Below are 60,948 nucleotides of genomic sequence, written 5' to 3'. Positions count from 1 at the left end.
GGCGCAGACCGGTTCGTTTGAACATCGTCTGGTAGAGGAAGAAGAAGGGTTTCCCGCCGTTGGACCTATGATCCACGCAGACCGGCTCCCCGGGGGTGGCGTGACGAACGGAGATGTGGGAGTCGTGTCTACTGGAGAAGGCGTTGAAATTGTATGTACGTGGGTCACCCAAATGGTTCTCCACGTCTTCAACGGTGGTCAGAGTCGAACATTCGGCAAAGAGTTCATCGGAGGCCCAAGGGTAGTGAGCCCTATAGTTGATCCCTGGGGGTGGTGGATTGGCGGTTGTTTCTGTACGCGCCATGGATTGATGAAAAAAGCTGAAGAAGGAGGAAAGGAAAAAGGTTTAGCAAATGGGGTTAAGGCAGAAAGGGGAAGAGAAATCCTAGAAAAACCCTACCCACACGAGAAGAGAAGAACAGGGGGAAACAACGAAGGGAGTAGAACACAGAAATATAGAAAATATAAACGGTCCCAGGCAGTTATAAGAGCAATACAGTAAAGGGGTAAAACCATCGATGGAGAAAAATCATACCTTTTGAATATCTGATTGGATGAAGGTTGGAAGTGTGAAAGGGAGAGCGAAGGTTGCAGAGAAAGTTTTGGAAGATGAATAGTAGAGAGAATGCGAAAGAGTGAATGAAACAGTGGTTTGGAGCGCGCGTTTTCAAAAGATATAACGTTAACTTGAGGAGCGCGAGAGGCGCTAAGTGATGGCCGTCGTGTCAAGAGATTAAGGTATAACTTAAAACGTCACATCCTCAGTGCAGAGAATGTCACGTCAACTGCTCAAGGGAATGTCACGTCAGCAGGAATGCCACGTGGATGATAGGGCGAGACCTTAGTCTTTTTGCTGAAACAAGTGTCAGCTCAAGACTAGGGGGCTTGTGTAGCGTCCCGTCTTCGGGCGTTGACCAAAGTCAAAGTCAAAGTCAAAGTCAAACGTGATGGAGGAGGGCCAAGCTCACCACACCATGGAAGACAAGATCCAAGCCTAGACCATCTAGAGCCATGTGGGGAGCGTCTAGACTCAAGTATGGAGCGTCTAGCACAAAATGAGGGGCGGCTACAAAAGGAGCGTCTAGGAGGAAGCCTAGACCGTCTAGGACCTATCACTAGGTCCATGGCCAAGCATCTCCACGCACAATTGGGTCAAGTAACGGATGGGAGGGAGAAGAACTTGTACATGCTACATGGAGGCCCATTAGGGGTGGCTTAGTAGTTAGTGTAGTGTTAGAAAGCATAAACTTGTCTCCTTTTGTTTTTAACCTAGCTAGCTCACGTTTTCTAGAAGATTCTCACTAGGAACGACCATGTGCCTTCACATTTCCATTTCATTTTGCTTGCATTTCATCTTCATTTAACTTAGCATTTACGGTCTCCTTAGCCTATAAAAGGAGAAGCCCATCACTTGTATTTTCAAGATTAATGAGAGTAATGTCATGCTGCCCATATTGTGCCATACATTTCCTTTGCCTAGTTTCTAGGTCCTAATCTTCTCTTCACCATTTACCAAGAGGGCTGGCCGAACCTCCCTTTTTCCATACATTTCATGCACCTTCAAGATCACCACAACTCCTAGGAGGATCTTGCCCACTTTCACCATAGCTTCCGCACCATATTCACATACATCCAAGAAGAGCTCCATGAGAATGCCATCATTTGGTATCAGAGCATAGGTTCTTCAAAGATGAGTAGTTCTTGGTCATTTTCATTTTGAGTTCTTCTTTATTTCCTTGTTGTTCATCTTTACATTCCATATTGTCTTGCTGTTTTTTAATTTTTGCTTTGAATTGGTGTGTTGTTTGGAATTTCCAATCGGTGCATCTTGTTCAATTGTTCTTGAGCAATCTTTGTGCAATTTTTGGTAGGATTCCATACACTTTGTGTTGCTGTTTTTATTTTAGGTATTTGAGTCCTTATTGCAATTTTATTTGGTTCATTTTATGCTCTTTGAGTCTTTTAATTTCTGAATCTATATGTGTTTTGTCTAGTCATGTTTTTCAAAAGTACTTTGTTTGGCTTATTTGTTTCTTGATTTTGGTCTAAATGTTTGTTTTGAATCTGCTGTGTTTTTGATCCTTTGGTGCCTTTTATTTTTAGCTTGAGTTCATATTTGTGTTTAGATCTACACAAATTCCTTTTCAGCAATTCCATTGTGTTTTTCTTTTGGTATCTTACTGTTTTTTTCCAGTTTTTACATAATCCCCTGTTTTGCATAACTCTTTGTGCTGGCTGTTTTGCTTAAGAAAATTATTTTCCCACATAGGAAATTTCTGATTCTCTGGATTATGCAAGATTGAGGTGTTACAGAAAAGACATAAAAAGAATCAGCTCAAAAGAGTCAATAGAAAAAAAATGATAAATATTATAAAAACAGTGTGCAAATCTGGCGCTACAGTTGGCGTAACTGAACACTGATTTTATAAAATTTATTAAAAAAAATGGTTCATGCGTTTGGAGTGAAACCAACGCCAGAATTTAGTTAAGATCTTGAATTATTGGCATATAAATTTTCAGAAGCAAATCTTAAAAGGACAGCTCAACATAAATCGGGGAAAATCACGCTCTCTGGCCCACAACAATTTTTCAGTGGTGCTGTTTTTGATTTTGAAACCAATTCTAGTGCTATTCTTAGGATCCATTTTGTGTGCCTACCTTTCTTTGAGTACCTTTATTTGCTTGTCTAATATTTCTTTGGAACTCTTTCTAGTTGTCACAATTTAATTCCATTTGTGTGGTACTGTTTTTCCAATTAATTTGTTTCTTGCTTTAATTCTTTGGCCTCTAAATTTGGTCCTGGATTGTTTTTCAATTGGTGCTTATTTGAGTGGAAATTTGACTTGAGTGAGGTCTAGCTTGCTTGATAGGTGCTGGATTGGAGAATTAATTCCCTAATTCTAAGAGGAACAAAGGCAAGGGCAGAAAATAAATACCTACCAAAAACACCACAAACATTGGAAGGTCCAACCAAGAAAAGACAACCAAGGAAGTGCCAATAGCAAAAAGAAAAAAGAGATCAACAAAGGGAGTTTTCTTTATTCTTTGCAACTTAACTTTTGTTAATTACTTCTTTAATTACGTGATTAGATGGTGAGTGTGTCTTCAAGGACTCCAAGTGTCCAAGAAGCCTCACCTAGGGCCGGTGTAGAATTATCTAGTTTAGAAATTGTTAATTGTTTTAATTGCATCTCGTTGCTTAATTAGTTACGCTTTTCAATTGTGTTGCTTTGTTTAAGCTTTGTTAATTCTTGATTGGTTAATTAGCTAGTTTGCATTGTTTTCTTGCATTAAAATCTGATTTCTCCAACTTAATTGTGTCTTAAGTGGCTTACTAAGAGAAAGCTTTGTGTGAAGACATTGAGAGATAGTTTTTGGTTAAGGCAAAGGCTTGGTATTTAAGTAGTCCACTGTGACTCACCTCCCTTACCTGGAAGACTACCTTCTTTGACTTTCCTAAATTTTCTCAAGGTAAAATACTTGTATACACAAAGCTTTAGTCATGTCTTCTTCTTCTCATTCTGCAAAGTCTATTGAAAGTGAAGTAAAATCTATAAAAACTCTTTTGAAAGAAGTTTCACAAGCTGTGCAAATGATTTCATTTAGACAATTGGAGAATGAGACTAAAATCAATGAGTTAACTAAAGCCCAAGAAGAGAAGTCACAAAAATAAAAAAAATCTCATACTCATGCATCCCATTCTAAAAGTAATGAGTCTCTAGGGGAGGGAAGCCTTAGAATCAATGACAATTACCAACCACCCCCTAGAAGAAATAGGCAAAGGGAGCAAGAGGGGCCAAGGGAGGTTAGAGTAGACCTACCTCACTTCCATGGTAAGGAGAATGTAGAAATCTACCTAGATTGGGAGATGAAAGTAGAGCAACTTTTTGCTTGCCATAGGGTGAGTGAAGAACGCAAGGTACCCTTAGCCGCCCTTAGCTTCCAAGGGAACGCCATGTATTGGTGGACCTCTCTCGAAAGAGAAAGACGTCTTCATAGGGAACCTCCCATTACGTATTGGAATGACCTTAGGGGAGCCCTAAGACGTCGACATATACCCTCATACTACCATAGGGAGTTAATGGACAAGCTCCAAAGACTCCAACAAAAAAAATATGAGTGTAAAGGAGTATAGGCAAAAAATGGAGCTCTACATGATGAGAGCATCCATTAGGGAAGAGGAGGACACCACCATAGCTAGGTTCCTTAGTGGCCTTTCTCTTGAGATAAGAGATAGGGTAGAACTCCTTCCCTACCAAGACTTGAATGACTTGGTTCAACTTTGCATTAAAGTTGAACAACAAATTTTGCGCAAAACTTCAAGTCAAAGGGTGAGTTCCTACTCTAGCTTTTATCCCAAGAAAGAATATAGAAGGGAGGGTAGCACATCAAGAGAAAAACCAAAAGAAACTACCAAACCCTTAGTGAAAGAAACCTCCACCCCACCCATCCGAGCTAGAGATGTTAAGTGCTTTAAGTGCTATGGTAGAGGGCATGTGCAAGCACAATGCCCAAACCAAAGGACTTAGTTTTTAAAGGGTGTAGATGAATACACTAGTGGCGAGGATGAGCCTAGTGAGAGAGAGGAAGGGGGAGAGGATGAAAGGGTAGCTCCATTAGAGGGAGAGTTGCTAATGATTAGGAGAATCCTCAACAATCACCCTAGCACATCCATGGAAACACAAAGGGAGAACATATTTCATACAAGATGCAATGTTTTAGAAAATATATGTTCCCTCATTGTGGATAGTGGATCTAGTTGTAATTCTTGTAGTGCTAGAATGGTTGATAAGCTTAATCTACAAGTAGTTCCTCACCCAAAATCTTACAAACTACAATGGATTAATAAAAATGGGGAACTAAGTGTAGATAAGCAAGTGGAAATCAAGTTTTCCATAGGGAACTACAAAGACAAAGTTTTATGTGATGTAGTGCCTATGGAAGCTTGCCACATCTTATTAGGGAGACCATGACAATTTGACAAGAAAACCTTGCATGATGGTCTCACTAACGAGATTTCCTTCACCCACAAGCATAAGAAATTTGTACTTAGTCCTTTACCACACTCTCAAGTGGTGAAAGACCAAATACAAATGAAACATAAGAGGGATGAGGAAAAAAAAAAGTGCTAGAAAAAGAGAAAATCCTTAGGGATAGAAAGGCGTGGGAGAAGAGTGTTCATTCCCACAAGGTTGCTCAACAAGAAAAACCTTTTGAAAATGTTTTGGAAAATTTGCTTCTTGTTGAACAACCAAGCCTAGCCTTTTGTAAAGGAACACTTACATGCACTGCCACAAGTAATGAACTCATGAGTCTACCTCCTCAAATAGAAAACCTTTTAAGTGAATTTGAAGATATATTCTCTAATGAGGGACCCATTGGACTCCCTCCCATTAGAGGTATAGAACATCAAATTGACTTCATTCCGGGGGCAAGCCTACCAAATAGGCCCGCTTATAGAACAAATCCCGAGGAAACCAAGGAGATATAGTCACAAGTTCAAGACTTGTTGGAGAAGGGTTGGGTTCAAAAGAGCCTAAGCCCTTGTGTTGTACCTGTCTTGTTGGTGCCAAAAAAAGATGGAAAATGGCGCATGTGTTGTGATTGTAGAGCAATCAACAACATCACCATCAAGTATAGGCATCCAATCCCAAGGCTTGGTGACATGCTTGATGAACTACATGGGTCAACCATATTCTCTAAAATTGACCTTAAAAGTGGATATCACCAAATTAGAATCAAAGAGGGTGATGAGTGGAAAACCGCTTTTAAGACCAAGTTTGGATTATATGAGTGGTTGGTGATGCCCTTTGGGCTCACTAATGCCCCTAGTACATTCATGAGGCTCATGAATCACACCTTGAGAGATTGCATAGGTAAATATGTAGTAGTTTATTTTGATGATATCTTAGTGTATAGCAAGACCCTAGAAGACCATCTAAGGCACCTTAGGGAAGTTCTTCCAGTGCTTAGGAAAAATAGTCTTTTTGCCAATAGGGATAAGTGCACCTTTTGTGTAGATAGTGTAGTTTTCTTAGGTTTCATAGTTAACCAAAAGGGGGTGCATGTTGACCCCGAGAAAATCAAAGCCATCCGAGAGTGGCCCACTCCACAAAATGTAAGTGATATAAGGAGTTTTCATGGGTTAGCTAGCTTCTATAGAAGGTTTGTGCCTAATTTTTCAAGCCTAGCTTCTCCTTTGAATGAACTTGTAAATTGCATTTTGTTGGAATGATAAGCATGAGCAAGCCTTCCAAAGGCTAAAAGCTCAATTCACCAATGCACCAATTCTATCTCTTCCAAATTTTTCCAAAACTTTTGAGATAGAATGTGATGCATCGGGAGTAGGCATAGGTGCGGTTTTGTTGCAAGGTGGACACCCCATTGCATATTTTAGTGAAAAACTCCATGGTGCCACCCTCAACTATCCCACCTATGACAAAGAGCTCTATGCTCTTGTGCGAGCCCTAAAGACTTGGAACACTACCTTGTGTCCAAAGAATTTGTCATCCATAGTGATCACGAGTCTTTAAAATATTTAAAGGGCCAACACAAGCTCAACAAGAGACATGCTAAATGGATGGAGTTTCTTGAACAATTTCCTTATGTAATCAAATACAAGAAAGGAAGCACCAATATAGTGGCCGATGCTCTTTCAAGGTGGCATACACTCTTTTCAAAATTGGGTGCCCAAATTCTTGGATTTGATCACATAAGAGAGCTTTACCAAGAGGATCAAGAACTCTCATCCATCTATGCCCAATGTCAACATAGAGCGCAAGGAGGTTACTATGTGGCCGAGGGATATCTTTTTAAAGAAGGAAAACTTTGCATTCCCCAAGGCACACATAGGAAACTCCTTGTCAAGGAATCACATGAGGGGGGACTCATGGGCCATTTTGGAGTTGGGGATGATGGAGGAGGGCCAAGCTCACCACACCATGGAAGACAAGATCCAAGCCTAGACCGTCTAGAGCCATGTGGGGAGCGTCTGGACTCAAGTATGGAGCGTCTAGCACAAGATGAGGGGCGGCTACAAAAGGAGCGTCTAGGAGGAAGCCTAGACCGTCTAGGACCTATCACTAGGTCCATGGCCAAGCATCTCCACGCACAATTGGGTCAAGCAACGGATGGGAGGGAGAAGAACTTGTACATGCTACATGGAGGCCCATTAGGAGTGGCTTAGTAGTTAGTGTAGTGTTAGAAAGCATAAACTTGTCTCCTTTTGTTTTTAACCTAGCTAGCTCACGTTTTCTAGAAGATTCTCACTAGGAACGGCCATGTGCTCCATGTGCCATGTGCCTTCACATTTCCATTTCATTTTGCTTGCATTTCATCTTCACTTAACTTAGCATTTACGGCCTCCTTAGCCTATAAAAGGAGAAGCCCATCACTTGTATTTTCAAGATTAATGAGAGTAATGTTATGCTGCCCATATTGTGCCATACATTGCCTTTGCCTAGTTTCTAGGTCCTAATCTTCTCTTCACCATTTACCAAGAGGGCTGGCCGAACCTCCCTTTTTCCATACATTTCATGCACCTTCAAGATCACCACAACTCCTAGGAGGATCTTGCCCACTTTCACCATAGCTTCCGCACCATATTCACATACATCTAAGAAGAGCTCCATGAGAATGCCATCAAAACGTATGGTGGGACCCATCCAGGGAGCCTAGGGAGGAAAGTCAACAGGTTGACCGCTTAAGACGTCGCCAGGATGAGGCGTCGCCAGGTGTAGAGGACGCCAGGTTGAGGCGTCGCCAGGTTGAGGCGTCGCCAGGATGAGGCGTCGCCAGGAGAAGGCGACGCCAGGTTGAGGCGTCGCCAGGTTAAGGCATCGGCGGTGTCACCCCCCGATACCCACGGGTAGGAAAGACCGTGGAGGGGGTGACACCATGAAAGGCCTCAGTACCTCAGAACAGTAATAAAAATAAGAGAAAGGTGGCTTCAAGGCCATATTCCCAATACCAGTGAGGAGTAACCTGACTTGTGAAAGTACCCACGCCACCTCTGGGAGACCCCTGGAACCGATACGACCCCTGAGAGGGCCACGCCCAAGGGCGAACCATGTGCGTGGTACGAGAGGAAGGTAGATACACTCCCAAGGCGAGTGACTAGAGGCTGGGGCGCATGAGTTGGCACCTAGAAAGTCACCCCTTGCGCCAGATGCACTTCGAAGAAGGAGGACTTACACGATGGAATATCCCTAAGTTGGGTTACGGCGCTGTAAAGCCCTCCACGTAGAATAGCGATCAAGTCAGAACAACACGTGGCAGTAAGCATTGAAACATCAAGGTATATAAGTTTCCCTGAAAGTTTGCTAAGGTACGTTTTTATTCAGTTTACCTTTCAAATGCTTTAAAGCACTTTAAACGCTTTAAATGCTTTGAACGTTTTAAATGCGTTAAACGTTTTTAAACGCCTTAAATGCGCTTTAAGATGCTTTAAATGCACTTTAAGGCGCTTTGAATGCTTTAGACGTTTAAAAGGGGCTTTAGATGTTTGGGACGGGGATCGAGATTTAGTTTTACACACACACACTCTAGTTGCTTTCTCGTGAACCCACTGTTCGCACAGGCAATTAGAGAGAAATCAGTTACTCAGTTATTTGACCACCTTCAGAGCATCCATTCACGGTGCTCCGATACGGAGGTGTGTTCTTTGATGTTTCTCGCTAGCTAACTTGATCGTCGGAGTGCAAACGGCCGCGAGGGCGCCCATTTGTTCTCTCTGTTTCAGGTACTCACGGTGGCACAGGGAGAATATTTGGAACAAAGACGAAGGAGTCCTTGATACGCGGGTCTTAGCTACGCACGAAGCATAATCTGGTCAACCGACGGGAACAAAACCCATATCAAGTTGGTTAGGTCAAGCCTAAGCCAAGCCAAATAAACATGGCCTAAATCGAGGAGAGAATGTTGGGCCTAGGTTAGTTCAAGTCATTTTGAGTCCATTCAGGTTGAGTCAACGGAGCTCAGGTTAAGTCTATTCAGTCAAGTTAGGTGTTGAAGATGGGAAGTTTTGATGTATCAAATCCTCATGAAGCCTGAAGTTGTCTTGTGTTTTAGGTTTAGGTTTTGTTATAGGGTTTAGAATCTTTGTAAGATCAGTCTTGATTCTCAAACAAAGCTTATTTCAATATGTTTTAAAGATTAAAGTGTTTTTTCATGCAAAGGAAAAAACAACCGATTAAAGTTTCGAGATAATTGGTTGTTTGTCACTTAGCTGGAAAAGGTGTTTTGAAACTGTTTTTTTAATCAGTTGTATAACTGTCAAAACCATTCAACCGGTTAAATCGCAATTTTAACTGATTAAATGTAAGTTTTCATAACAGTTTTTTGAAAACTTGTTTTAACTGATTTGGTTGTTCAAATCTGCCTTCAAAGATAACTTCTCAAGGAATATAAAACTAGTCCACTTTCAAACGTGAAAAATATTGATGAAATATAAAAGTTTGATACTCTGATTTGAGATTGATTTGAAAGATTACCAACTGTTTGTGAAAAGGTGTTTTACCAAGTTTTAACAAGATTGCTTTTGAGCTTTGTTGTGGTTCAAGAACTGATCAATAGGGTTTCTAGTGTACTGTGATTCCAGGTGCTTTCTACCCTTGTTTAGTTTCTTGTAATTGTTCATATTACTCTCTGTAAAACTGTTGTAAAATCCTGTAAAGTCAATGTGGTTCTGGCTTGAGGTGTTGGTTGTGTGCAAAGAGGGTGAGTAGGCTTGGTGGGATACATAGTGAAATACTCAGTGGCTTGACTGAGGACTGGATGTAGCTCTGGGATAGAGTGAACCAATATAAACCTTGTGTGTAATTCTCTCTGTACCGACCGGTCCTCGGACTCGGGCATTGACCAAAGTCAAGGTGGAGCCCCAAAGGCTGGGTCCACTGGAAAGTTCAGCAAGACAGGAAGGAGTCTCGTTAGGCTCACGAGTAAGGAGGTCGAGGAGGGGGCGGCATCGAGGCAAGGAGTGGAGGCCTCGGGCCTCGGCACCCCAACAGTAAAGATGGACAAAAAAGATGGTTTTCAAGCCACATCCCAGTTACCAGCAGGGAGAGGCCCAAATCACGAGGGATCCGTGCATGGGGTGTAGGGAACGCGATAGTATGCACCACATCAAAGAGCCACTGGGGAAGAGACGACTCGTAAGGGTCACGTCCCAGTGGTGATCTGCATGCATGGCACGTGATTGGGACAGGAAACGCCCAGGATGGATGACCCCAGAGATTGGATGCATGAGTCGCCACCCCAGTGGTCATCCCGCACCAGATGTGCCTCGGTAGGGCAGCCTTACGCACTAAGATGGCCCTAAGACTAGGTGATAGTGTCGCTAAGGCGCGCCTACAGTATGCTTAAGTCACAGTTAACCAGAAGGGCAGAGACACTGAAAGGTATATAAGGGTAACAACAAAACATAACAAGGTACGCTTTTTGTTAGTACGCATTACGCATCAGTAAGAGAAGCAACACAGAGAGAGAGAGAGAACACACACAGTGCTCTTAGAGTTAGAGTTTGGTGTTTCATTGCCCGAGAGTCTGACTTGAGCGTCGGAGTGCAAACGGCCGCGAGGGCGCCCTTTGTCTCTTTGTTTTCAGGTAACTCCATCGGAGGAAAGGGACGTAAGAAGGAGGGTTCTTGGACACGAAGTTATCAGAGACGCACGAAGACGTTTAGGTCAATCGGCGGGAACACTCTCTATCTCTTCTCTCCATAACTGTTTGATATTTTTCGTTGTCATAAACAAACAGTTAAATCGTTATTTTAACAGATTATAATTATGATATCTGTTTTTGTTTGGCAATTTGATTGCTTTCTGAATTGCTTTTCTGAGTTGATTTTTAAAGTTTCATTCTAAGTAAAGTATTTGTGAAAATCTTTTGTGAACAATTCACACCCCCCACCCCCCTCTTGTTCTAGCCATCGATCCTAACATTAGGGTCGAGTTGAGTTGGCCTGGGTCCACATCAAACAGAATTGATTTGGGTCCAAGTTGGACTAAATTCATCCAGTTCATGATTGATGGACCGAATTGGGGTAGGCCCACATTTGACCAAATTAAGCCAAGCCTAAGTCGAGCAAGTTAGGCAAGGCTTAGGTCAACTCGAGCCTAGGTTACACTAAGTCAGGCAAGATCTAGGTCAGTCTGAATTAGCCTGAATCCATGTCGTCTAGACCCAAGTCGAGTTGAGTTCACCCACACTAAGGTTAGTCCATGTCAAGTGAAATGGAACAGACTCATGTTAAGACAAGTCAGGTCGAGCCAAGTCGAATTAAGTTAGGGAACCTATGTCGACATGCAATGGTTGGGCTCGAATCGAGCTAAATCAGAATTTATGATCTGTCTTCTCTAGAAAGTCTAATACTCGGCTCCATTGGACAGAGGGTGCTCTACCTGTTGATTACACTCTGACGATCAAGTCAGTGAGAGCACTAAAGATATCAAATCAGTTTCAGTCTTAGTATTCAGAAACAACGTCCTTTTATCTGGGGTCTCAAGCCCCTTTTATAGATATCCCGTCAACAACTTTCTCTAACGAGAATGTAATCTCAACATAAGAGCATTTAATCATAACAGAAAAATCACCTACTAATGGGTACCACTTATCTTCAGGTGCTAACCGCAGGAAAACATTTTATTTAACATGTGCAACATTATTCTCGGGTGCTCCTCTTTTATTCTCAATAACTATTAATTAATATGTAACTAACATGTACTAATTAATATATAACTAACTTGCTTATATCACAAGAGATAAAATATCTCTTTATCTTCAAAATAATATGATAACAAATTTAAACAATAACAATTATATCTTTTATCTTCAGAATAATATCACAATAGATAAAAGATCTCTTTATTTTTTTATCTTAATTACCTTTTCTGGACTGGCCAACATCTAGATCGAGCTCACAACACACCTCTTGGGTTCAAACACCAAGCTGACCACAACCAAATGCTTGTACGGAGGTCCCGAACATTCTTGTCCAACACAAAATTTATCATAATAATTTGCAAACTAAATCGTAGAAAATATTTTCTTAATAGAAAATCATATACATTTTTTTATGTATAAGTGATTATTTAAAAAATATATATTTCATAAGCACTTGTTTTATAAGTAACTACTAAATTGTAATTTGTCATTTAGAATCTGTTTGTTTAACCACTAATTCCTGCACTATACGAAATTCCAATATGCATTACATCACTATGTTAAAATGACTAAACTAGCCTTATTATTGTGCTTGTTTGAGAAGAGTTTTTCAGCAACAGTAAAATATATTTTCTGGACATTGTGAGTGTTGTGTGTAATTAATATTGTTGACGGTTCATCGGCGTACTTGAAGCTATTTTCCGGTGATTCTCTCTGGTCACGCGATTTTTGGGAAAAATGAAAGGTTTGCAAGGTATATAGACTATGTAGCATAGATACTGACACGGACACGGATACAACACAGACATAGATACGAACACGGAAATACATAAAATCTCTAAAATATAGGATACGTGGACACGGATCTATATATTATATAATTATGAATTATATAAATTGACAAAAAAAATTTATGTGAACAAATATGTTTGAGATTAATTTTTGGAGCAGAAAGATGTTTTTCATTACTGGTTCACAGGGATTTGTTTCTTATTTTTATAATCATAATAACAATTTATACAATAAAGTTTAATTTTTTAGAAAATTAATATATTTTTCCTTTTTAAAATTGTGTTAGAACCGTATTAGAATTGCCAGAAATCTAACAAATACTTTTTGAATTAGACATTTCACAGATACGTATCCTACAGGTGTCATACGAGTGTTAGTGTCCGATACAAATATCAAACACTGACACGCCATTTAAAAGAAGTGTCTGAACTTCATATATATTCTACTTTCAAAATAATTTTGGAATTTCAATACCAGGTTCAATACTTTTTGCACTATCCCTTATGAATTTTGTTTTCCGTAACATCATTTTGCATTAGGCATTTTCATATTTCATTTTCTGTAATGCAGTTTTCCTCTTCCAAAATGCAGATTCCACATTTTCCAGAATGCAGTTTCCGTAATATTAAAAAACAAAGTATGCTTAAAAATGTTTCGAATTGAGTTTTCCAAAAGAGTATTTTAGACATTTAAAAATAAGTAAAGTGTAGGTACCAAAATGTATACTGCACGAAGCAAAAGTCCTTATTTGTAGGTTAGGTCCTACAATTATAGGTTAATCTATTTCTTAAAATAACAATAATACTTTTTTAAGAAAACATGTACGAGTATGCAATAATTAATTTAGTAAATCAATATGTCTTTAAATTAAATCTAATTTAATTTAATATGAGTTAAAATTTAAAAAATTATGTATTAAATCAATATATCTTTAAATTTAAACTAGTTTTATTAATATGTGTTAATATTTTAAAATGTATACTTTTTTATTTTTAGATTTAATATTTTTAAAGCAAACCAAGATGATTTATTGTCTAAATTGGAACTAGATTGAACCTAAAAAAAAATTCACAATCCTTCTAGAATATGACTAATATGACTTGGGTTTAACAATCACATTAGTAATTCTTGACTTGTTTTATATCTTTAATTGAATATGTGAAAGTATTATTAATGGTTTGATTCTTCAACATGATTCTACCAATGCTAATTAAATAATATATTTAAATACTTTTACTAATTTATAGAATTTAATTAAAAAAAAGAAACTTTTCTTTCTTTTTATCTAAAAATAACATTAAATGAAAAAAAAAAACTTATCCATTTTAATATTTTTTTTGTTGGGCTCTAACAATTACTAAGCCCATATTGTAGACATATTTGACCGTTAAGATTTATATGTACTTTATCAACCGTTAGATCTAGGGTATTTGGTTACTCATAAATTTTAGGTATTAGAAGTAGCGCAATCTCGCCGCAACCTCAAAGTCAACCTAAAGGAAACAAAATCATGTATAAATACCTCCTCAATTCTTACAAACTCTTCATTCTATCTCTTTTTATCTTTCTTTATATGTTAAATTCTTTGCTGATTGTGATATACATATATTCACAGTACTTTCCTTTTAGATTTTAGCAATAGTTTTGTTTTAGTCTTAATGAAGTCTTTTGTCTTCATTGTTCCCATGATTTCTATCTTCAATCCCTCTATCTCAATCTTCTCTTATTTGTTTATAGAGTCATAAATCCCTAATTCATTAACAAATGTTAGTCATTCCAAATTTTTTATAATTGATACTAATAATTCTCAATCACCCAAATAGTTCCTCCTATCGGGTATGTATTCTTTTCATTATTTTATATCACATCCATGAGTTTATATTTTTATCTTTTGATGTGCTTTTGAATTAATGCACACATTTGATTAGATCTAACATCAACATTTGTTTGATTAATTGGTTCTAGTTTCAAGAAGTTCACATGTTCGTCTTAACTTGCATATATTCATTTTTTTATTTGAAATTAATTTTGAGTTCTACTTTAAAATTTATTTGTGGCATTCTTTTTTTCAACTTTTGAGGATGAAAAGTCACTTGAAAGGAAAATCATTTGCAACTTTTTCCAATCTTCGTTTTTCCATCGAGGTAGCAATTTGCTCTCGTCTTCACCCTTAAAGTTATACTTTTCTATATTTTATTTTTATGTTATAATCCTTCAATATCTCTTCTTAACTACATATAACTTCTAATATTATTCAAGTTATGAATTTTTTATCTAGATAAATTTTATTTCCATGTCATGATAATTGTGTTAGTATTAGATACAAAAGGTATACTAACTTCCAATGTCATAAAAAAAACATAACTTTGTTATGCTTAGTGTCAACTTTATATTTTTATTATATTATTTACGTGTTTCATTTAAAAAAAGGAAAAAAATTTCTTAATCACAAACGGGTAAGTGGACCTTAACAAAATACAATTTTTTAGATTAAAACCCCATTATGTTTTAAAATTGATTTTAAACCATAAAATAATTTTGAACTTCATTTGGTGAGTTATGATAAGAATTCCGTTGAGGCATAACAAAGTTACACTTTTTATGACATGTAGGAAAAATAATCTTTTGTAACTATTCTTTCACATAATTATTTTGACTTGACAAAAAATTTATTCACATCAAAATCAAAATCACGAGAATTGAAGTAATTTAAATTATATATAAGTGAAAGCAAAAATAAATGGAATTTATCTTAGAATCAAAATTTGAAAGAAATGATCACAAAAAGGGTGATGAAGATGAGAACAAGTTGTTGCCTTGGTGGGGAAACGAAGATTGGAAGAATTTGCAAAAGATCTCAGTTTCAACTCTTCTTACTACTGGTTGTTATAAAAAGAGTGAGTTCTTTTCAATGAAAAAGAAATATGATAGTAATTTCTGAATAATAATTTTGGTCATATAAAAGTATATACTTAACTAAATTTCATGAAGTATGTCATTAAAAAGCAAAAATATTCAATTATAAGTGAGATATTAATTTTGAATTCAATTTTCTTTTTGACATCGAGGGCATTCTCTTATGATTGATGGACTGAATCAGGGTGGGCCCACATTTGACCAAATCAAGCCAAGCATAAGTCGAGCAAGCAAGGAAAGATTTGTCAAGTCGAGATAGGTTGAGCCCAGGTTAAGCTAAGTCAAGCAAGACCCAGGTCAGTCCGAGTTATCCCAGGTCCATGTTAGCCTGAATCCAAGTCGAGTTAAGTTGACTCACACCTCCAATCTACATCAAGTTGAATGAGGCAGACTCACGTCAAGATAAGTCAGGTCAAGCCCAAGTCAAATTATGTTAGGGGACCTATGTCGAGTTTTAGTGGTTGGGCTTGGGTCTGGCTAGATCACGATTTACCGATATGTACAGTTGAAAAAGTTAATTATAAAATCTATATTCTAGAATTTTTATTATTACATATATTTTTGTATAGTATTATTTTTGGAATATGTAATTCAAGAATTTTTTTTAATACATTAGAGATAACATTTTAAAACAACGAAAATTTGAAAAAACCATTGTAGTTAATACATTATAATATGAGACGTGAGTGAAGAAAATATGAAGGTGCAAAAAGTAAATGCTTTAATTAATTAATGAGGTCTCAAATTTTTTATAATGACATAGGTCAATTGAAACACCTACAAAACTACAACTTTAGTATAATTTAATTTAAACAAACACAACGTCAATAGCACAATGATTGAAGTAATTTAAATAATATCTGGAACCAAAAACCAATGGAATTTCTCATAGAATGCAAATTTGTAGAACAATAATAAAATGACACTAAAGATGAGAACAAGTTGTCAGCCTTGTAGGAAATGAAAGATTGTAAGAAGTTGCAAAAGATCTCACTCAAAAGTCTTTGTATTTCTAGTTGCTACACAAGGGATCAATTTTTGCAATAAGAAAATAAAATGATATCAATGTGTGTGATAAACATGTATTACTATGAACAAGTAATTTTAGACATGTAAATATATAATCTCACGTAAATCTTGAGTAATCATGAATTTTTTGTCAATAAATAATTAATACATGCTAAATAATATATTAAAGTTAGTTATGGTCTTCAAAACTCATTTAATTTTATATACTCAACTAAATTTCTTAGTATATCATAATATAAAGGAAAAATATAAATAATAAATGAGATACTAATTTTAAGTTCCATTTCCTATTTAATATTATGAAGAGCATCTCATTAGGGGTGGCAAAGCGGGCCAGCCCGCCCCGTATTGACCCGCTCCGCAAAGTTATTGCGGGCTAGAATTCCCGATCCGTCCCGCATAAGAGCTGGCCTGCGGGTTTGCGGGCCAGCCCGCGTTCTTTTTTTTTTAAATTAAATATTTTTTTTTTACATTTTGTTCTTAAAAAATTATCAAATTAAACCTATATATTTATTACTATTAAACCTAATTTTTTTTTCTTCCTTTTCAAACATAGTCAAACATAAAAAAAAATTAAACATTAAGATAAATATCAAATATCACTATTCTTCCACTTCCGAAACATTAAAAATACCTAATTCCAAAACATTAAACATAAACATTAATTCAATAACATTAAACATAAACATTATTGACATTCTTTCATTTCAATAGCATTGGATGCCAGTTTAGAAGAACTTTCATCCATTTTTTCATAATTATAATCTTCTTCGTCATCTGCACACATTAAAACAATGACAATTTTTTTTTCTTGCGGGTTAGCGGATTGCGGGCTAATGCAGGTTGAAAAGGTTAGCCCGCCCCGCTTTGTTATCCCTACATCTCATTATCAACTTTAGAGAATTAAAAAAAAAATCAAGGAAATGAAGGATAAGGAAAAGTAACCAACAAAAAACCAAACAAGTTGTTGGTACTCATTACATATAAAAAGTTTGATTATTTTCACTTTATGTTATTTTCCATTTTTGAATATTTCTACAATTTTTTTGTGATAATTTTGTTCTATATAAAAGAAATGAGAAAAAATAGTGGAAAAAAAAGTAAAAAGTAGATTTAAAATGAATATTGTTTAGTTTTTGTTGAATTAAAATCAATTATTTTATATTAATTTTATCATCTTATTATTATTATTATATTTCTTTAATTTTGAAAAATAGGATTTGAAAGGAAAATTATTGAGCTTTTTAACCATGTGGATTGATATTGATAGTATTTTTATAATATCAAAATGTTTTTGAGTTGTTAATTGGTTGTCCAAATTATTAAAGATGTTTGATTTGAAACAACTAATCTATACCATTTTTTTTCTTCTATTTATCCTTCACTAAGAATGTGCTGTGTTTGAAACTTTCAGAACACATTTTAAATTAATGTATATTTTAATGTAATTTAATCTTGTGCATTTTTCCATTTCGTGTCATTTATGTTCTATATTTTATGGATTCATTTATCCTTTACTTTTATTTGAAGAAATACATGCACATAGTTATTTTAGCTTAAGAGGTTGTATTTGGGTCAAATCCAAAAGAAGTTACAAGGTGTGGTCGAAAGAGTATAAGAAAAAAAAATGTAACACTACAATAAAATCATAAAATAGAAACCAATTTAGAGATAAAAAATAATTAGTTGTTATAGTGACTAAATTATATATCATTTTAGAGATTAAAAAAAATTTGGTTTCTAAATTAGTTTATATTACTGTTAAATGGTTTCTAAATTGGTATCTAATTACTAACCAAGGTTTTTGCTACCAAAATTAGAATCTAAATAATTGGTAGTCAAAACCTTGGTTGCTAATTAGATACCAATTTAGAAATTATTTAATAATAATAGAAACTAATTTAGAAATAAAATAAAAAATTAGTTTCTAAAATTGTTTCTAATTTAGTTACTATAACAACTAATTATTTTTTGTCTCTAAAATTGATTTCTATTCCATGATTTTCTTGTAGTGTAAGTAACAACCATTCAAATATACTAAGCACCCATGTGAAGTTCAGTCATGAACTAGACAATGCAAGGTCAATGTGAGAAAAGAATGGAGAGTGTGACACACAACTATGGAAAACATGAAGATGATTTTGGCCTTGATCTAGATTTAAGAATTTTAACTCTCTATGTGTAAATCAATTTTATTATACATCAAAATTTGAATTTGAGATATATGTAGTATCTCTTATGAGAGTGATCACTATTCTAGAGTCTTACATTGGTTCTTAGGAGTCAAATGATAATTCATCCTATGATGTTTATCTTGGAGGAGGAACATAAAGTCTTCTCAAAAAGTCCTTCACTTCTTCTATTCTACCAAGTCTTCTCACCATTTTTTCTTTTATTTTTAGTTATTATTCTTGTATCAAATATTTTGTTCAATTCTATCTTCTTAATTAGATTCCATTCATGATTTGATGTTATGTTTCTTACATGTTTTTGTCCAACTCTATTCTACATATGTTCTTATGCTTAAATTCAAGTTTTCTTATCTTTTTTAATCCTTTTTGTGATTTTATGAATGGAATCATGTGTAAAATGTTTAAGTCTTCCAATGCTTTATATAACTCTTATGACTTTGTAACTTGTTTCTTTGACACAAATTATTACAACTTTTCTTTCTCCATTAAATAGTGGTGGCAAGAACTAGAAGTTAAATATTTTAAAACTAATTCCATCTCAATTTCCAAACTAAGGTTGCTAGTTGTTTTCATCTTCATCCTACAACCAATCGTTGCCTCTAATTTTTATTTTACTATTTTGTTTTTTTACTTACATTTCCTTAGATATATCTTGAATTGTTTAGTTTAAATTTAATATTATTGATTTAATTATTTGTATGATTGGTTTTGATCTATTAAGATTAATTATGACAAAGACTTCATATAAGAGTTACCTTTACTCATAATGCCATAAATTGGACTTGTTATGTTTGGTTGTCATCCTTATCATTAATTATATTTATAATTTATTTTGGTATTATTATATTTAATATTTAAACTATTAGAAAATTTGTCATTTTTCTTGAATATTTGAAATGTTTCTACAGAATTTTGGGCATAAGAGTTACATGTGTTTGGTTTTAAAAATATTTTTAAATTAAATTACTTGAAAAAATGTTTCAAAATTAAACTTAACTTGAAATATAAATTGATTCCTAAATTTATTATCAGTCACCCAAAACTATATGCTAAATCCTCCTCGTAAGATGATGATCAATTTGTCATTTTAACTTTTACGATCCAAAAATTTCAGTTTACATACACATTCCTCATTCAATCATCCGAGATGTTTTTTAAGGACAAAACCTTGATGGAGTTTCAAGTTCTAAAATGGACAATACCTCAATTGATCCCATCTTAAGAGACTTGAGTTCGAAATATTGGTATCGTTCAGGGGATCGAAAACTCGTTCCTTAGTCAACTGGTGGCTTGTGAAATAAGTTGGTCGTAAAATTTGCAAACTAAATAATAGAAAATCATATACGTTTTTTTATATAAGTGATTGTTTAAAAAATATATATTTCATAATCACTTATTTTAGAATTAACTAAACCAAATCTTAATTTGTCGATTTTGAATTGGTTCGTTTAACCACTTATTTGTGGCGTTTGCTTCCTGCACTATACGAAATTCCAACATGCAGTATATCACTATGTTGAAATGACTAAACTAGCCTCATTATTGTGCATGTTTGAAGAAGAGTTTTTCCGCAGCTATGAGTTGTATTTTCTGGACATTGTGAGTGTTGTGTGATTGCTTACTGTTGTTCGTGGTTAATCGATGAATTTGGAGGTGTTTTCAGTAACTCTCCAGTAATACGGTTTGTGAGAAAGAAAAAAAGAAAACAAGATGTTTTTCTATTATACTTTTCGAAAACTTTTTGGAATTTTCATCTCATAATATTAGGTTCAATACGCACTAGTAGTTATGGATTTTGTTTTCCGTTTCGCATTAGAAATTTCTATATTCTATTTTATGTAATATAATTTTTCTCTTTCAGAATCAAATTTCACCTTTTTCAGAATGTACATTCTATAATATTAAAAAACAAAATATACATAAATATGTTTTGAATTGAGTTTTCGAGAAGAGTGTTTTGGACATTTAAAAAATGAGTAGAGTGTAGGTACCAGCAAAAGTCCTTATTCGTAGGTTAGGTCCACTTGTACAAGTATAGGTTAGTCTATTTCTTAAAATAACAATTACATTTTTTTAACAAAACATGTACGAGTATGCAATAATTGATTTATTAAATCAATATGTCTTTAAATTATATATAATTTAATTTAATATTAGTTAAAAATTTTAAAAATTATGTATTAAATCAATGTATCTTTAAATTAAAACTAATTTTATTAATGTGTTAAAAATTTAAAATGTATTCGTTTTATTTTTTAGATTTAATATTTTTAAAGCAAACCAAAATGGTTTATTGTCTAAAAGGGAACTAGATTGGACCTAAAAATCACAATACTTCTAAAATATGACTTACTTGACTTTGTCTTCATACCTTTAATTGAATATGTGAAAGTATTGATTGATACCTTTAATATGTGAAAGTATTGATTGATGGTTTGATTCTTCAATGTGATTCTACCAATGCTAATTAAATAATATACTTAAATACATTTACTAATTTATAGAATTGAATACAAAAAAATTAACCTTTATTTTTTTTATCTAAAAATAACATTAAATGAAAAATAAATTAAAATCCTTTTGGTTTTAATATTTTTTTTTGGGCTAAAAACTACTAAGCCCATATTATAGGCAAATTCTACCGCTAAGATTTATTGTACTTTATCAACCGTTAGATTTAGGGTATTTGGTTACTCTTAAACTTTAGATATTATAAGTGTTGTAGCCTCGCCGCAATCTCAAAGTCAACCTAGAGAAAACAAAATCATGTATATATACCTTCTCCATTCTCACAAACTCTTCATTCTATCTCTTTTTACCTTTCTCTGTATGATAAATTCTTTGTTGATTGTGATATACATATATTCACAATACTTTCCTTTTAGATTTTAGCCATAGTTTTGTTTTAGTCTTAATGAAGTCTTCTATCTTCATTTTTTCCATCCCTATCTCAATTTTCTCTTATTTGTTTATAGAGTCATAAAACCCCTAATTTATCAACAAATGTTATTCATCCAAAATTGTTTATAATTGATACTAATAATTCTCAATCATCTCATTGTATCAGGTATGTATCTTTCTTTTCATTATTTTATATCACATGCATTAGTTTATATTTTTATCTTTTATTGTACATTTGAATTAGTGCACACATTTGATTAGATCTAACATCAACATTTGTTTGATTAATTGATTCAAGTTTCAAGAAGTTCATATGTTTGTCTTAACTTGCATATATTCATGTGTTTTTATTTGGAAATTAATTTTGAACCCTACTTTAAAATTTATTTGTGACATTCTCTTTTTTAACTTCTGAGAATGAAAAGTCACTTGAAAGGGAAATCATTTGCAACTTTTTCCAATCTTCGTTTTTTCATGGATGTAACAATTTACTCTCGTCTTCACCCTTCAAGTTATAATTTTCTATATTTTATTTTTATGTTATAATCCTTCAATATCATCTCTTAACTACAAAGAACTTGTAATATTATTTAATTATTGTATTATGAATTTTTTTATCTACATAAATGTTATTTCCATGTCAAGATAATCATGTTAGCATTGGATACAAAAGGTAAATTAATGTCATAAAAAACATAACTTTGTTATGCTTCAGTGTTCACTCTATCTTTGTTATCTTTTTTATCTACATATTTCATTAAAAAAAGAAAATAATTTCTTAATCACAAAAATGTTGTTGTGACTAGGTGAACCAAAATTTCTTAATCATGATAAAAAGTACTTTGAGGCATAACAAAGTTACACTTTTTATGACATGTAGGAAAAACAATCTTTTGTAACTATTCTTTCACATAATTATTTTGACTTGACAACAAATTTATTCACATCAAAATCAGCATCATGAGAATTGAAGTAATTTAAAATTTATATAAGTGGAAGCAAAAATAAATGGAATTTATCATAGAAACAAAATTTGAAAGAAATGATCACAAAAGGGGTGATGAAGATGAGAACAAGTTGTTGCCTTGATGGGAAAACGAAGATTGGAAGAATTTGCAAAAGGTCTCAGTTTCAACTCTTGTTACTATTGTTCTTATAAAAAAGAGTGAGTTTTTTCAATGAAAAAGAAAGATGATAGTAATTTATGAATAATAACTTTGGTCATATAAAAGTATATACTTAATTAAATTTCACTAAGTATGTCCTTAAAAAGCAAGAAATTTCAATAGTAAGTGAGATATTAATTTCGATTTCAATTTTATTTTTGATATGAGGGCATTATCCTATGATCAACTTTGAAGAATGAAAAATATCAAAGAAGTGAATGATAAGGAAGAAGAACAAAAGGAAATCAAACAAATTGTTGTGCTCATTAGATCTTAAAGGTTTGATTCTTTTTACTTTACATTATTTTCTTTTAATAAATATTTTTACAAATTTTTGTGTGCGAGTGAAAAAATGTGAGAAAAATAGAATAAAAATGAATGTTGTTTGATTTGGATGAAATTAAGAAAATTATATTTATTATAATATTATTTTATATTATTTTTATTTTATTCCTCTAATGTAAAAGAAAGATTTGAAAAGGAAAAAAAGTAATATTTAAGAAATATTACTTTATTGATATTTGATTGATATTTACTAGTTTGCTCCTGTTCCCGAATGCCAATATAGTCTCACATCGCTAAGGAATCGAGGTCAAGGGCAATTTATATACTCCCTCCTCCCTTCACCCTTCAAGGCGCCTTTTCAGGACAAAACCGTGACGGTGCACCAACCTCCAAAGCGGACAATACCTCAGATGCGGTGATTAACCCTAGTGATGCTGCCCAACAGGGCGTCGAAGAGGCTCCTTCACCCCTCAACTAGGGGGATCCACTCCCCTTAGACCTCGACTGGGGGGCTCGTTCCCGTATGCCAATATAGTCCCACATTGCTCAGGAATCGAGGCCAATGGCAGTTTATATACTCCCTCCTCCCTTTACCCTTCGAGGCGCATTTTCAGGAAAAAATCGTGACAGAGCACCAATCTCCAAAGCGGACAATACCTCGGATGCGGTGATTGACCCTAGCGATGTTGCCCAACGGACTTGAGGTCAGAACAACTCCAAAACATTTCATTTATTTTGCAACTAAGTTAGTTGTGGTAAAAGTGTGATAATCCATTTTGTATGAAATTAATTTTATGTTGGTGGTTGAAGCCTTGAAGAAACCTATTATTTCTATGGTTCCCTTTGATTTGACCTTCTCTAGTTTGTATTTTCATGAATGTATCATAGGTTTGGTTGGGTCTCATGTTTGTATTTGTTTTTTATTTTTCTTTCTTTTAATAATATCACTCTTTAAAGAGCACATGATTGACGAACTTTGGGATGTTAACTCAGTTGGGATCCAAAGTTTCATAGTGATGTCTAGAAGAGAATAACCTTTTAAGCAAAAAAAAGTGCAAAAGATTTGATTATACTCGCTCTTCTACACTTCCTTTTTTGTAAATTTTCCTCCCAATGAATCAATATTTTGATGCAATTTAGTTGTGTATCTTCTTAAATTTAATATTTAGCATTTATAATTTAGTTAAAAAAATATATCATTAAATAGTATTTACCAATATTCATTTTTACCTACCTAAACTCTTATCAAATAAAGCATACATTCAATACATATAAATTGAATCTTGGTGAATAGTGCATAAATGAGAATAAAAAAATAAAAACACATAATTTCAAGAAGGATAACTAGGAGTATGACTAGAAAAGATGTTCTTGCACACAAAAATGTTATCTTAGTTTCTTAATTTTGTATTCATGAACTCTAGGTTGAATTGTTTATCCTTTATTTTTCTTTGTAAAAATATGTTTACATAGTAATCTTATCTTAGGTTGTTTTTGGGCCTAGCAAGCTCAAAAAAGGTACAAGGTGTGACCATAAAGCTCAAAAATAAGGTACAAGGTGTGACCATAAGAGTGTAGGGAAACCTGAAGCATGTGAAATTCATTCAAGTCCACCAAGAGTCCATGTGAAGCTCAACCAAGGATTAGAGAAAGCAAGGTCAAAGTGAGAAAAACATAAATTATCTTGGCCCATTATCTAGATCTAGGAACTTTAATTTTGAAATTTCCCTCTCCTTTTCATTTTGTAATTTTCTTTCAAGCTTATCCTTGAGTGGATATATATATATATATATATATATCTTATCGTGTTGTTTAGAATCTATTGTGAGAGTGATCATAATTATTGAGTTTTATATTGGTTCGTAGAAGTCAAGTGGTGATCATTTGATGTTACGTTGTTTATCCTAGACAAGGAAAATTAAGTCTTCTTAAGTGGCACATCATTTCTTGAATTCTCCAAAGTCTTCTCACTATTTGTTTGTTTTATCTATGTAATTTAATTTTATTTGTGGTTTGGTGTTGTGTTTCTTATGTTGTTCATCCACCTTTATTTTGCATATATTTGAATGCTTAAATTGTAGTTTCTTTTATACTTCTTAATCCTCTTGTGATCATGTGTATGTAATCATTGACTCAAGTTTATAATGAACTTATTTATGATTTAAAATAATAAGAAGATTTAACTCATGTTTGATTCGTGTTTAATATTTTTATGCCCTCCAATGCTTATATGACTCTTGTAACTTTATAACTTATTTTTTAAATATATTATTATCACTTTTCTTTCTCCTTTACATAATGGTGTCAAAAACAAAAAATAAAATATTTTGCAATTATTTACTTCTTCATTTACAACATGCAATCATTCAAACTAGTAATCTATTTTAGTCTTCATGACCCCTTTGTTCTTTATTATTGCCTATGGTTTCTTACTTCAATCGCACAATCTTAATCTTTTTTTTCTTATCCAATCACAAAATATAATTTATGAATAGTTGTTAGTCATTCCAAATGGTACTAATAATTTTTAATCACCTCCAATTGTCATTACAAGAAAATGATTAAAAAATCAATTTTAGAGATAAAAAAATTGTTAGTCACTAACTAAATTATATACCACTTTTTTTTATCAGCAAATAATAAATAAAATAAAAAAAGATACTTTAGGGGTACCCCAACCCTTATACAGAAAATGGCTAGGCCAACCTGCTCAACACTATCAGACTCTACAGATCAGCAAACCAATCCTCAAATATACATGAAAAAAGAGGATAGGCCATATCAAAAGAATTCAGTAACCCTCATAAAATCATATCAAGGTCTTTATACTCAATCTTCAGTTAAAAGAGGGCAAAACACAATACACACAAAAACAACCCATAGTAACAACCAGAAACCCACAATAGCAATACTTCATATTTCAAGACAATCAGATAACCTCACCCAACAATAGGTCACAAAGAATCCTACTTAACAAAAGAGTACACTTTCTTCGAACCTATAATCTTTACTTGCCCACTAACCTGCTCAGGAGTCACATTCTCTTTTCATAGTCACAACAATAGTGGAAACAAGAACCTGCACACACAAAAAAAAATCCAACAATCTTAACAAATAGTTAAAACAGTTTGCAAAACATCATTTTTTTTCAAATACTTCATACAACACAGGGGATCCAAGCACCAATCTGAATAAGAGAAATCTGTCAATTTTTCCTTGGTTGTCAAGACCAATATTCCTTTGAGCCACCATAAAAACCTCCTAAAGATCCACTCTTCCATTCTTAAAAATATACATTTATTCATATGAAATACAATTGCTACCCAAATCCCCCCCATGAAATTTATTTGTACATCATAACGAAACACTGAATAAAAGCTAAGCCACTCAAAACATAGACTAAAAAAATTATTGATATCTAAATTAGTTTTTATTATTAATAAAATTTATAAACTAATTTCTAAATTGATATCTAATTAGCTACTAATATTTTAGCTTTAGAAACTATTTATTAATAATAAAATATGCTATTGATATCAATAATTTTTTAGTCTCAAAGTATCATCTAATTTAGTCAATATAGTGACTAATTATTTTTTCTCTCTAAAATTAGCTTTTATTTAAAGATTTTTTTTAGTGTAACCATGAAATTAGATATATATTTTTACTTTATTTTAAATCTAATACATTAATTTATTTCCAATTCCACTTCACCAAACTAAACCTCAATCTGGTCAATTGTAGGCCGATTCTTTAGCCTCTTATTAGTATGAGTTTAGGTTAAGTCCACTCTAAGAATTACAGGTTAATTTATTTCTTAAAATAATTATTATATTTTTAATGACTTTTTTAACAAAAACATGTACATATGTTATAATTGATTTATTAAATCAATTACATTTTTAAATTAACACTAGTTTCATTAATGTGATTTAAAACTCAAAATACGTATGCTATTTTTATTATTTAGATTTAATATTTTTATATCTTTGGATATAATATTTTTATCATTTTTAAGGCAAACCAAGATGGTTTTTGTCGAAATTGGGATTGGACTAGACCTAAAAATCAAGCCTTTCTGGAATAAGTGGGCTTGAATAATTTTAGGTAATTACCTTTTTATTCCACAAAATTTGAACCTGCACTCAATTATTATGTGAAATGACAAAAAATTCTTTAAATAAAAAAGATGTACAAATCAAAATACATTATGAATTCGTTTTTAGATTTGGATTTTTGGAACACTTTCTGGTTTTCAAATTTTTTTTTTCGACTACATTTTTTAATTTTGTTTTTGAAATTTTTTTCTAAAATGTATTTTTTATATTCTAGAATTGTTTTTCATAATAAAATTTTGATTTTCCAGTTTTATTATAAAATTTAATTTTCAGAACATAAAATATATTCTGGAATTACTTTTTCAAAATGTATTTTTTTAATTTCATATTTTTAATTTCGGAATGAAGGAAAAAAAATTTAAGTTTCGAGATACATCGAGTGCAAAGTCACACTTTATAAGTTAAGTTTCACGAAGAATATTTTGTAATCTCATTATTTGTACTTGACTTCCAAGGTTGGACACTAGATAGAATGGGATTAGTGGTGTGAATATATTGATTGAAGGTTTGATTCTTCAACGTTATTCAATCGTAAATATACTGAAAATCGTTAATTAAATAACATATTTACATTTTAAAAATATTTTAATATAATTGAATATGAAAGGTAAAAGTTTTTTCTATTTTAACAAAAAGTATAAGTAAATATTATTTAATACCTCAATCAATTCCAATTTTCCCTTCTTTGTTTTAAGAGTTTTGTAACTTCTTACCATCTTCATTTTCCATTAATGTAACCACTTACTCTCATCTTCACCCATCAAGTTATAATTTTCTCTAATTTTATTTTTATGGTATAATCCTTCAATATCTTCTATTAATTACATAGTAATAATATTCAATTCTTGAATTATGATTATGTTATTTATATACTTGTTATTTTTATGTCAATATAATATTAGGAAAAAAAAAAAACTCGTGATACCATCAAAACATGATTTTGGTAGACTTTATGTTACAACTCGACCGAACAACAATAGACCTAAATGTAAGATTACTAGACCTAAATGTCAGATTACCCAACTCAAATGAATGGAGGACTACATTGTGTAATAAACAAGGTGTTATTATAAATCTTTTGAGACAATGTAAGGCCCACTTGACCCATACAACTCCTATTTAGGATTGAATTCAGCAGTAATGAAGGACAAAGAATTTTGATGTTATCCTAGTATTCATTAGTCTTAACATCGCTATAGTGATAGTGTAGTAATTGGTGCTTTCCTTGACCTTACCTGATGGAGATCAAGCCCAAGAGAACATGGAGACCACTCATCAAGCTCAAGAAGAGGTGGAGGCACAAATGGAGGACGCCCATGGAGGTCAAAGTCCACCTCAAAGGATTACAAGAAGAATGTTCAAAGCCTTGGGAGCTAGAGGACATTTATTTTCTCTTTTTGTAGTGTCTTTAGTTGAAGGTGCTTAGAGGGAAACCTTAGAAACCTCTTTTGTTATAGCATCTTTTAGGTTTTAGTTAGGAGCTTTAGGGGGGTGTATTAGTAGATAGGTGTAGGAGTAGAATAGGGGGTGCCAAAGTGAAGGAAAGGATCACACCTTCCTTGCTTTGCAAATTAGCGCCGGTTCTAGATGGTTTTTGGAGGGAATTTTGAATTGTTTTAGCTTTCTTTTTCAGCACCTTAGGCTATAAATAGAGGTGCCTTCCTTGTAAAATGGAGATTTGAATTCATCTAAAGAAACTATACTCAAAATTGGAGTGAGCATTTGGAGAGCTTTTGAGCTTCTACTCTAGTCTTATCTTGAAGGACCATGGTTTCCTCAAGTGGCGGCTTGCACACTCATCTAGGAGCATCCATACTTCTAGTGGCGTGATCATCCAACCTATCTTCCATCTTCATGAGCATTCTCTTCTCCTTCCTTTCTTCTTCTTCAATTTGTTCATGTTGCCTTGTGTTTTGAGTTGTTGTTGTTTCGGTTCTTCTAATTTTCCAGCACCTATATTCTGTTTGTTTCTTAATTCTGTTCGGTACATTTGATTTTGATTCAAATTCTGTTCGGTCTCTTCTTTTTAAATTCCTTTGTTGATTCAATTTGACAATATTTGGTTCATCCAAATGAGTTTGGGAATTGGTACTTGTTATTGGTGAGTTCTTGACTTAGAACCATGATCCAACTTCTAAGAAAGTGCCTCTATATTTTCCAGCTCAAGGTGATTCCTCAAAGTGTCAAGAATCTTGTTCTATGTGGCTATTGGAATCACATCATGTGGTATCATGAGTCTTAGGTTCATTCTTGTTAATTGTTGAGTTGTGTGCACTTTAATTTCAAGAGCTCTTTAATTTCTTGCAATTTAAGTTTCTGTTTTAGAATTTTAATTGAGTTTTCTTGCTGTTTTTTTCCTTTGCTCCAAGTGTTTGTGGAAAGGTTTATGGCACTCATAATTCTTATGAGTATGGTTGCTCTTTTGGAATGGCATTATCCTTCCTAGAGTTTACCTTAAGCTTCCTTTCACTTGTTACAATTTGTGATGTGTCTTTTAATTTTTGAATCATGTCAAGTTTTGTCTTAGTCATGTTATTCCATATATGTCATTACTTCTAGTAGTACTTTTATTGTTTTGATTGTTTCTTGCTTTGGTGTCATATATTTTCTGAATTGATGTTGATCCTTTGTGCATTTTCTTTTTAGAATTGAGTTCATACTTGTATTCTAGACCTATACAAGTTCCAATACATCATTTTCTATTATGTCTTTGCTAGTTCATCATCCTGTTTTTTATTCCTATTAGGATTCCTCTGTTTCTGAAAAAAGTGCTTACTGTTTTTCCTTATTGCAACTGATTTACGTACTGTAAAATTCTGAAATTCTGGATTTGAGATATTCAAAGTGTTAGAAAAGAATAGAAAAAAGAATCATTCAAAAATATGAAGTACACAAAAAATGATAAATAAAATAAAAAAGTGTACATTCCTGCCGAAAAAAATACGGTAATCTGGCAGTGATTTTAAAAAATTTATTTCTCTCAATTGGCTTACTGTTTTTAATTGATTCCAGTGCCATTTTTGAGTTAACATCTTGAAGTTTCTGTGGTATAAATTTCATAATCCAGTTCGCTCTACAACGTTCCAGTTAAATAAGTGAATATCAAACACAGTTTGCATAAAAAAACAAAAATTTTCCAGTAGCTAAATTTTTTGTTTTCTTCATCTACTCTAGTGCTTTTCCTTAGGTATTCTTTTGTGTGCCTACTTTTCTCATTGAGTTCTTTATTTTCTTGATTGTCTTTCATTCTTATTCTTTGAGTTTGTCTTACATATAGTATTCCTTTTGCAATTACCTTTTCCTTGCCTCCTAAACCCCAAACAAAAGACTTAGAAGAAATTCTACATTCCATTCAAGAACGCTTGTCTTTTGTTCAGGTACAAATGGAGGAAAGTCACACCTGTTAGACAACCATGAAGACACATAATGATTCTATTCAATCCACCCTTATTTTTCTCATGGATCAAATTCCATCCACAACCCACGATGAACACACAGTTCACCCCCTAACGACACCCATTAAAGTGGCAACCAACAAGCTATCCCTAACAACCCCCTCCCTTTATCCAACAACCCAAGTTGCAACTAGCCTTCTTTGAAGGCCCTAAACCTCTAGATTAGCTCTTCTAAGTGGAACAATGTTTTTCTTTTTTATCAGATTCCACCTGAATAAAGGGTTTCTATGGTAGTTTTCCACATGAAGGGAGAGACTCTCAGCTGGTTTAAATGGTTGCACGAAAACAACCTTATCACAGATTGGACATCCTTTACTCGCGCCTTGGAACTACGTTTTGGACCGTCCACCTATACTAACCACCAAGCAGAATTATTCAAACTCCAGCTAACCACCACGATATCAGATTATCAATCCCGTTTTGAGAAATTATGTAACTGTATAGTTGGACTAACCCCTAATATTATACTTAATTGCTTTATTTTGGGACTCCAACCTGAAATTCGCAAAGAACTCTCTATCCTCAACCCATATTCGGTTTCCCAAGCCATTGGTCTTGATGGTGTGTGCCTTCATTGCTGAATTGTTTCCTTAAATTGTTGAGAGGATTGGCGGAAGCTTGATGGAAGGAATGGAACAAGGATGGCTCCAATGGAGCTATGGATTCCTTGAAGGTGCATGAAGAGTAGGGAGAGTGATTGGTTGAGCCATATCACTTAGAGAGGTGAAGAAGAAGACCAAAGGTGTCTAACCTAGAGAGGTTTAGACAAGAGAGTGAGAAGGCTAGCAACTTGGTAGCATAACACTCTAAAATTGATCTTATTAAAATGAGAGTCAAGCACCTCCTTTTATGGTGGAGAGGTCCGATCATGCCTTACACGAATTAAGTAGGAAAATTCAAATGAAAAGGGTTTGAAATTGGCGCCTAATTGAAGTCACATTGCAAGCAAGACCTATGTGTGCTTCATGTGACTCTTATAGATTTAAATGACCGGCTGAGGTTAATTAGGAGTCTTTATGAAACCTTAATTTAACCTAGTTTGGTTTTTAGATGCCTAATTTCAGCCTTAATTCAAATAAGAAAAATTACACTTAAACTTCCTACTCTACTTTTAGTAAGAAAAATTAAATTCTACTTTAGAAAATCTGCACTAGGTTATGACATTTTTGAACATATATAAAAGGGTGTCTCTGCCATCAGTAGTAGAGTCTCAATCTTCTTAAATCTTCCTTACTACCATTGACCTAGTGGTTGGTCCTGAGCTGAGCCTTCTGCCATCAGGTCTAGCCAAATTAATAGAGTACAAACATCATGACTCCAAACCTAGACCCTACCATATTTTTACCCCCCAAACAACCCATCCTACCACTAACTCCCCCATATTGTCTAGCAACAAATCCATTGTCTACCCCACATAAATCATCCCTTGCTCATTAAATGCCTCACACCAAACCAATTGCAAGAACGTCATGCACTAGGTTTATGTTACAATTGTTATGAGACATTTACCCTAGGGTATAAATGCACCACTTCTCGTTTTCTACTTCTCTTGGACGACTGAGACCCAACCTCGGAACCCATAGACAATCCACCTACAAACACGGAATACCTGAACACCATCCACTTTCATCTATCACCCCAAGCCCTCACAGGCAACACATATCCCAAAACTCTAAAATTCATTGGCCTAATCCACAACCTACATGTCACTGTTCTCATAGACTCAGGCAACTTCCACAACATTCTCCAACCTTGCATTTCTCACCACCTTCACCTACCCATTACATTAAGCCCACCCTTATCAATGATGGTAGGAAATGGTGCCTTCATACAATTGCAAGGTATATATCCCTTGGTGGACATCTCTCTACAAACTTCTACATTCACCATTCCTTTTTACCTTTTACTATTGAAGGAGCGAATATAGTTTTGGGTATTGAATGGATGCGCATTCTCGGGCTTATTCAAGTAGATTTCTTTATACCCAACATTGCTTTCACCCACCAGAACCAACAAATCACCATACAAGTTACCACTACATCTACCCCAACTTCAACCACCTACCACCAATTCTTCCAATACTTATTCACCATCTCCATTGCGTCCCTTCACTTGCTTTCAACTGATAACACCCCAATTCCACCAACGTCTTTGGAATTTGACCTACATAACCCATCATCTCCATTATGTTCCCTCCCTTTTCCCATTCAATCCATTCTCCTACAAAACCAAACAATCTTTCAGAAGCCCTGAGGTTTACCGCCACCTAGACCATATGACCACCACATATCCCTTCTCCCTCATACCCCACCCATTAATGTTAAACCTTATCGCTATCCCCACTCCCACAAGGAAATTATAACTCAACTCATCTCTGAGATGCATCAAGAGGGTACCATTAAACCCAACACAAGCCCCTTTTCTTCCCGAGTGCTCCTTATAAAAAAAAGATGGTACTTGGCACTTTTAGTCATGTCTTTTGGCTTGACTAATGCACCTTCCACTTTTTAGGCAACCATGAATGACCTTTTCTATGACGGTTTGTCCTAGTGCTATTTCTAATATTTTGATTTATAGTCCCAATTTGCAGGATCATATTCTGCACTTACAGATTATCTTAGAAGTTCTACACACTAAGAAATTTTTTGCTAAGTTATCTAAGTGCAGTTTTGTCACTTCTCAAGTAAGTTATTTGGGTATCATTTCAGTTGAAGGAGTAGCCTCCGATCCAGAAAACGTTATTGCCATGGTTTCCTCGGTATAAATGGATTTTATAGAACATTTTTCTATCACTATGCCACTTTCGCCGCTCCTCTCACCAACTTATTACATAAACAAAAATTTACATAGAATGTCTCGGCTCAAGAGGCCTTTGCAGAATTAAAATTACAGATATCTCAAGTTCCTACAATACATATACAAGACTTCACCCTGCCATTTGTTGTTGTTCTCGCCTGCTGACCTTGGTCAAACTTGGAGGTGGGCTCCGAGTTAAAGCGACTTTCCTTAGTGTTATTGAATCGAGATGAAGGCGTTTTGTGACGAATGGGCTCCACCTGTTGATCACACTCTGACGATCAAGTCAGTGAGAGCATTCAAACTATAAAGTTTGTATCAGTGTAAAATTCTCAAAAAAAACTTACCTTTACTCGGGGTCTTAAACCCTTTTATAGACATTCCTTCAACAATTTCATCAACACAAATATAATTTCATCAATAAGAATATTTTGTTAATGTATAGCTTTATTTTTCAAGTACAATGCAACATTATTCCTAACAACTTTTATTTACATTGAATATATATATATATATATATATACGCTTAATTACTTCAGTTATTCACCATGTTGTTTCGCTTTTAATTACCCTTTTAATATGGACTGTCAAGTATCTGGGCCGGCCTCATGACACATTATTGGGCCCATTATTCACCTCAAGCCGAGCTAGGTATCCTTCAAATGGGCCTTCCTAATCGACCTATTACACTCAAGTGCTTGGGTCGAAGACCCAAACTCGTCCGTCCAGTACAGTTGTGGAAACATACGAGTCCGTAGTAGTCGTGGGGGTCATGCTCAGCCAAAAGGGGCATCCGCTATCTTTCTTCAACAAGAAGATGTGTCCAAGGCTCCAGGCATCATTAGTGTATGTCCGAGAGATGTTTGCAATCACAGAATCAGTTAAGAAATTATGTCATTACTAGTTAGGCCAACACTTCAAAATAATTACAAACCAAAAAGGTTTAAATACACTTCAGTCCCAAACAATCCAAACTCTAGAACAAAAAAAATGGACATCAAAGTTACAGGGATATGATTTCCTAATACTATATCGACCTAGGAAACGTTGCGGATGCTCTCTCATGCCAAGACACAGGGTGATGCAATCCTAGCCTACATTGTTATGAGTCTTTTATTTTGTATTTTGGGGTGCGAAATTTGGTGGGATTGGGTGGCTAAAATGGCTGAAAGAAATTGTGAAGTTTTGGTGTATGGAGAATGATAATGAAGCTTAAGAGAGGTTAAACCAGCTCCTAAGATGTTCCTTGCTAAAACACTTAGAAATAAGGCTAGCAAAGAGTGAGCTAAGAGACTAGTTGAGGCGAAATTTTGGCAGCAATTTAGTAGTCTATTCAAAACTAATTTACGAGGAGGCTAGCACTTGTATTTATAGTTCTTTGGGCAACCAAGGTGCAAGCTTTAACCCTAAAAACTTTCCACTCATAGAAGGACAAGTGACTCTCTCTAATTAGAGCAAATCCTCTCAAATTAGAGGTTGACAAGTGTCCTCCTCTAATTGGAGAGAATACTCTCCATTCCCATGAAGACAAATTTCCTTTTGACATTGGTGGGAATCCTTTCCATTAAGGAGATGACATGTGGACCTTCATGCCTTCCTTACCACTCCATGCTTTCTATTTACACTCTAGTAATTTATTTGTGCACCGTAGATGTTCTAGAGTTGAATTGGGTCCAAGGAGGCCCAATTGTAACTCTAGCTAGATTCTTTATTTTTCTATTTACACCCTACTTTAATTAGTCCAATACATGACCCATGAAAATTGGTCCAATACATGACCCATGAAAATTGGCCCAAAACATGGCCCAAATACAAACCCAAAATAATGCATATACTACTTTGTACAATGTTTATAAAACTAGCTAAAAAATGGAAGAGTAGACAACAGCTAATTTTCCCTGAGATTAGAGTCTTCTGAGATCCTTAATGCTTCTAATCTTCTTAGCCAAATGTTTCGAGGCTAGATGGGTTTTCATCACAATACCTTTAATATTTCTTACATCATCGTCGCCAAACCTACTGCTATTTGAAGAGTTACATAAATGTTATTCTACCATAGAAGGCACAAAACTAGTCGACGCTTGCACTAAAGAACAACAAAACCCAGTCTCTTCTCAGTCTACTATTCTTTCGTTAGCAAGTGTTTCTTCCCGCTGCCAACAACTTTAGAAACTGCATTCTCCAAGAACTGCATGAATCTCACACATCTAGTCAATCCAGCACCAAACCGACTCTTGCTCGCATTGTTGTTGCATTCTACTGGCCATAGTGGACTAGAGACATCAAGAACTACGTTCAACAATGCCCAATGTGTCAACGTATCAAGTATCTACCAACAAAACCCCAAGGATTACTCCAACCGCTCCCATTACCAAATTAAGTGTGGGAAGATTTATCAATGGATTTTATAACACACTTATAAACCTCAATAGGTCACTTTGTCATATGGGTCATTTGCGACCGCCTCACGAAGTATGCTCACTTTGTGGCCTTACCCACACATTTCAATGCCCAATAACTCGCCAAGTGACTCTCAGTAGAGATTTGTCATCTTCATGGGCTACCAAAAACCATTGTCTCAGACCGAGATCCTCTAGTTCTTAGCACATTCTGGAAACACCTATTCAAAGCCCAACGCACAACATTTTCCTCTTACCATCTACAAACATACGGTCAAACAAAAGTCCTTAATCAGAGTTTGGAAGCCTACCTGCGGTGATTTGCTGGAGATCACCCTCACACTTGGTACCAATATCTCCATATAATGGAGCTTTGGCACAATACAACATATCATTCTACCATTGGCACCTCGTCGTTCCATGCTCTATACAGAAGACAACCTCCCACCACCTTAGATTTGTTACACATTCCACCCTCGGGCACCACCATCAATGAATTATTGCACCAACACACACTGGTTCTCCACACCCTTAAACAAACCCTTTACTGGACATGTCAATGAATGTGCGACCAAGCCAACCACCACCACTCAGAACGTTCTTTTAACCTAAATGATTGGGTATGGGTATGTCTTCAACCATATCGCTAGCATTCGATGAAGCGTTGTCCATGTTCGAAACTCAACCCTCGATACTCGGTGATGGAAGAGGCCCAAGCACAAGCCCACATGCAAGCCCACCAAAGGGTAGATTTGGGCCAACCATAGAGTTATGGCCAAGAGGATCCAAGAAGACGTTCTTTTACATGTTCAAATGCCATAAACTCTAGTGTAGAGTAGACTTTAATTTCTTGTCAAAATTAGCATAGGAACTTTATTTGTAATTTTCTTAGAATTAATTTTGGCACCTAAAACACCAACCTAGGTAAACTTAGAGTTTCTAAAAAAACCTCTAAATTTACCAAGGCCGGTCTAGAAAGCCCATGGAGGGGGTGAGCATAAAAACTAGACACACGCCTCCCCATGTGCTCATTTGTGCACCCATGTGCCATGTGCACCCATGTGCTTCACATTTACATTTCATTTGGCTAGCATTAGGGTTGCATTATGGTCCTCCTTAGCCTATAAAAGGAGGAGCCTACACCTTGTATTTTCAAGTTTATTGTGAGTAAAGTTATGCTGCCCATTTGTGCTCAACTTTGCTTCTCCCTAGAATCCTAGGCTCTAAACTTCAATTCCTTCATCTTTTCCCTTGGGCTGACCGAACCACCCAATAACCACACATAGCATGCACCTACAAGATCAACACCACTCCTAGGAGGATCTTGCTCACCTTCATTCATTGCTTCCGCCCCATTACTCTACATTGATTCAAGAAGAACTTCATGAAAAGCCATCATTTGGTATCATGAGCTTTGGTTCTTCAAGATGAGTAGCTCTTGGTCTTTTCAATTTTAGTTCTTCTTTATTTCATATTGTCATTTAATTTCCATACTTGTCTTGCTGTTTTTTTACATTTTAATTTGTTTGGTGTGCTTTGTGGAAGATCCAACCGAAGCACTCTTGTTCAATTGATCTTGAACAAGTTCTTGTGCAATTTGTGATAGGATTCCATACACCTTTGAGTTGCTATTTTCTTTTAGGCTTTTGAGTCTTTATTGCTTTCATTATTTGGTTCATATTATGCTTTGAGTCTTTAATTTTCTGAATCTATACATGTTTTGTCAAGTCATGTTCATCCATATTGTCAACAATTCATAGTAGTCCTTTTATTTGGCTTGATTGTTTCTTGATTTTGGGTCTCTTTAATTGCTTGAATCTGCTGTTCTTTGCTCTTTTGGTGCCTTTTTAATTTTAGTTTGAGTTCCATTTGTGTTTAGATCATACACAAATTCTATTTCACAAATTCTTTTGTGTCTAAACTTTGGTATCTTGCTGTTTTTGTTTCCAGTTTTCAGATTCCCCTGTTTTCACCTTCTCTGTTTTGGCTGTTTTGATCCAGAAAAATATTTCCACTAATAGGAAAATTTTGATTCTCTGGAATATGCAAGTTTAAAGTGTTATAGAAAGGAAAAAAAAAGAATTAGGTCAAAAGAAGCAACAGAAAAAAAATGATAAATCTTTTAAAATCAGAGTGCAAATCTGAGGCGCTCCAGCTGGCCTAACTGAACACCAAAATTGCAAAATTTATTAAAAAAAAATGGTGCATGTGTTTTGAGTGATTCCAAAGCCAGATTTTAGATAAGATCCTGAATATCTTGCATATCAAATTTCAGAGTCAAATTTTAAAAATACAGCTCAGCATAAATTGGGGAACAAACACGTTTTCTGGCCCACAACATTTTCCAGTGGTGCTGTTTTTTTTTATTTGGTCATCTAATCTAGTGCTTTTCTTTAGGAATTCTTTTGTGTGCCAACCTTTAATTGAGTACCTTTTATTTGTTGCTTTAATTTCTTGACTCTCTTTCTAGTTGTCATAATCTAAATCCTTTTGGTGGTACTGTTTTATTCGATTTAATTGTTTCTTGCTTTTGTTCTTTGACCTCTAATTTGGGTGCTGGAATTTCTTCTCTTCTTTGGTGCTTATGTGGATTGAAACTTGACTTGGTTAAGGTTTAGCCCTTTGATAGGTGCTGGAAATTGGAGAATCAAGACCTTCATTCTAAGGGGAAGACAAAGACAAAGCCGAAGCAAACTTTCTCAAAACACTACACACATTTGGAGGGCTAACAAGCAAAGACAACAAGGAAGTGCACTTAGCAAAAAGAGGATCAACAAAGGGAGTTTTCTTAATTTCCTTACAACTTAATTTTTGTTAATTACCTCTTAATTACGTTTTAGACGGTGAGTGTGTCTTCAAGGGCTCAAAGTGTCCAAGAAGCCTCACCTAGGGCCGACTAGTATAGAATTCTTAATTAGGAATTGTTAATTGTTTGTAATTGCCTTTTCTTTTGCTTAGTTAGTGACGCTTTGCATGGTTATTTTGTTAATTTTGTGTTAAACCGACTAGCTTTGTTGATTAGTAGCTTGCATTGTTTTCTTTCTTTGAAAATTTGATTTCTCAACTTAATTGTGTTCTAAGTGGTTTACTAAGAGAAAGTTTTGTGTGAAGACATTGAGGGATAGTTTTTGGCTAAGGCAAAGGCTTGGTATTTAAGTAGTCCTTTGTGACTCACCTCCCTTACCTGGAAAACTACCTTCTTTGACTTTCCTAAGTTTTCTCAAGGTAAAATACTTGTATACACAAAGCTTTAGCCATGTCTTCTTCTTCTCATTCTACAAAGTCTATTGGAAGTGAATTAAAATCTTTAAAAACTCTTTTGAAAGAAGTTTCACAAACTGTGCAATCAATTGCTTATAGACAATTGGAGAGTGAGACTAAACTTAATGTTTTGACTAAAGCAAAGGATGAGAAGTCTTACATTCTAAAAAAATTACCTTCTCATGCATATATCTCCAAAGATCATGATTCTTTTGGGGAGGGAAGCATTAGAGTAAATGATTATTATCAAGCACCCCCTAGAAGACATAGAAGAGATAGAAAAGAACAAGAAAACCCAAGAGGGGTTAGGGTAGACCAACCCCATTTCCATGGAAAAGAAAATATAGAAGTTTGCGTAGATTGGGAAATGAGGGTAGAAAAATTGTTTGCTTCCCATAAAGAAAGAAAGGAAAGAAAAACACAAAAGAAGAGAGGGGAAGTCGAAAGGGAAGCTAAAGAAAAAGAAGAAAAAGAAAAGCATGAGAAGACCCTTGAAGAACAAAAGGCGTGGGAGAAGAGTGTTCCTGCCCACAAGGTCATTCAACAAGACCAAAGATTTAAAAATACCTTTGAAAATATGTGTCTTGTTGAACAACCTCAAAGCCTTTCCTTTTGTAAAGGAACACTTGCAAGCCTAAGTGAAAAAGAAGAATCTTTAAAAGAAGCTTGCATAGATAAAGATGAAATAGATTATTTCTCATATGTGCTAGGATATCACCAAGTGAATGTCAAGTTTTTTATAAGCATCTACAAAAACAATTTTTTATGTGAAGTAATGCCTAAAGAAACTTGTCATGTCTTATTGAGACAACCATTGCAAAGTGTACAAATCCTTATAAACAATGGTTGTCACAACGAGACTATCCTTACACATAAGAGAAAAAGTCTTCATGAAGGAGAACTCATGGGACAAATTAGAGTTGATAAAACTCTAGAGCTTTTAAAAGGAAAACTTTTGTCTCCCATGAGAAAAGAAGTTCAAAGACATTACCTTAGGTACAATTCTTGTTTTCAAACTACACCCAAGGCAATGTCTCATGAACTCTATACTCCTTCACCTTTTGCAAATGATCCTTGGGAAGATATAAATTTCATATTAAAACTCCCTAGGACAACAAAAGGTTGTGATTCAATCTTCATGGTTATGGATAAACTCTTCTCTAGAGAATTCATACATCTTCATGGTTTATCTTCAAGCATAGTGTTGAATAGAGTTCCAAATTTCGCAAACCATGATTTGAGGATTTCCTTTGGAAAACTTGCAACTAAATTGCACACTTTAAATTCTTATCATCCTCAAACGCATGGTCAAAATATATTTGAAAATCTAGCTCTTTCTACTATGCCTAGAATAATCATGAAGTGCACACACAACTCTAGAGGTGAGCAAACATACCATAAAGTAGTTCACAAAACTACTTATATTTCTACTTTTAAAGTTATGTGTGGGTTCAATCATCTTTCTCCTTTTAAGTTGTTACCATCTTCTATAGGATTTATGCCTAAAGAGAAAGTAACCACAAATGAACATTTTAAAATACATAAGATGATTAGAGACCACACACAACCATTAAAAGAGAAACTTTGTCCAAGGTTGCCAAAACCAAAAGAAAAACAAAAATGGCAACCTAGTAAAATTAATTTGCAAACTAACACCTATGCCTTATTTGATTATTTCTATAGGTGGACGTTTGATCCAGGAGGACAAGCTTTGGCGAAGCAAAAGGTTGCTATCCGAGATCATGTCTGTAGATCTGAGGATAGATCTTCTCAAGAAGAAGGAGATGATGGACACCATCCAGCCACATCCATTCCCCTAGCCATGAAGAAGAAGAAGCAATGGATTTGAGGACAAATCCTTTTCAAGAGGGAGGGGATGATGGAAGAGGCCCAAGCACGAGCCCACATGCAAGCCCACCAAAGGGTAGATTTGGGCCAACCATAGAGTTATGGCCAAAAGGATCCAAGAAGACGTTCTTTTACATGTTCAAATGCCATAAACTCTAGTGTAGAGTAGACTTTAATTTCTTGTCAAAATTAGCATAGGAACTTTATTTGTAATTTTCTTAGAATTAATTTTGGCACCTAAAACACCAACCTAGGTAAACTTAGAGTTTCTAAAAAAACCTCTAAATTTACCAAGGCCGGTCTAGAAAGCCCATGGAGGGGGTGAGCATAAAAACTAGACACACCCCTCCCCATGTGCTCATTTGTGCACCCATGTGCCATGTGCACCCATGTGCTTCACATTTACATTTCATTTGGCTAGCATTAGGGTTGCATTATGGTCCTCCTTAGCCTATAAAAGGAGGAGCCTACACCTTGTATTTTCAAGTTTATTGTGAGTAAAGTTATGCTGCCCATTTGTGCTCAACTTTGCTTCTCCCTAGAATCCTAGGCTCTAAACTTCAATTCCTTCATGTTTTCCCTTGGGCTGGCCGAACCACCCAATAACCACACATAGCATGCACCTACAAGATCAACACCACTCCTAGGAGGATCTTGCTCACCTTCATTCATTGCTTCCGCCCCATTACTCTACATTGATTCAAGAAGAACTTCATGAAAAGCCATCACTCGGGACCTTACAAAATGCTTTGTCACATAGGCATCGTTGCCTACGAGCTCCATTTACCAGCCACCTCATGCGTACACCCAATCATCCATGTCCCCCTCCTCCGTGCTTTCAAAGGACCACATGTTACCACTGAACTTAACTCACCCTCTCACACGAATTCTAACTCTCAAAGACCTTCAAATCTGCAATTAATTCACTCACCTAACTCTCAAAGACTTTCAAATTCGCAACCAATTCACTCACCTAACTCTAAAGGACTTTCAAATCCACAATTAATGCATTCACCTAACTCTAAAGGACTTTCAAATCCATAATTAATTCACTCACCTAACTCTATGTGCCCACCACCCATCCCAACCACTCCCCAGTTGCCACACAAATCTCGTACTAAAGAATCCCAAATCCAAGACCTCGAACAAAACACTTCCCCAATGTTCCAAAATACCCCACAAACAAGTCATCCCAATTTCCCCAAATACACCCTCAGTCCCAGCCCAATAACAACCTATCGACCCAAAACAATCCAACCATTCACTTTGAGTACAAAGTGTTTGAATCGGCGAATGGTACTGTTACAACTCAACCCAACAACAATAGACCTAAACGTCAGATTACTCAACCCAAATAGATGGAGGATTACATTGTGTAATAAAAAAAGTGTTATTAGAAATCTTTTGAAACAATGTAAGGTCCATTTGGCCCATACAACTCATATTTAAGATTGAATTCAACAGTAATGAAGGACAAAGAATTTTGACATTACCATAGGATTCATTAGTCTTAGCATAACTATAGTGAGAGTCTAGCATTTTACTATTCACTTTATCACTTCTTAATTGGCATTCTATTATTTATATATTGTATTCAAACCATTGAAAAAAAAATGTTATTTGAATCATAAAAATGTTGGTTTGGATAAGTGGACCATTATAGAATGCAAACTTTTAGATTAAAGATTTGGTTATCTTTTAAAATTGATTTATTAAAAAATTGATTTTGAACCCTAAACCAATTTTGAACTTAATTTGAAAAATTCAATTAAAAATTATCACGCCACATAAATATGAATATCAATCAAATCCATTCAATTGAACATGGATTCAATATTTAATATAATAGAGGTTTGCCTAATAAATGTCTCATGAGTTACATAATAAGGATGATAGACAACGAGATCAGTAGATCAAGAGTTGAAATAATTTAAATTTAAATAATATCTAAGTGAAGAAAAAATGAATGGAATTTATCATATAATCATCTTAAAGAAATGATAACAAAGGGTAGTGAAGATGAGAATAAGTTGTTGATTTGATGGAAAAATTAAGATTGTAAAACTACTCAATCTACTACTAGTTCTGATAGAAGAAGTGAGTTTTTGCAATGAGAAAATGAAATGATAATAATGTGTCTTATAAGCATGTATTAGAGAGGACTATAAATAAATAACTTTAGGATAAGTAGAAATATAATCATAAGTAAATCATATGCAACCATTTATTCTTTTGTAAAAAAGTATTTAATGAATGTCATAAACATATAAAGATGTCATGGAATTAAAATGAAAAAACTATACATGGATAAGAATTTTGTTTGCAAAAGGATTAATAAAACATGAAGTTGATCTCTAATGTTAGTTGTGATCTTTAAATGTCATGCAATTTTATATGCTTAACTAAATTCTATTAAGTATATCATTAAGTAAGGGTTAAGTATTTCATAAAGTAAAGGGGATATTTTAGTAGTAAGAGAGATATTAATTTTGAGTTCCATTTTTCTAATTGATGTGGAGGACATTCTCATGATCAACTTTAGAAAATGAAAAACATCAACAAAGTGAAGAACAAGGAAAAAAAAAACACAAATCAAACAAAGTGTTGATGCCCATTAGATCTAAAAGGTTTTATTCTTTTCACTTTATCAACTTTTATTATCAACTTTTATTATGTTAATTGATATTTAGTATAGTAGTTCATATCATAGTATAAAAAAAAATTAGGTTGTTAATTCATTGTTTAATCAAATTGTTAAGATATTTTGTTTGAAACTAAAATTCCTTATTCAAAATATGTTTTATGTTGTACAATTGTCTTGGAATAATATTCTTTACTTCTTCGTATTATGTGTCATTATTTATTAAATTCTTTTTCTATTATCCTTGTATATGTTTCATTTGAACCTTTGCAACAAGATTTCAACTTAACATATATTTAATATAATTTAATTTTGTACATTCTTTAATTTCAAGTAGCTATTGTCTTATTTGATTCTTCTCACTCCATTACACTTATGTTGTTTGTTTCCATCGTGTTCCTGTTCACGACGAAGGAAGAGCACAAATCATGTGTGTTTGGATCCATGTGTGTGGGAGACTGCAAAGACGAAAAAGCGAGTGAGGGTCCATTTTGATTCTTCTCTCAACAGCAGAGAACGTTGAGTAAAGCCATATAGATGCATAGGTTTTTACTTCATTGCCCTTGGTTAGAATTGATTTTTCTACTCACCTTCATGTGAAAACTGAAGCACCGAACCCACTAAGACATTAACATGCAGAAGGGCATCCATGCAGAGAGCATCTTTGACTACTTTTGAAATTTTATTGTTTCAAAAGCTTGTGATCATGAAAGTTTTGTGCACCATTTGAGATTTCCTCTTGTAGAGACCTTTGTGCCTTTCTCCAGTTCCGTTGAGAGCATTTGAGAGCTTTGTTCACTCCCATTTTAATATTTGGTTTGTTTGAGAGAGCTTCTGTGTGTGAGGATCAAAGAAACCATTTCCATAAAATGTTTAAACTTGGAACCAATGCTTGGAGGTAAGCCATAATTGATTACCATTCTTAATACACATAACCAAAAATTGATTATGACTTCTTTTTAAGTGGATAATCGATTATAGGTATATTTTTTAAGCAATAATCGATTATGCAACACGTTTTATTACATGCATAATCGATTAACCACATATTTTCACTAAATAATCGATTATGTAGTGTGTTTATCTTGATCCATAATCGATTTTGCAAAGTATTTGAACCCATAATCGATTAATAATTGCATTTTTTGTTGTGCATAATCGATTTCTCCTATGTTTTTTAGCTTTAACTGATTATGGAGTGTATATATTGAGGTTGATAATCAGTTAAGGACTAAACTTATTTTCTTTGACTTAGTTTGAGGTTGGTAGTTACCTGTTGATGTTCATTTTAGGTTGATGTTGGTGTTGGTGCTCTCTAGCTCCTTTTACTTTTCCTAATCTAGTACGTTTGAGTTTTTTTCCTTCAATATGCATATGTTTATATTGTTTATGTTGTTAGTGATTTGTGTTTTTTTTTGTGAACATGGTTATAATTTTGTTTCCAGTAGGTATATTTTTAATTTCCATAACTACAACATTTTTTAATAATAAAAAATAGTATCTTTTCTATATATGATATACATTGATATTGATTTTGCTTAAAATTTTATAGTATATGTTTAATATTGAAAACATTATTGTTGTTATGTTTATATTGAATTTGTTGTTATGTTTATATGAATATGATTTTATGTATTATAATTAGTTATAATTTTATTTTATTTTTGTGTATTATAAGTATTTGTGATGGTAACCCTAATGCTTAAAAACCCTAATCCTAACCCTATTGTAACCATATTCCTAACCCTAACATTAACACTAAACCTAACTCTAATCATAACTTTAACACTAACCCAACCACTAACCATGATCCTAATCCTAATCATATACCTAACCCTAGTACTAACCTTAACACTATCTCTAACCCTAATCCTGCTTTAGTTTGAACATATGGATTTTACATAATTGAAGTTGTAATATTATTATTATCTTTTTGTTTTTGAACATGTGGATTTTACATAATTGAAGTTGTAATATTATTATTTTCTTTTAGTGTTATGTACCTTATGTTTAATTGTCACTCCTTTTGTTATTATTTTATTTTCTCATATGGTATTATTTTGTGAATGTAAGTTAACTTTTTTTCTAATATGTTTCAAGTTTACTATCCATGGCATCTTCATCGACGAAGAGGCAAAAAAACTCATAAGAGTAAAGCCCCAACAGATGATGTTCCAGTTCCTACTACCAAACCAATGGGGATTGAGGACGTTTTGTATTATTCGTGGTATTTCCGTTCGAAACGCCAGATGGTTGCATACGAGAAACGATATTTCAGTCTATGGCTTGGACTTGATGAATAAGTCATCAATCATGCTAGGGTGGAATCACCATTTCAAGAAGAAAACTATGAAGAAGTTGAATATATTCTCGGTAAATGGTGTCTAGCAACTTGGTAGGCATGACGAGCAAGATGAAGAAGCTAATGAATCCCCCATGATGCGCCAACGTTAAACCAAAATTTTTGGGCGGGATTCAAAACATCCAGAAAACTATAATGAGCATTAGGCTAGAGGTACACAAAATTAGACATGTTTGACACAGTTTTTGACCGGGCTTATCAAAGGATGGACTGGCTGGAAGAACGAATTAATCAGATTGAACGTCGTCAACAACAGTGATTATATTTTTAATGTGTTACTGTTATTTTTCATCCTAAGAATTAATTAGATTGAACGTCGTCAACAACCGTGATTGTATTTTTAATGTGTTACTGTTATTTTCCATCCTATTACATTTTGTCAGTTACTTATCCTATTCTAGTGGTGGATCTGAAAATAAATGTCTTTAATATTCCTTTTACTACATTTCAATTTATTTTGAAAAAAGTATTTTACTATTTTCAATATTACAATTCCTTTTATAACGAAAAATGTAATTTTATGAAAATTTTCCATATTCCGACAAGGATAACTAACTCGTATTTTTTTCAAAAATAGTTATTCAACGCTACTAGAATAATTTTCAAAATTTTAATTAAGTTAAATATTTGATTAATAATAATTTAATTTAAATATATATAATTTATATATTTTTAAGTGAAATATTTGATTAATAATATTATAATTTAAACAAATTTAGTGTATAAATAATTCATCTTATACACCTTGTTTGAAATAAATAACATTTTGACATGACATTCTATAACCAAAATATATATATATATATATATATATATATATATATATATATTGATTAGAACAATAGTTTTTCTCACACCTTTTTATAACATTAGAGGTTAAGGAACCTCTAGGGATCTTTGAGATAATTCTGTTGACTTAGTAGCAACAATTACACACACAATCAAACCAATATCACATAATTTTTAGTAAATAATTAAAGTTATATCTAAGTGAAATAAGAAAATCAAATCCTATATACATAGAAACAAAAGTTGAGGGAATATTAACAAAAGGAAACAAAAATAGAAACTTTAGCTGTCAAAAATGGAGATTATAAGAAGTTTTAAAGAATTTCACTTTCAACTCTTGGTGTTAGTGACAAAGCAATAATAAAGATTTGTGTGAGAAAACATGTTGTAAAGGATACTATTATTAAGTATTTAGTTTACTTTTCACAGATTTTGGGGGAAGTAAAATACAATTTTATTTCAAATAAATAATTTATAATAGTATTAAACAATAAATTAATATTATAAAATTGGAGAAGACGAGAAATTAAATTTTCATAAAAGTAGTATTTATTTGTTATATTTTTTATAAAGTTTTAAATGCAACATGTCGATAATAAACATGTAATAGGAATGTTTAGCAAGGGCATGGAATGTGAAAAAAATTCAAATTGCCCATGAAGTTAGATTTATGTGAATATATGGTTTTGTTCTATGCCTTTATAAGGTGTGGAAAAAATTCAAATTGGCCATGAAGTTAGATTTTTTTTTATTGTAAAGTCTAAAATATATTTTTGAATTTTATAATTTAAAATATATTCTAAATTATGAAATTCAGAATGCATATTTTGATATAAATAAGTATTTCAAACTAAAATATCAAACTTGACTAATTTATATCAGATTGACCTATTGAAAAGTGAGTTTAAAAGATGAAAGTCCTGCATTATATTTGACCCTTTTCCTCTCCCTTACTTCTCCATGTCTAAGCCTTCACTCTCATAACATTAGAACAATGATCATTCATTGTTAATTGTTCAGCAACTTATGAAAGTCTTAAGCACTTGCTTCTCTACACAAGCCCTTTTGTGTCAGTTGTTACTACTTTAACTACAACCACTTCATTGTTCTTCTGGTGCAATTTAGACTTTTTTTCACATCTCATATAGATACAAGAACAAACTGTCAAAATCGGCTTTTCCTTCCTGCACTATATAATTTGGCACCTCCTGCACTTTACAAATTTTTTAAATGTCTAAAATATCCTTGGAATTTTGATTTGAAACAAAGGAGTGCGAAGCTTGATTTTGGAAATTGGGTTCCGAAAATACTTTCCAGAATAAGAAATCTGGAATTTTAATTTGAAACAAAGGAGTGTGAAGCTCTTTCTTTGTGTGTATTTTGTTTTTTGCAAAATGATTGAAGCATAGTAGCATGTAGAAAACTTTGAAGCATCATGCAAGCACAAAAATGACAGGAAGAAGATTCGTGAATTGGAAATATAATAATGAGAAGAATCATTGAATGTAAAGAACATCCTTCGTACTCTCTTTTCTTATCCTTCACTTCCTTGTTCTTCAATATCAAAAGTTGAGAATGGAAGGTGATAGTCAAAATCAATATATCCCTTATTGTTTGAATTTCCTCACTTGATTGATGAAATACCTACTGAAATTTAATTAAGTATGCCAAGTGTATGACTCTTAAAAACCATCACTAACATCGAAAAGTAAATGCATAATGCTCACTCAATATCCCCTTTTTCATCAAGAAATACACTTATTCATGAATGAAGAGTCATTTCATTTCTTCATTCCCTATAGATAAAGCAACTAGTGATGAGGTGAAACAACTTATTCCTTTTTTAGAGAAAGAAAGTTCTTTTCCACCACACTTGTTAAGAATTAAGATAGATATTCAAAAGGGTGTCATTCTTGAGTGTTCTATTAAGAAAACCAACACTCCAACTACAACTAAACAGAAAACCAACAGTCCTTCAAAACCTTTGAATCCTTGACCATGTTCTTTTCCAGCGGTGCATTTTAGGTAATGAGAGGGTTGAAGTGAAGATGAGGAAGCTGGAGATGATCACTTGGAAATCTTTGCAGCCAGTTCTCTGACCAGCTTAGCAGCTACCATGGCAGTCATTCCATCGACAGTATCGCGTTGAGGGTTAAATTCGACCACGTCTCCGGCAACAACATCACCTTCAAGATTGTGCAGGATGTTGAGAACATCACGGAAAGAAAGGCCTCCTGGTTCTATGTGAGACACTCCTGGAGCAAAGGCTGGATCTAGACAATCCACATCTATTGAGATATATACACCTTTAACACCTTCCCCTAGTTTCTGCAAAAGCAAATCCCCAGGTTTGCATGTCACAAAAGCACTAAATCTCAAAACAGAAGATGATATTAAATTCCATCAGACACAATATTTTTGCTTGAAACGAATCCTCCGGCGGAAACAAATGCACACAAACCTTGCATATTGGAGGCATACATAGGATACAGAAAAGCAGAAAAATCAACTCTCCAATGATGGTTATAATTGTTATTATCATCAAATAAAAAGTTGTTCATCCATGTAAAATGATTGAAGTTTCTTAAATATTCAAACATTTCAGTGACAATGTCAACAGATACCCTCACCCTTCCTCAATTGCAGAACACAATTTGATTCAGGTGGAAAGGTATCACTAAAAAACTGCCAACTTCCCGAATGTTTCCTAAAGGTGACAACGTTAAGGAAATATCAATTGATCAGTGAATACATTCCAACATGTATGACTATGCCTTGACATCAACCAGGTAGTCAATATGGATATAATATATAAGGTTTATAAGTCATGCTTGATAGATGGAGAGTGACATGAAATAATGTGTAGGTATGTTTGTGTTATATAAAAGAGGAAAAGAGGGATAGAAAGACCAGATTTTCTAAGAAGTGGCGATCTCTTGAAAATGTCCGCATTTCATATTGCTCAACTCCAAATTTTTTGGCTTGTGCACGCCCTTCAGCTGTTATTGATCTTATACCAACCTGAAATAGATTGATGAGTTAAAAGCAGCAAGAAGAATACTAATATATATCTTGCAGAACAAAGATGAAGAATGAAATATTTACTATCATCCACGACACGAGGAAGAGAAATAATATCGGATATTATATAAAACAGAAAAAATTACATCAACTTAACTACTGAAACAAATTAACAGCAAAATTTGCAGACTAAGATATAAGTCAAAGAACCAAAGCTAAAGAGATCATGCCATCTGTTCTTGCCCATCATTTATCAGATAAATTCACTCCAAGAGACATTCATTTCGATAGCATGGTTGAATATACTAAACTAAGTTGAAAAAAAAAAACATGTTTGCTTAGTAAAGGGTTCTAGGGAAATCAACTAACAAAGTGTTCTATCTACTTTCTGGTCAAATTACACACTTTCAGATAATCAATAATTGATAACTGTGCAAAAAGGAATCATAACAATGGGGATTGGATTCCTTCATTTGTGAAATCAGATGCGTGAAGGATTAAGCACATCATCTATATGTCCTACGCCTATATTGGTTGTCATCTTTCAGTGGTTCCTGATGATCACATCTTGATTCCTGATCAAGTTATATTTAACATCTAAACAAAATCCCACCTATTTTACAAAAAATAATCAAACAAAGTGCATAAATTAACAGAATATAAACGCTAAATGAGATGAAAGTTATCGAAATGCCTTAATAAATTAAACCATTTATGTTACAGACAAACATAAATCTGCAAACATCGAAGAATTGCCTGCAAAAGTCGCCGAACATAGTCACCCTCCATGACTCGAGCAAAAGAAGAAGCATGTGAATAGATGTTTCCTTCGAAAGCATCATAGTTATCAGGATGTGCATCAAGATGAAGAACATCAACAGGCCCTCCAAGCTTCTCCGAGACAGCTCGGATAACGGGAAATGATATTGAGTGATCACCACCTAAAACTAAGGGGCGTAATGGATCCTGTAATAATGTAGACACTGTGAGAATTAAGCAATTCGAAGTTCAAACAGAAAGTTATCAGATATGAGAATATAAAAATTTATGATAATTCAAGTGATAGTAGATTTGATGGAAAGAATGCCATTATTTTCACACACAAAAAACCTAAAACAAGTCAATTTTTTGGAGAATTAAATCCAATAATGAAATACAAGGACCTTCAAAGATTTTCTCTTGTCATGTTACACATGGATCCTTCCCTACTCATGTTCAACAATTGCCAAGAAGCCATTATTCATTTCAAACATATTTATGATTGTAAGTTTAACTGGTTAATCTGGATTGAAGACCAGCAGATCTATCTCTGTTTAAAGACCCAAGTAAACGCAGTTTTCTAAGATCAATATACCAAATTCATCAAACAATCCTTGATGAAAGTGAGCTTTCAAAACTAATGCCAATACTAAACCTAAAACATAAGCTAATAGTAACTAGTTACACCTGCATTCACACTACGAATGACCAGCTTATAGAAACAGTTGTAGCATGTAGAAAAGGGAGCATCAGTTGTCCTCAAATGCAATTCCATAATTATAATTTAATTAATTACAAAGTCCTCAAACAAAAAATTGATAACAAGAACACAAGATAAACAGAGGAATATGAAGCATAAAAAATCATTACTTACATACTAGGGTAAGATACAATCAAGCTACCAAAGTACTAGAAAAGTAAAACACTTAAAATAGTTTTTCTTTTTGTCACTTTTTTGCAATCTTTATCGAATGTAAATCATTATGAACTGAAAATAATGAGGAAATATAAACAAAAAATGAAGAAATGACATATACTGCATGTCGTGGGACATGTGATTTAATAATTCCAAATAATGTTACAGTATTCAAATCACAAGCTCACAAAATTGAAAATTTACCTCATCCATCACTAACTTTACAGATTCCCCAATTACATTCATTAATCTGTGATCATCTACCCCACAATCTCGAATTTCTTGAATTGGAACATCACCAACATCAGTTAGAACCCGTGCATCTTGTAACTCCTTGCCTGCATAATCAGAATCATCCTATTATAAGCTACATATTATCATAATCTACCAGTAATTGCAGACCAAAAACAATAATAATGAGGGCACTGTGAAGTGACATTGCAAGTGATCATATATCCCATGAAATAAGTTGCTTCCATGACCACTGTAGATTCACAGACAAAGAATAACTAGATACAGGTGAGCAGGCATCATTACAGAACTCCATGCTATCCTAGGAGAATACAACCAAAAGAGAAGGGAGGTAACTGAAATCCGAACAACATAAAATTCCAGAAGTTTTAACAACATAAAGAGATATCATCCATAATTTCAAATTTCCAATTGGATGAGTTTAGCTCTTGAATTGTATACAACGATAACTTGATGCAAATAACCAATTACCATTTGAATGAGTTTACAAAGCAAACTTTAACCTGTGCTAAAACCAAAAACATTTCCAAAGATTTCTACTATCCAAAGAAAACCATATGACTATACCTTCCTCAGTTGTTGAGTTTGTGCTACCGCACCAAATGGCCTCCCTAATGCGAGGAGGTGCAAATGCAGGTCCTTGAAGGAAAGATGAATTATGTCCCAAAGGAACTCCAAGAAGAGTTGAAGTTGCTTTAGCGCCTCCCAAAGCACGCACAAGTTCTCCCTGGAGAAAAAGAGAACTCCCACATTTACATTACTTTCATACACAGCTCAAACAAAATCACTGAAATAAAATATAAAATTGTGGGACAAAAGAAACAACACTAAACAAACACAGATTCAGGAAAGAAGGATAAAAATAAATATGACTTGCCTTTAGCTTCGCTCTTTCTCGAATAAGTGTAAGTGAAGCATCTATGACACCACTTTGGCCTTTCTCTAGCATAGCAGCAGATACTTTTGCTGCATTTAGTGTTGGCATGCTACGGATGCCTCTACGTATTATAATCGACATCTCTGTATCAAACAAACAAAACAATTAATATATATATTTAGAGGACAAATATTTATACCAATTTTACTCATTACATACTAATGGACTTTTTATTGAAGAGAAATGAACAGAAATTTGCAAAAGTCAATTCATACTTTAGAGTGTATTAGTGTCAATGACACCATATACACATCCAGTATACAGAAATGCGGTAAATCAAGGGACCATTCAGTTTTAGAAAATATTCAGTAAAAAATATAACACATTATTTTCACTTTATTTTTTGTTCTCAATAGTGTCTATAGGAGACCAAAAGAGCAACTTTTTAATATTTCAAGTTACTTGTACAAACTTTTGAACATGGGAAACAAAGTGAAAACATGGTGACATTTAAACGATTAAAAGTGAAAGCAAATAAAAACAGAAAACATTTTTCCCAGATCAAACCTCTTCTCAACCTAAAACCCTAAACCCAGGAAACACAGACATGTGACTCAAGCCACTGGCATACATCATACAAACAATCTATTCAACCTCAATGTTGATCAGAATGTTTTTCTTTTATTCTTTCTCCATATTAAAACCAAACATATTATCTATTTAGTTGTTGACATTAACATTAAATAAAAGTAACATGTAGCAGCAGGAACATACACTAAAAAATGAACAATACAGGGAAGGAAAAATGAGTATATGAATCATGTCTTCTTGAAGCAATATATATGAAACCAACATGCAGAAACAAGAACTATTAGCGATCGGAATTAGAAAAACATTCCTTTTGCTTTGTTGATGCACTATATTGATTATACAAGATCATATGCTTTCAAATGCAAGTGTGATCAAAATCCATGTAAGTACGAGAGCGAAGAGTTTTATAAACAAGTACTCAAAATTTCTTTAACTTGGACACTTCTTCCAGTAGAGTATAGGAGTTGAATACTCCAACCTATATAAGTATTCTCCAAGATTTACATGACATCATAAGATTCTAATGGGCATCATGTAGGAATTTTCGTCATGGAGAGTCATAAAAACTTAGTCTTGAACAATCAAGCCAGGCAGGATCATTTGGGCCAGGATTTGATTCAACTTGAACAAGGACTGGCACCTTTCCAAGAGAGAAAGGGCAGGGTTGTTTCGAACAAGCTGTAGGAGGTGTTCTAATCGAAGGGTTTCACACAAGGAGACAAGTAACGAGTGTACAAAGAACAAAAGAGGCCTAAAAGTGGGATTTTAAAGGGTATCTGAATCTGACTTTGCTGACAAACAGGATAAACATCGCTCGACAATGATCCATGAAAGTAAGTTTCATTGTTTGTTCTCTTACAGGAACAAGATGCCAACCTTTTTTAGGAGGCCTAAAAATGGGGTTGTTGTTAAGGGGTACCCGAATCTGAGTTAGTTTACAAACAGAATAAACATGGCTTGACAATGATCTATGAAAGTAAGTCCCAGTGCTTGCTCATTGACATGAAATGGTACCACACATTATGCAATAATAACAAGAATCAACAATTGAAAGCTTTAATTTTTTTCATTATGATTTATTGAAAGGCAACAACATTCAGTGGAAAAGTTTCTCCTAAGTCCTACATATATAAAAAAAAAAAAAAGTGGGAACAAGCAAAATTTTATGCATGTAGATATTGAAGGATTGAGTTAGGGCTGATAAACAGAGAGAATAAGAAGAAGGGGCTCACCGTTAGTGAAGAAGATGACGTGTGGTTTTAGTCTGAGAAGGTTCAGAGTTTTCGCGTCACAGAGAGAAATTGTGTTGTGTTCTTTCTCAGCTTGTGTTTTGTTTTGTGTGTAAGCACCGAACCAAATCTGCCAACTCACCAATCACGTTCTTGCATCAATAAAATGATAAAGTGTCTTATTGTAAAAAAAATGTGAACTGCATGTGTTTTCATTGGCTAAGAAAAACTTTGATTTTTTTGGGTGAGTCAAAAAAAAAAGGTTGCTCAGAAGAAAGTTTGAAACACCCCAGAAGGTGAAGAGTAATTGACCCATCAATCACCAGAAGCTTCCTCACAGCAACCTTGCAATGCACCAGCCGGGAATCGAACCCGGGTCTGTACCGTGGCAGGGTACTATTCTACCACTAGACCACTGGTGCCACTTGTTTCCTATCATACATAACATTATAATATAATTAAAATATTAATGTTATTTCTTAATTGCTTTAAAGGAGGGAAAAGTTAATAGAAAGTGCAGAAGTAGCTTTCTTTTTTGTGTACTTACCCAAACACTTGCAAAAATGTGATGAGGCTGTCAACATCATGAAGAACAATTCTATAATTTCACAAATTCCGGAAAGGTATATTTCTACTTTTTATTTGTATATTAAGAACTTAATGTTACCAATGATTCTCGGATAAAAAACAAATAAACTTGAGGACCTAGATTTATCAAAAACCGCAAAAAATGACTTTCTCTATCGCGGTTAAGATACCTTAACATATAATTGTAACTGAAGAAAGTTTGAGGAGTTATATATATATTATTTATCAAATTGTAAATACTGAATAATCAATTATATATTTGTTTGTTTATTTTCACTTTGGTTATTGATTTTTTTATTAAAAGATTCAAAAATTATAAATATACATTGATTTCAAAAAGAAAAATCAATAAATACTAATATGTTGATATTTTTTATATTTTTTACCGATTTGAATGTAGTAGATTTCTCTTTATTCTTCCTCAACAATTAGATGTTTACATCTTTAAAAATTCAACTCAACTTTCTAAAAATATGGAAAGTGTCTTAGGGTAGTGTTTAACAAATTTGGGAACATTCTAGCAACTTTGGGAAATTGTCTAGTAAGTATAGGGGACAATCTAGTAATTTGAGATGACTGTCTAGCAATTTTAGGGGATTATTTAGCAAATATGTTCAAGGGATTATCTAACAACTCTAAAAGTGTCTATTAATTATGGAAAGTTTTTATCAATTTTGGGGGTATTGTCTACCAATTTTGGGGGATTGTCTAGAAATTATAAGGAGTTATCTAGCAACTTTGAAAAGTGTCTATCAATTTTTGGAAACTCTCTATGAATTGTGGAGTATTGTCTAACAATTATAGGGTACGTTTAGCAACTCAACTCTCATCAAGTATTAATATCTCTCTAAGTTAAAACTTTTTAACCTTAAGAACTCTTCAAATAAATAATAGAACACTCTCAAAGAGAACACATAGAAAACGTACACAACTATAACTTCACAATTTGAAAAATTACAATAGTTCAACGCTCAACCAAATAGACTAGACGCTCATTGTAGCTCTTTTGTATTTTTAGCAAGATTACTACCATGGCTTTCTTTTAACTCTATTGTTAATGTTCTGTTTTCTTTTCAATTTTTTATTTAATGATTCTAGTGTATTGTTTTAGATTTCATTTGTTTTAACTATTCTTCTTCAATTTTTGTTTTGTTTTTTTTTTACTGTTTTCACCATTTTTTATATTGTTTTGAAATGTTTTACTGTAATATACGATCTAGTTATGTTTTACTCTATTTTTCAGTCTTTTTGCTCCAAACGATCTTATTTTGTTGATTAGACTATGATCGTCTAGAGGATCGACAAGGAGTTATGGTTTTTTTTCTATCAATTGGGCAAGAAGTTCTCTAACGCAAGACAAGCTAAAAATAAGTGATGGACATGAGATGCTTGTTTTGGAACATTAAGGTATGGCAAACCAGAAAAGTGAAAACATGTTGGATATATGTTGCAGCTTTACAAACCTCAATTTATTTTCCTTGCTAAGCCTGTGACTCCTTTCACCAATCATCTTGAGTTTTTTTAGAGATTTAATCTTTATTTAATTATTTTTTTCTAATAGAATCACTAATGTCTCCTAAATCTAGTGTTTGGCTAATCTGATGTTGAACTAAAGTGAAATTTCTAATCCTTAATTTTTAGTTGTTTATAGTGCTTTGCATGGAAAATCTTTTAACTTTACAGGTGTTTATGTTGCTAACTCCTACTCAGTTAGAAGAAATCTTTGACAGAATTCGTGTAAGTTGCAAGGTCTATGGTGCATCCTTGGTTACTTTATGTAATGCAAAAGATTGTAAAGAAGAGACTGCTCTTAATCAAGTTTAATCACGGGATTAACTTCAATTGTCTACATTCTTTGCCTTTATCTATTTTTTATTAAGAGTAAAATGGAAATTTCACCACCCCTATGAAAATGCAGGAAGTAATTATAAAGGTGCAAGAAGAAATTTCCCAAATTGGATCATGCGTCCCAACCAAATAAAAACCCTAGAAACGAAACAAAGACTGTCGTCGAAGCCGTGAAAGGTGCTGCCATCACAAGGTACACAAATGCATCACCGCAAGGTACGTCGACATCATGAGGAGCGCCACCGCAATAGGCATAGCCACGAGTAACTTCTGGATGCTGTAATCCGAAAAGGGATTTTACATTTCATAACTAAAAAGAAAACATCAATAGATTGCATGATAAATTTATTTTAAGAAGTATAAATGATGTGAGTTGATTTTAAATTCATTAATTTGGTGACACTTTCTTATAATTAGGATCAAATTCTTTAAGCATTTAGGTGAAGATTCTAAGGAAAATCCCCACTGGACATTAACTTAATGTTAAGTAGATGTGAAGGTTTATTTTCAAAGACCAAAGGTAAAAACACAATTTATAGGTGATGAATGATGAAGACAAGGTGCGACACAAACAAGGAGGCTTAAGGAAACATCAATGGAGTTCAATGCCTTCCAAATGATGAACCAAACTCATGAACATGAGTGTCATCTCCTTACACAACAATTGAATGGAAAAGAAACAATAACAAGCACATGAACAAGATTATATTACGGAAATTAAAAGGAGAACAAGATAACAACATTGAACCGAATAGAAATACATCACAAGACAAATGAACCGATTAAAAGGAAGAACAACACAATCTAACCGAATAGAAATGAAGAACAAGACAAACGAACCAATTGACATTGAGTATAAGCTGCGGAAATGGAAATGGAAATGGAAAGATGAAGCAAGAAGGACTTATGTGGTTGAAGTCATGGAAGGGAAGAACACACCACTTGGAAGGTGACCGATCCAAGATAAGTGCAACAATGCCGCCACTTGAGAGCTTCACAAACACTCACAATATGAGACCAGATTAGGAGAAACAATTCTCACAACTCACACAATTTGTGTATAGTAACTTTACTTTAAATTCATTGCCAATGTTAATGTTTACAAAAGAACCAAGCTCCTCTTTATATAGAAATAGTTGACCAGTCATGAATAGGCAAAGTACATGAAAAGGCATTGCAAATGAAGAGGCAAGGTACATGAAAAGACATTGCAAATGCCGCCCCTTTTAAGTCACTTCCTATCCTAGAAAAAGTGACTTTTCCTACTACTTCCTTTTTAATGTTTTATCTTAAATCTATTCTAAAGATATTAATTGGGCTTGGGCCTCATTTTGAGAAGACTAATAAGAAGAACTTCAAATGCTTTGAGTCTTGTTCATTTCTTCTATTGATAAAGTCTTTATTTGCTTGTTGAGATGACCCTTCAAGTATAGCATTCTTGATCATCTTCATATATTTTTGGGTCACATCAATAAGAGTGTTAGAAGAAAATATAAAGATGCAAAAAAAAATATATGGAAGTGCACGAAGAAATTCCCATTGCTCTTTTACACTAATGTTTACGTACAACTTACTATATACTACATAATTAAGTTATCATGTATAAATATGCTTATTTAAGTGTGTCTCATTGGGAATTTATATTTTGAAGAACGATATTATTTTATGGTTTGTTTCTTAACATGGAAAGTGAAATATTAACTTGATAACTTTAATGCAAAACTGTGGTTTGGTTAAAATATAATCAAGTTTTTTGGTTCATCTAAAGTATTAAATTATTAATTATTTTTCTTCTTACTAATGTTATGAAAATATGCAATGTCTTATATAATAAACTTATTTAATTTTCAAATAGTTTATGTTAGATTTATCCTAAGACATTTAGTTTTTCATTAAAACTATTGGAACTATCCTTATATGTTGGTAAGGAACTTTCTTAAACTTGGCATATTAATTCAATACTACGTTGTGTATTAAATATGAATAATAGGTCATGTGGGTATATATGATTCCTAGAATTAAGTTATAACGTATTTTAAATTTTCTCAAATAACTTCTTCCTAATTTCAAATGGGCTATTTTAATAAAAAAAAAAAACTAATATATACATATATTATATTATGTTGCACTTTTTTAGATGAGTTATTAGACACTCAATAATGGAATAAAACTTTCAAGATTTACTAAAGTATTTTTACAAATTACTAGTTTAAATTTTTTAAAAATTTGAAGTTAAATTTATATGAATCCACTTTTAGTAGTAAAGCTTCAAAATTTATTGTTGAATTTTTTAGTATTTATTGTAAGAAGTTTGGTTACAATTATTTACCTAAAAGGAATACATATCCAATATATGTTGTCTAAATAAAAGTTTTGGCATTTACATGACATGTAAGATCAAAAGTAATTTACAAAAATAGTACATAATATAAAGTTAATATCAGAACTCATGTAGTATGATACATAGTACATTAATAAGATTTATATCAGTTATATAATCTATGTCTAAAATAACCAACTTAAAAAATGTCTTTTCTATCAATGACACTCTCATAATGAAAGACAACAAATAGTATGAACACCCAAAGAATCCTAAACTAATATGTAATAACATAAGGAACATGTGTGAAATTTAAAAAGTTAATAATTTTGTTGAGACATTTGTTGTTTTTAGGCTGTAAAGAAAATGGGATTTAAACATTTTGCAATGGGATCTTTTTTTTAAAAGGAAGTTAAATCATGCATGCACAACAAATATAAAGTTGAAAAATTAGTTATGTTCTATCCCTAAGAAAAAGGGAATGATTACGTTAATGATGCTATTATCTTTCATTCAATGACAGATACAGGTAGATAATTTAGGACTACCATTTTATTTGATGAGACTGATAGTTTTTATATCTTAAACTCTGTTTTCCTTTTGAGATAAATTCTTTCTGGTATATAATTATGTCTATCTCTTATAGAAACAAATAAAAAGTATAAATTGAAATTGAATTCATAGTTTCTTTTTGGATTTTATTTTAATACTTGTCTTTTCAATTTTATCAAGTGTAAAATGAAAATCTCAATTTTAACAGTTTTAAAGGCAAATTAACATAAGGACTTAAGTTACAATTAGATCAGAAAGAGAAACTTCTGCAGTTATACTGCAAAGTTTATATATGATGTACTATTATGCTGAGATCATTCAGGAAGGAGTAGGTCTCTGAAGTGAATCATGCACTTTACAATAAATGCTACAATAATCATAGACTAAGTTCAACTAGTCCATTACTGAACAACTTTAAATCCCCGTTATTCTCTTCAGAACAACACATTTTGGAACCCAATCCATGTCCAAAATACTCAATTCAACTAGTTCCATCATTAAATTATTCGATTTGTTGATCAAGATGTCCAGTACTCAGTAGTCAGACCACACTACGGATAATTAGTAGAAACAGATTGAAATGTCAGAACTGAATTTGCTACTACTTCTGCATTTAGCTCTCCATTTTTTTCTCATTTCTGACTCCTCAAAATCATCTTTTTTTAAAATATCAAATCAATAGAACAGTGTCTGAAACTTTACCAAGAAGATCAATAAAAAACAGATACAAGGCAACACAAACGGCTGTCTTTGATTTATATCAATCTAGATATCATCTCCTTTGTCTTAGTATTTACAATTCCACGAACTTCTCTGCATGACCCGCTGCTCCTGCTCTTTCTGGACAAATCTGCCATGACCATGTCAAAATCATGGTTTTATAGCCCGAAATAGTTATCAAAAGTAGCAAAAAACCAATTCATTTTACGAATGCATCAAGTGTAACTACATAAACACTCACAAAAAATGCAACCTTACGAGATCTAAATCTAATGCATTCATAATTCTGATGGCTAAACAACGTTACATCTGTATGTATTGAAAAAGTTAAATATATTAAGACAAATTCGTACCATTGTTGGTTTTTCCTGAATTCAGTAAGCACAGGATATATGTTCTCAAACGCAGTATACGTCTCATCTCTCACCTAAAAATGTAAACAAAAAACAGTTAAAATCCAGTACAAAAAAAAAGGCAGAGGAAATTATAAGGGGAAATTATAAAGCAAAAGATATCACCTTAGCTCCGGTTAGAACAATTTTTCCAGAAACAAATATAAGTAAGACTATTTTAGGTTGCTTCATACGGTAGATTAGACCTGGAAACAGCTCTGGTTCATACTACCACCACAAACAAGCAAAGTATCAGCAAATATCCATCATTC

The 60,948-nt window shown here is 33.6% G+C and overlaps 2 protein-coding genes, 2 long non-coding RNA genes and 1 other non-coding gene across 7 annotated transcripts in view; 2 read left to right on the top strand and 3 right to left on the bottom strand.

The window, feature by feature from the left end:
* The first annotated feature begins 13,929 nt into the window (after nucleotides 1–13,929).
* On the top strand, nucleotides 13,930–15,921 carry LOC137819394 (uncharacterized). The gene is made up of 2 exons (XR_011082283.2): nucleotides 13,930–14,289; nucleotides 15,554–15,921. It is a non-coding gene; the product is annotated as an uncharacterized LOC137819394 (long non-coding RNA).
* Nucleotides 15,922–21,692: 5,771 nt separating this feature from the next.
* On the top strand, nucleotides 21,693–24,991 carry LOC137819651 (uncharacterized). Of its 3 annotated transcripts, none has more exons than XR_016516178.1 (3): nucleotides 21,693–22,936; nucleotides 23,197–23,646; nucleotides 24,430–24,990. It is a non-coding gene; the product is annotated as an uncharacterized LOC137819651 (long non-coding RNA). The 3 variants fall into 3 exon arrangements; XR_011082363.2 differs by having other exon boundaries at nucleotides 21,694–22,936; nucleotides 23,226–23,646; nucleotides 24,447–24,991; XR_011082361.2 differs by having other exon boundaries at nucleotides 21,696–22,936; nucleotides 23,226–23,646; nucleotides 24,430–24,988.
* Nucleotides 24,992–48,194: 23,203 nt separating this feature from the next.
* On the bottom strand, nucleotides 48,195–54,662 carry ARGAH1 (arginase). Its single transcript, XM_068622119.2, has 7 exons — nucleotides 54,260–54,662; nucleotides 52,433–52,579; nucleotides 52,127–52,282; nucleotides 51,512–51,645; nucleotides 50,389–50,598; nucleotides 49,522–49,632; nucleotides 48,195–48,939 (listed from the first exon to the last, which is right to left on the bottom strand). The coding sequence occupies exons 2-7, from the start codon at nucleotides 52,575–52,577 to the stop codon at nucleotides 48,679–48,681; spliced, it is 1,017 nt and encodes a 338-aa protein (XP_068478220.1). The 5' UTR covers nucleotides 52,578–52,579; nucleotides 54,260–54,662; the 3' UTR covers nucleotides 48,195–48,678.
* Nucleotides 54,608–54,678, bottom strand: TRNAG-GCC (transfer RNA glycine (anticodon GCC)). Its single transcript has one exon. It is a non-coding gene; the product is annotated as a tRNA-Gly (tRNA).
* A 5,332-nt stretch (nucleotides 54,679–60,010) lies between these two features.
* LOC137818419 (TATA-box-binding protein) overlaps nucleotides 60,011–60,948 on the bottom strand; it is a 4,670-nt gene continuing 3,732 nt past the window's right edge. Inside the window, exons 7-9 of the mRNA XM_068621840.2 lie at nucleotides 60,803–60,904; nucleotides 60,638–60,711; nucleotides 60,011–60,414 (exon numbers count right to left, since the gene is read on the bottom strand). Coding sequence (XP_068477941.1) covers nucleotide 60,414; nucleotides 60,638–60,711; nucleotides 60,803–60,904 — 177 coding nt within the window. The 3' untranslated portion in view covers nucleotides 60,011–60,413. The remainder of the gene's footprint in view (nucleotides 60,415–60,637; nucleotides 60,712–60,802; nucleotides 60,905–60,948) is intronic.

This window comes from Phaseolus vulgaris, chromosome 10 (genome assembly GCF_051622355.1).
Source record: "Phaseolus vulgaris cultivar YP4 chromosome 10, ASM5162235v1, whole genome shotgun sequence".
Taxonomy (NCBI): domain Eukaryota; kingdom Viridiplantae; phylum Streptophyta; class Magnoliopsida; order Fabales; family Fabaceae; genus Phaseolus; species Phaseolus vulgaris.
The sequence above is the reverse complement of the archived record's forward strand: the minus strand, read 5'-3'. Positions and strand labels throughout refer to the sequence as shown.

What these genes read in the sequence shown, in the direction of transcription:
- ARGAH1 (XM_068622119.2), bottom strand. Translation starts at nt 52,577, where the DNA reads ATGTCGATTATAATACGTAGAGGCATCCGTAGCATGCCAACACTAAAT. An exon ending in AAACTCAACAACTGAGGAAG is followed by an intron (nt 51,646 to 52,126) that starts GTATAGTCATAT and finishes CTGATTATGCAG; the next exon opens with GCAAGGAGTTACAAGATGCA. An exon ending in GCCACTTCTTAGAAAATCTG is followed by an intron (nt 48,940 to 49,521) that starts GTCTTTCTATCC and finishes TTGCTTTTGCAG; the next exon opens with AAACTAGGGGAAGGTGTTAA.